The 72,089-nt window shown below is 39.6% G+C and overlaps 1 protein-coding gene across 3 annotated transcripts; it reads left to right on the top strand.

Annotated features, from left to right (window-relative positions):
• The first annotated feature begins 26,076 nt into the window (after positions 1–26,076).
• LOC147632622 (O-fucosyltransferase 1-like) lies at positions 26,077–39,775 on the top strand. Of its 3 annotated transcripts, none has more exons than XM_086807416.1 (9): positions 26,077–26,409; positions 26,803–26,983; positions 35,291–35,330; positions 35,500–35,570; positions 35,757–35,845; positions 35,956–36,082; positions 36,195–36,478; positions 36,643–36,772; positions 38,668–39,775. In XM_086807416.1, the coding sequence occupies exons 1-9, from the start codon at positions 26,105–26,107 to the stop codon at positions 39,301–39,303; spliced, it is 1,863 nt and encodes a 620-aa protein (XP_086663542.1). In that variant the 5' UTR covers positions 26,077–26,104; the 3' UTR covers positions 39,304–39,775. The 3 variants fall into 3 exon arrangements, with proteins under 3 accessions (XP_086663542.1, XP_086663541.1, XP_086663543.1); XM_086807415.1 differs by having other exon boundaries at positions 26,078–26,409; positions 35,291–35,369; XM_086807417.1 differs by having other exon boundaries at positions 26,408–26,682; positions 35,291–35,369.
• Positions 39,776–72,089: the final 32,314 nt, after the last annotated feature.

Below are 72,089 nucleotides of genomic sequence, written 5' to 3' on the forward strand. Positions count from 1 at the left end.
ATTCCCTGTTGTATAAGTGATTGTTTATGGACGAACTGATAAAGAAAAATCTGTTGCCGAACATATGTCATAGATCTCCAATAAGATCATTTATCTTGTTTAAGAAATTATTTTCCAAACCTCTTAAGTCTTAGGATCTCGTGGATGATATCAAAATAAAAATTTAATAATATATCATTTTTGACAAAATCATGAGACAAGGAACCCGTGGCCGTCAGCCAGACCCTCTCTCTGCTGAAGATGAAGAGCTTGACCCTGACGTTCGCAAGGCTCTTCACAGAAATCAGCCACGACCCTTCAAAGGAGAAGGGGAGAACCTGGGCGAGGCTGTGGAGAAATGGGTGGAAGCTATGGATGAGTATTTTGATGTCACAGGCTATAATGAGCGGAGCAAAATGGCTCTTGCCAGGCTGAAAATTATGGAAACAGCCAAGGTGGCATGGAGGAACCATTGTGACACCAACCACCTAGATAGGAATACCCAGTCCTAGAACGATCTTAAAACCTATTTGAGGAAGAGATTTTGTCCCCCCGGGTTCTTAGAAACCAAAATGAATGAATTTTTAGAGCTAAATCAGGGGAGCAAAACCATCAAAGAATATCACCAGGTATTTTCTCTTCTACTCAAGTATTCACCACCTCTAGAAGAAGAGCAACTCATGGCCAGGTTCATTTGGGGAATGAACAAACCTTTAGACACACTGGTCAAGAATGCCAAGCTAGTGTCCATGTTAGAAGCTGTCAGAATGGCAAAGGACTTTGCCAAAGCTTTCATCTCATGAAAGTCCTGCCAAAGCTAGCTCCCTCATCCTTCAAAAGATTTCAAACACCGGGAAGTTCTTCCAACCTTCCGCCTCCAAAGAGACACCAAGGTCCCAACCAGAATCTAGAGACGGGAAGCTTCAGGAATGAAGGAAGACCTTTCCCTCGAAGTTCTTTCTCAGGAACCCCGGCCCTTTCAAGAATGCAAAGGGAAGAGCTTCGAAGTGAGAATAGGTGCTTTGGATGTCAGGGATTTGGGCACCAACTCAAGGATTTCCCATCTCCTTCTGTGGGCCAAGGAAGCCAGGGACCCAGAATTTAGAGACAGACTCCTTCGTATCAGTCCAATCAGGGTCCCCCGCGCCAAAAACAAGGGAACCCCAGAAGAGTGCCAACTCAACCTGCAGCTTCCATGCAAAGCAGTCTCCAAACTCCCTCCCAAAATTGGAATAACCTCAGACTACTGCAACAACCAGAGTAGTCACTTTAGCTCATGAAGTGGAGGAAGAGAAAGGATAGATCGATGCAGCCATAGAGCATCAGAGGAATAACCGTCAATTCTCAGTCCTCCAGACTCCAGCAGAGTACCAAGGTAAGCAATTCAAGCTTTTGATTGATTCAGGCAGTACTCATTCATTTATTTCCCCAAGATGCCTGTGTAAATTAGTCCTAAATCAAAAATCAAGGAAACCTATGCAAGTGGAATTGGCCAGTGAAAAGATTCTTTTCACACACCTTGAGATAGACCTTATTTAGTTTAGCCTAGATGGGAGCGTAACAGAGTGCCAGTTCAGAGTCCTACCCTTGGGAGTCTATGATGGAATCCTTTGAATGAATTGGCTCCAAAAGAATCAGGCTGACATTCATTGTCACACAAAGGAACCATCTCTTTCATTGGCCTTCACGGAAATAAAGTTCAAGGAACTGGAATTTTCGGATCTCCAGTGCTGCAATTAGTCAAGTCCTCTAAATTATTAAAAGGGCTCAGAAAGAGGCAAGCTGTTTATGTCATTAAGATGAATCGAGTAGACATAAAATGCAAGACTAAAGAACCAGAGTGGTTAAGCGAGTATGCAGATGTGTTTCTTGAAGAGCTGACTGAGATGCCTCTGTCTCACGAAGTAGATCATGAGATCGAGTTAACCCCCAGCTCAGCCAGTGCCTCAGTGTGCATACAAAATGCCAGTCCCTGAAGCCATAGAACTTAAGGAGCAGTTAAGACAACTGTTAAAACAGGGATTCGTCAGACCCAATGTCTCACCTTGGGGTGCACCCGTTCTCTTTTTCAAAAGAAGAAAGATGGAATGTTAATACTCTATATTGACTACAGAGGACTGAATCAATTAACAATTAAAAATAAGTATCCTATTCCTAGGATTAATGAACTTCTGGATCGGTTAAGTGGGACCCAAATGTTCACAAAGATAGATCTCAAATCTAGAGGACATCCCAAAGACAACTTTCAATACTCGCTATGGGCATTATGAGTTCACAGTCATGCCGTTTGGATTGACTAATGCCCCAGCGAGGTTTAATCGTCTTATGCACAGGATATTCTTAGGCAGAGAATACTTGGATGATTTTGTTCTTGTCTTCTTTGATGATATCTTGGTATACTCAAAGAATGCTACAAATCATGAAGATCATGTGCGCAAGGTCCTGGAAATCCTAAGAAAACACCAACTCTTTGCAAAAAAGAGCAAGTGTTCTTTCTCTGTTGACCAGGTGGAATACTTGGGATTCATAGTATCAAAGGATGGGATTTCTCCTGACCCCGAAAAGATCCAAGCAGTTGTAGAATAGTTAGAACCTAAGACAATAAAGGAAGTCAGAGGATTCCTAGGACTAACCGGATGGTATAGGATCTTTATACCTAGGTATGCTCAGATAGAATCCCCTTTAACTAACCTTCTCAAGAAGAGTACACTTTTTCAGTGGACTGCAATGTGTCAGAGCACCTTTGATAAACTGAAGACAGCCTTAGTAACCAACCCTGTCCTTAAGCTGCTAGATTTTACCAAACCCTTTGAGGTGGTTACTAATGCCAGTGGGTTTGCCCTAGGTGGTGCTCTTATGCAAGAAGGTCATGTAGTGGCCTATGAATCCAAAAAACTCCGAACACATGAGAGAAATTATGCCATCCATGACTTGGAGTTACTCTCAGTAGTGTATGCTCTGAAGTTGTGGAGACATTATCTTTTGGGACAAAGGTTCACCTTGATGAGACAGATCATCAAAGTCTGAAGTGGATCTTCACCCAAAGGGATCTCAACATGCATCAAAGGAGATGGATGCAAACCTTGCAGGAATTTAATTTTGAAATCAAGTATCGACCGAGGAAAGAAAATGTGGTGGCAGATGCGCTCAGCAGAAAAGCCTCCTTGCTTGCAATTACAGTGGTGTCAAATCCATTGATCAGTGAAGCAAAGGAGAAAATCATGCAGGACAAATTCTTTGCCCCTATTGCTACCCTTCTAATGCAGGAAAGCAAGACACCTCACGAAATGAGTTGAGTTCTTGGGTACAAATTAGATGAAGGATGCATATATTATAATAATCAGCTATGTATCCCCAATGATGAGAAAATAAAGGGAAGAATTCTGAGAGAAACCCATGATAGCCTGATAGCTGGACATACAGCGTTTATAAACACCTATATGTCTATGAAGAAAAGCTTCTTCTGGGGCGAGGACTCAAAAAGGATGTACTTGATCATGTGGGAAAATGCTTAATGTGTCAGAGAGTCAAGGCAGAGAGAGTCAAGATGCCAGGGAAACTGTAGCCTCTAGAAATTCCTCAGATGAAGTGGGAATGTATCAGTATGACTGTCACTGGATTACCTTCAGTGCAATCAGGTTACAACTCCATTTTTGTGGTAGTTGATAGGCTAACCAAAGTTGCCCATCTGATTCCAGTGAAAGAAACATACACTACAGTGGATGTTGCCAGAGTTTTCCGTAAAGAAATCTTTAGATTGCATGGCTTACCTACTAGGAGGATAGTAAGTGATAGAGATCCCAAATTCACATCGAAACTCTGGACTGCATTCTTCGAAGCAGTAGGAACTTTCTTGGATCTCAGCACAGCCTATCACCCCGAAACAAATGGCCAAATTGAAAGAGTGAATCAAGTAATAGAAGATATCCTTCGGTCATGCTGCACCAGGAAACCCAAAAAGTGGTTAAGCCATTTGCATCTGGTCAAATTTGCTTACAATGCTTCTTATCATCGAAGCATTGGGATGAGTCCTTTCAAAGCTTTGTATGGACAAGATTGCCTTACACCGTTGACTTGGTCTGACCCATTGATCAAAGTCGAAATATCTAGATAAATGCTTGATGAATGGACCAGCAAATGCAATCAATCCGTAAAGATATAAAGGCAGCCCAAGACAGGCAAAAGCAGTATACAGATAAAAAGAGATCAGAGAGAGAGTTTGAAGAATCAGATATGGTCTTCATTTGAGTACAACCAAAAAGAAGTTCCTTATCCTTAGGAAAGTATAAGAAGCTCTGTGTCCCAGATACTCTGGGCCATATGCTATCATAAAGAAAGTGGGCGATCTAGGCTACAAACTTCTTCTGCCTCCCCATCTCAAGGTACATAATGTATTCCATGTCAGTTTGCTTAAGAAATATGTACCTAGCCCGAGTCACATGCTTGATGATAGACAATTGATCTCTCCGACTCAAGGCCAGATGGTAATACAACCTGAGGAAATCCTTGACGTTTGGGAGAAGATTCTCATGACTAGAGTCCTCAGAGAATTCTTAGTAAAGTGGAAGTTCTTCCCTCTAGAAGACGCCACCTTGGAGAAAGAAGAAGAGTTAGCGAAATAATACCCCCATTTTGCGAGATGAGGACATCTCACGTTTTTCAAGTGGGAGAGGATGTAAGATTCCTCCTCAGCCTCAATAATGAATAAGTCTCTACTTCAATCCCCTATAATCATTCCCTGTTTCTGAATACAAGAAAATATTATTTTTCCTTGTTTTTGCCTAGTGAGATAAAAATTTCTAGAGAGTGGTAATTCAATATTGAGATATTTTTAGATATATAAATTCTACAAATATCAAAAATATGTTTCCATGAAACAGAAAATCAAAATAAATTTTCCAAGGTGCAATTGGAATTAATTAAAAATGATTTAAAAAGACAGCCTAAGGGTCAAGATTTTCTGAAATTTTTGGATTATGGTCCAATTAAGGTTCCTATGGACCAATAAGATTAATCCAAGTGTTGGGATGAGATAAATCCAATAAATAAAAGACAATACCCAAAAATGAGTAAATGCCCACATAAGATGAAGAGTTGACTAAGTACAAGATTTATTAGTTAAAAATTATGAAATATTACTAAAAAATGAGATATTTTGGAGTAATCATACCATTTTGACACCTTGGTAAGGAAAGGGGGAGCCTTCAAGGAGGCGCCTATTTCACACATATGAAAGAGTTTTAAACTCAAAAATATTAAGATATTTTTATCTCTCCTCTCTCCTAGATCAAACCAAATCAAAAAGGGAGCCAAACTGGTCCAAATCTTGTCCAAATTCAGCCAAACTGAAGCTGAAAAACTCTAGAACTTAGTTAGACTCAGTTAGTGGCCTCTCTCACCTATAAATAGACCCTCATTCTTTCGTATTCTTATCTGTAAACTAGACCATGCTAGTATTACTCTAAAATAAGCATATTTTCTATTATCCTCTAAAAATCCTCTACAATTTGGAGAGATTGGAGCTTCTCTATCTCTTCAACCTTCTTGAAGTCTTCATCAACATACTAAACCAATTGATTGGTTGGAGGCCTCTCCTAAGACTAAAGAATCAAGCAAAACAGGAGGTAAAGTGTGACTATGATTTTTTCTTAATCTCTAAATGTTTTTCACTTCTCAACCCCTCTCAAGCTTGAGAAGTATTCAATTGAATGATTCTTCAATGCAAATGAAACTCTCTAATGAATTTTAATGATTAAACACATAAAGTTTGCATTTATGCTTAATTAAAATATTTTTTTAAGCATATCACTCTCTCCCCCAAAGAATGGTCATTCCTAATGATCTATTCTATATTCAAATGATGCTTCTCATGGAGCAATTCTTAATTCTAAAAGTAAACTCTGTGCTTGTCAAATTAGAGGCCAAAGAAGTGGCTTTTTAATGCTTTTATGCTACTTAAAATTATGAAAAACTTAGGAATCAAGTCCTTAATTGGAAATTGATCCAAATGATAGTTATTCTATCATATTGTATTACTAAACTTTATGCTTTTCAAAATTATTGAAAATTATCAGTAATAGCAAGGGAGCTATGGTAAAATTTTTTAAAAATTAACACATAAATCATTTTCATGCATAAAATGAAAAGAGGACTTCCTACCATATTCTAGGATTAGTCATCCTAGGTTAATTGAATAATTCTCATCATAACCATAAAAATTTTAATTTTTAATGTTTATACATAAATAGTTAATTAGAAAAAAGAGGAGTTTCTAGTAATTCATTTTTATGGTAAAAGAGAAATTCCCATGATAATGGAAATCCATGTATTCCAATGAAGAAAGAGAAAATTTGGAAAACTAAAATAATGGATATTTTATTTAAAAATTGAAGAAGAATTTTAGTTAAATTTATTGTTATGCATAAATAAATTTAAATGATGAAAGAGGAATTCCCACCATATTTGGAATTCAATCATTTAAATGAGAAAAGTGGAATTTCTAGTATAATGGAATTAATGGAGATTTTTATTTAATTTTTTAGAGAAAATTTAGTTTAATTTAATTATTATACATAGATAAATTTAAATGATGAAAGAGGAATTCCCACCATATTTGGAATTCAATCATTTAAATGAGAAAAGTGGAATTTCTAGTATAATGGAATTAATGGAGATTTTTATTTAATTTTTTAGAGAAAACTTAGTTAACTTTAATTTTTATGCCTAGATAAATTTAAATGATGAAAGAGGAATTCCCACCATATTTGGAATTCAATCATTTAAATTAGAAAAGTGGAATTTCTAGCGTAATGGAATGAATGGATATTTTTATGTAATTTTTAAGATAAATTTTAGCTAAAATTATTGTATCCATGAATAGATTTAAATGATGAAAGAGGAATTTCCATTATATTTGGAATTCAATCATTTAAATGGAAAAAGAAGAATTCTTGGTATACTTGGAATATTAAATATTTTTATTTAATTTAAAGAGAAATTTTAGATAGATTTAATTTATGATAAAAGAGGAATTCCCATGATAATTGGATTGATAATTGGATTGCACTCATTAAATGAGAAAAAGAGGGATTTCAAGTTTATTCAAAAAAATAGATATTGGTATTTAGTCAAAAGAAGAATTTTTATGATATTTAAGAAAAGAAGGATTTGAATTAAATTTTAGTGTCAAAAGATGAATTTCCACCATAATTCTACCTAAGGAATTAAGGTCGAGAAATTATGTGGCAGAAAGAATATCTTTGGATATTTTAATTGGTAAAATCACTAAATTGATATTTACCCAAAATTAGATGTTTATCTGAAGGGAATCCTTGTTAGAACTAAACCAAATGAATTTGGTTAGACTACGAGAGGGACAGACAGTAAACCTACTTGTCCATCTCTTGATCTGAATCAAGCAAAAACTTTGTGACCAATTCCAGTTCCTAAATACAAAGAATAGACTGCCACCATTGAACTAAACTAGTTTTCCTTTGACCGAACTCACCAAGAATCTAGTTGGACAATCAGACAAAATGATGGGTAGATTACCCTGATGAAAGATCGAGGATCCTCATTATTATGAAACTAAGAATTATGGAAAAAGGGGTTTTGTGGAACTAATCTCAAACTGGGAATTTTACTTGCATTGGAACCTCTGTTTTTCATTTAAATGACTATTTTATGCCAGAATGTTGGAGAAAGCATTTGGCATGTGTTATACTAAGAGCAGGTTCGTTGGAACAGCTGGCAGGAGTCGTCGAGGGACGTCGCTCGTGGCAAAGCCTGCCGAGGTCTTGACCAGCCTCAGTACAGTTAAAATGGTGCGCTTCCGGTACGATGGGCGAGGACCGACAAAGCGGTCCCTGAGTGAAGTGCTAGGACACCTAAGGAGGATCCTAGAGGGTTCTGACCAGGCGATGCACGGGCTCGCGGTTGCTAGGACACCCATGCGTACGTCGATGAAGATTCGGATGGACTAAAAAGAAAGATTTTTGTGAATCAAATTTTGATACTGGATCTCATTGGTTGGCCACCTAGTCTTCAACGGAGAGTCCAGAGGATACATTTTGTAATACAATGGACTCAGAACTTTGGAGGATGATGATCAATAATATTATGATTTCTATTGAAGGATTGTTTTAAAACCAGCCAGATTTGTTATAATTGGCAATTTCATATTGGGTGTGTACGTGCGTGGTATGCCTACCTTAATTTTTGCATGAGGCTAGGGGGCTTGGGAACTCTTTTCCTCGGTACCCGGGCAAAAACACAACCAAATCTTTATAAAGGAATCCCACCAATACAGTGGTCGGGTGGTTGGCTAACCCATGGGCCGCCGGTTGGGATCAGAGGATTCGTGCGAAACAACTAAGATGCCATTAGCTACGTTAGTTAGATTAAGTCCTGAGAAGACCTTGTTCTGTGGACCAAGTGCAAGTCTCTTCTTGATCTAATCATGTGACTTTAGGTTCGGTCAGATCAGTTTAAATTAGTGATGAATTTGACTCGTTAGGATAATTCCCCCGTTAGAATATTTTTTCCATGGTGGAATCGCCCGTGCCTTCCGGCGGGGCGATGTGAGTTTTTTCGGGCTCGGTTTCAGAGGTACCGCCCGGTCTAGCCTCTCGTCTGGACATCCACGGGCGAGGCCCCAAGTGTGGATCCCCACCCCACGCGGGAGGCCGACGCTGCTTCCGCCGCTGTTCTGAACCCTGGAGGGGGCAGGGGTCTTACAATCAGGAGTTCTGATGTTCCGTGTAATTATTCTCGTTTTTAATTTATTTCCATAAAGAATAAATTTTCGCACCCTTGATTGTTTGTTACTGATGTTCAAGAGTAGAAATTGTGGATGCATAATCCTTTGGAGATAGTGATTCTTGTCGTAAAGCAAAGATCAATAGAAGGGAGTATTGGGCTTTAAAAAAAAAGAGTCACGAATAAGAGCCAAGGCATTGCAATGCTTAGAGCATGGTCCTAAGGTGATTACTACTATGGATGCCAAAAGAAGAGGCCAAGTTTGTAGATTGTTAGCAAATTATTAACAATAAACAAAGGGGATGGACCTCGATACTTCAAAGGAGATCTTACAACTCCTCCTCCATCCTACATTTAAGGATTTACAACCTACACCATTAGTCTCAGTTATCAATGCTTTTAACTACTTTAAAGTAGCATATTACATCTAAGTGCTTGACAGTGCTTCATTGGTTGTTTGTCAGTGATTTTAACTACTTTGAAGCTCTATACAAATTGACCTTCCTATTGCTTTGGTAGGTTCTATAAAAGATTCTAAGAGCACTATCTAGAGCTGAAGATCTTTGTACGATGTTTTGAGGGCCTAAAGCCATATTTTGTATGCAAGTGAAAGATCAATATACTTATTGCTATCTATGTTACACATGTGTACATAATGTTTCTTCAGGATGCAGTCAATCAGATGTGCCATCTCAACACTTTGGGATCCATGGGCCAACATGCACATGTACTTGTTCAGTATGTGGGGAGTCAGGGTCACTTGGCTACATAGTAGCTTCTGCTGAACATACATACAAGAGTATCACAAAAATTTGGGAATCTATACTATGTCCCAAGCATGTTGCATCCATGTTCCATGTACATAAATGTTTGGAAACCGAGAGCATGGTATCACTTAGAAATCTTGATAGACATTCCTTGAATTGTTGAGCTTGCCACCTATAGATGAGGTTATGCTTGATAAATCTGCTAATGTATGCTTTGAATAAGGAAACTAGATCCATTTATGCCAACTTCTTCACAATAAGATCCTTCCTTTTCTTGTTGTTCCCCTCATCATCAACTTTGCTAGTCTCGATGTCCTCAAAAACCTTCACAGAGACTTGGAAATCCTTCTAATCATTCTTGCAGACATAACACCATCCTTTTAATGCCACATTGGCCACCATTTCCCATCAAACATTTATGTACATGGAACATGGACACAACATGCTTGTGACATAGTAGAGATCCCCAAATTTTTGTTAGCTAGCTATGTAGCCAAGTGACCCTGACTCCCCACATACAAAACAAGTACATGTGCATGTTCCATCATGCACATAAATGTTTGATGGAAAAGTGTGGCCAATGTGGTATTTAAAGGATGGTGTTATGTCTGCAAGAGAATGACCAGAAGGATTTGTAGGTATATGTGAAGGTTTTTGAGGACATCAAGACTAGAAAATTTGATGATGAGGGGAACAACAAGACAAGGAAGGATCTTATTATGAATAAGTTAGCATACCTCCTACGTAGGAACAAACAAAGTGGGATGGAAGAGATGCGCAAACACATGCATTGCTTGCTTTGTTAGTAAAGAGAAGTATCATTCCTCACATTCAATCATGTAGGATTGGTAAACATACTTGGGATGCACTTGCGTCATTGTACCAAGTACGTAATAAAGCACGTGTTGCTTATCTATGCAAGCAATTAGAGTCAGAGCATATGGATGAGGGAGACTCCATGGATGGTTTTCTTACAAAAAATCAAGATTTTAAGGAGCAGTTGGCCAGTGTTGATGAAGTATATCCTGACAGTTAATTGGTGCCTCTACTATCTTAAGTGCATTATCGGACTCGTATCAAGGTTTTTCTTCTACCATCAGACTCATGATGAAAGGAAATCCAAATGCCTTGAAGTTTGAGGAGTTAGTTTTTGTGCTCTTATTTACAAGAAGAGCAATCTAGGCAAGGCAATTTATGTGGTGAAGCTAAACTCTATTAGAAAGGAGCCAGATTTGTATGAACCTGAATGGCTAAGTGCATATATATTGATGTATTCCTTGAAGAGTTGATAAAAATTCCCCTAAACTGAGGAGTGGATCATTAGATAGAACTTATACTAAGTGCATAACCAACTGCAAGGGAGCCTACAAAATGGTTGTTCCAGAGGCGATTGAACTTAAGGAACAACTAAAGCAACTCCAAGAGTACTTTATTCAAGCAAGTATATCTCCATGGGGCATGCTAGTTCTCTTTCAAAAAAATAAAGATGGAATGTTGAGATTGTACATTGATTACAAAGGTTTGAATCAGCTTCGTCGTACGGTCAAGAATAAGTATCTGATACCTAGAATAAATGAGCTTTTAGATTAGTTACATGGAGAAAAAATGTTTACAAAGATTGATTTAAGGTCTACATATTATGAGATTAGAATCAAGGAGCAAGACATACCCCAAAGATAGCTTTTAACACAAGCTCTGGGCACTATGAATTTACTACAATGCCCTTTGGCCTCATAAATTCTCCCGTAACCTTCAATCAATTGATGCAAGAGATATTTAGGGAGTATTTGGATGACTTTGGTATTCTTTTATGGCATTTTAGCTTATTCCAAAAATGTCGCAGATCATGAGAATGTCCTCTACAAGGGATGATTCACATTTAGAATATATTGAATCTTGTCTTTGAATATATTGAATCTTATTCCAAAAATGTCGCAGATCATGAGAATGTCCTCTACAAGGGATGATTCACATTTAGAATATATTGAATCTTGTCTTTGAATATTTGGTAGCCCTAATCTCTACTAAGAGGAGAATCTCCTTTCAGGCACAAGTATTTTCATCCAAACCTAGAGGCCATTAGGATATGTTAGATTTTCTTTCCATTAGGATATGTAATTGCGTCAAAAGTTATGCCAAACTCTCGCAATTTTAGCATTGGGTTAGTTATTAAAACAATCTTCAACTTATCAAACACACTCATGCACATAGGGGTCCATTTAAATGGCACATCTTTCTGTAATCTAGTAAAAGATACTAAAAAGCATGGCAAAATCACTCAAAAGTCTAGGGAGAAAGGCTTGAGAATGCATAGAGAGACACCTATTGCCATAGAAAAGAGGCAAGAAGAGAGACACCATGAAAGAGAGAAGAAGAATATTTATTAAAAAAAACCTCCTCAACCACCCACAATCCACCCTCCAAATTGCCAATTTTATTTAATAAAAGTTTGATTACATGGTCTATTTATTTTCACCTTTGGAAAACTTCTAAAGCATTTCCAAGAAATAGGAACATAAGAACATGTGAATGCCATTTAGAGAATTTACGGACCCACTATTAATGCCGACACTTATAATTGTCAAAAGATACATCAAGCATAAGACATTGGCATAAATGCTAATAATTTAGCATAAAATATTAACTTCGTAAATGTAGAACCACTTTGCAATGCTATTTTGGTACCAAAATTGAATGTCATCATTCCTCCCACACTTAGCTTGCGAATTGTCCCCACGAGCAAAAGTATCAAAGTAGAACCTCCATTATGAAACTACTTCAAACCTTGATCTCCAGACTCACAAGGGACCACCTCATTCCCAACACACTCCATCACTCTCCACACTAAATTCTTTTTTAAATCCTAATAAAGATAAGGAAGAATAAACCCCAAAAACTTCACCCTCAGAAATCCCAACTCACATCCATGAGGAAGAATGAAAACTCCACCTTTGGCACCAATGAAAACCCAGCATGATGTTGCATTTAAACACTCAAAAACTTCACCCTCAGAAATCCCAACTCACATCCATGAGGAAGAATGAAAAGTCCACCTTTGGCACATGATAAAACTTGAATGTTCTCCCACCCACTTAACTCCCAATTCACAATTGGTGGGATCCTTATGCAAGAAGGAAGGCCAGTAGCTTATAAGTCAACGAAAGCTCACATCCCATGAGCGAAACTATGTAGTTTATGCTTTGTAGCCTTTGGCAATCACTCATGCTTTGAAAATGTGGAGGCATAATCTTTGTGGAGAGAGATTTACTCTTGTTGATTCGCCACCACAAAAGCTCAAAATGGATATTTACAAGAGTGACCTTAATATGCAAGGTGGATACAAACATTGCAAGAATTTGATTTTAAAATCAAATATATATCACAGAAAGACAATGCAGCTGTTGACGCTCTCAGTCAAAAAGCTTCCTTGCTCACCCATAACTATAATTTGTAACCGCTTCCTATAGAAATTAAGGAAAAGATTGGGATAGATAAATTCTTTGTCCCAATAATTTCCTTATTGATGCAAGAGACCAAGACTGCCTGGGAACTAAATAAAGTTCAAGGATTTAAGTTTGAGAATAGACACTTATATTATAATGATGCAAGAGATCAAGTCTACATAGGAACTAAATAAAGTTCAAGGATTTTAGTTTGAGGATGGAAACTTATATTATAATGACCACTTGTGTGCTCTAAGCGAAGGAGGATTCAAGAAGCGGACCAAGGAACACTCATCATTTATGGCATGCATGTTTTCTCCCCAAGCTTTTGCACCCCAACGTCAATAAAGAGGATTTTGGTTGAGGCTCATGACAGCCTAATTACTAGACATCCTGGATATGTGAAGAAATTCACGATAGTTAAGAAGAGTTTCTTTTGGCTAGGATTGAATTGAGATGTATTGAATCATGTTCGTTGTTCAATGCCTTAATTGTCAAAGGATCAAAGCAGAGAGAATAAAGTTACCTAGGAAATTATATAATAATCTAGATATTCCAACAATGAAATGAGAATGTATAAGTATGGATTTCATTATCGGTTTACCTTCAAGTGCTAGATATGATTCTATATTTGTGGTGGTTTATTGATAGATTAGCTAAAGTTACCCATTTAATTCCTGTAAGACTTTTTCTACAATGGATATTACTAAAGTATTTTTGTGAGAGATTTTCAGGCTTCATGGATTACCTCACAGGATCGAGACACAAAGTTTAGCTCGTGTTTTTGGACCTTATCTCATCACAAGAAAGGTTAAAGATCAAGCGTATGAACTTCTTCTCCCTTCACATATTAAAGTGCATAATGATTTTCATGTCAGCCTTTTAAATAAGTATCATCTTAACCCTAAACATATCTTGGAAGATGATCAAGTAATCATGCCTGCTCAAGGTCATATTGACTTAGAGCTAAAAGAAATCTTAGATATTAGAGAAAAGCCCTTAAGGAATCGAATTTTAAGAGAATGTTTGGTAAAATGGAAATTATTCTTTGTTGAAGATGTAACATGAGAGAAAGAGAAGGACTTAACTAGAGATTATCCCCAATTTGTATATTGAGGACATCTTGGTTCTTTTAGTGGGGGAGTGTACAATCCCTCCTATCCCTTATAAATTTTTAAGTGTAAAATTGCCAAACTATATAGTTTTGAGGAGAGAGAAAATGAGAATTTATTGGTTTTAAATAGAAATCCTCTTCTGATGAATCAAAATAGCCTTTTTTAAAAACAAATCTATAGGTCTCATATGTTAAAAATGTTGAGAGTAACCTGTGACCCCTAAGTGCACACATCACATTTTTCCCCCACTTGTTAAAGGTTAAAATATTAAAGTCAAGTGAAATAAATTAATTAAGGGAATGGAAGAAAAAATTAATTTATCTAGAGTGTGATTAACCACCACAGCAAAATATTAGGAGTTAATTAGGTAAGGTTTGCAAGGTAAATTTTTAATTTATTAAGGCCTAAATCCTCGGTGTACACATTTAATTAAATTAAATGTGAGTAATGGCCTTTAGACTAAGGTTGTAAAGCCATGGTTTATGCAAAATGGTAAGTGGTAAACCTCCCATGGTTTTTGGGTTGGTGGAAAGTGAAAATGACTAATGTTGTGCTCTCTTGTATTAGTTTATTTTGGGCTTGCATAAGATTAACTAGCCCCCAAGTAACTGGAGAAGAACTCAATCATGCCCCTAGCCCACCATTTAGTTGAGTTGCATTGAGATTTGACCATATACTTGTTTGGAAGTTTACATTGTGCATGGTATCTGAAGCTACACATGTACATTCCAAGTTGTGCACACACATTTAAGTTGTACACGCATGTTCCCAGCTGCGCACACACGTTCCCATGTTTATCCAAAGATGTGCACACACTTTCCAAGTTGTGCACACACATTTTGAGTTGTGCATGCATGTTCCTAGTTACGCATGCTCATTCCTATGTTTATCTAAAGTTGTGCACCCACATTCTGAGTGATGCATGCACGTTCCTACGTTTATCTAAAGCTGCGCATGCACGTTTTGAGTTACACATGCATGTTCCTAGGTTGTGCACGCACATTCTTATGTTTATCTGAAGCTACACATGATCATTCCAAGGTCTGCATGTACGTTCTCATGTTTATCTGAAGCTATGCATGCATGTTTAGAGTTATGCACATACATGTGTCACTCTGCATATGTACGTTCCCAAGAATGGCATGTGTATGTATGTTCCGGCTTGTGTACCTACATTCCCACTCAAAAATTATATAAGTTGGCCCCCTCCTCTCATTTTTTCACTATTCACTTTCTTGCTAGCCAAACTTTTGTGGCAATTTTAGCCAGAAATCACCCACACCTTCATAGCCCCCTTCAGTACTCTATCAATTCCTCTCACTAATTTTCTTCACGGGAACAGAAGCATGTGCCTCAGCAAACACATCGGCTAACACTATTTTGTTTACACCCACCAAGAAGAGGAAGACCACAAAGGTCCACAAGGTCCTAGAGTACCAGGTAGCTGGCCCACTGACTTCTCCCCACTTTCTTGTTGGAGAAGATCCCAAAGTTACAATTTAACTTCCGATGGGTACCTCCACCTCGGCCACCCACCCTTCAATAAGGCATGGATGATTTGCATCATGTAAAAATTCATGTGCACAACTCCAACATCGTAATCACCATTTGCTTCTTCCGCCTTGTCATCACTCTTCTAATGGAATTTCTAGACTGGGATAGTTCTAATGAAGGTTCCTAAGGGCCTCGCCTTTGATATCAATAAAGGCCCAACACTTCGACAGCCTACCAACGATGAGTAAAATGGATGCAAGGCTTGTGGTTGTGCTCATCTTTAAAGATATGTTCAAGACAACCTTTTGGACATCCTATCCACCCAATACCCAAAGTCCCACTTTGCCTTCTATTAGAATTACAATGGCTTTTGCCACTTTGCTTCAATAAAGATTCCAAGGATAGAACCATGATTAGGGAGGGGGTTATATTAACCATGTTGGCTAACATTACTCCAAACATGTGGCAATACTTTTTGAGCCATACTTTTTGTACCACACAAAGCGCTTCATGTAAATGATTATGGGAAATCTCCAAGCTTATGACTTGTGTAATGCCAAAAAATAGTCCAAACCAAGCTTACGACTCATCTAACACTGGAAATTAGCCTAGACTAGCTTTTGGGCCCTAGTACATTACTTGGGTGGTCATGCATTGCAAATATGAGTCTTGTATATATAAAACATTTTGACTAATGAGAAGGGACATAATCCCATTCTCACAATTGAATTTGAGTCTTTCTTGCTCTTGTGATTGATGCTTGCTTGTGTGCGCTCTCTTCTTTGTAATGCTTGCTTGTGTGCTCTCTTCTCTTTGATGCATGCTTGCTTAAGGATTGTGTGTGTTAGCATGATTATGCTAGTTCTCCTCTTCCTCTCTCCTTCTCTCCCCTTATCCCCCATGCTTTCACTCACCAAGGCATTGAGGTAGAGCTTAAACTTTCCATAGCTCTCTCCCTCTTTTCTCCGCACCCATCTGTAAGGCTTCCTTGTGTGGTGACAATGAGGAAGGCAAGGTTGAGGACCCTAGATCTCCATAACAAAGGGTTGCTTTACCAAGAGTGGCTAGAGGTGCAAGCCGATAAGACACTTGTATTCTTCTCTCCCTTGTGCAAGGCTCAAGTGATCCTGAATTGATGAACAAAACACCAATAGTGGCTTTTAATAGCAAAAAGAGACATTTGAAAAAGATGTCGTCTCTATGTAGCTTATACACTTTTATAAGTGCCATGGGTTTTTTTTGGATTATATGTAACTTATACAAGTACAGGAAAATGTATAAGATGGTTTTTGTAAGGGGCCTATGCAAATGGTCTATGTATGTATGTGCATATACATACATATATGTACGTGTACATATGCATATATATATATATATGTACATATACATACATATATGTACATGTATATATATATATATACATATATAGACATATATAGACATATATATACATATATAGACATATATATACATATATACATATATACGTATATAGACATATATAGACATATATATACATACATATATACATATACATGCATGTATGTATGTATGTATGTATGTATATATATATATCATACATACATACATATATACATGTATGTATATGTATGTATGTATGTATGTATGTATATATATATGTATATGTATATATATGTATATGTATATATATATATATGTATATATATATATATATATATGTATATGTATACATATATATGTATACATATATGTATATGTATATGTATACATATATGTATATGTATATATATATATGTATATGTATATATATATGTATGTGTATGTATATATGTATATATATATATATATATATGTATATATATATATATATATATATACATATATATATATATATGTATACATATATGTATATGTATATGTATACATATATGTATATGTATGTATACATATATGTATATGTATATATATATATGTATATGTATATATATATGTATGTGTATGTATATATGTATATATATATATATATATATATATATGTATGTATGTATGTATATATATATGTATATGTATATATATATATATATGTATATATATATGTATATACATACATACATATATATATATATATGTGTGTATATATGTATGTATGTATATGTATACACACACATACATATATGTGCAAGAACATGCATATATATGTATGTACTTACATATATATATGTAAGTACACACACATACATGTATCTGTAAGTACATACATATATATGTATGTGTATGTATTATTGAGATATCGAGCTCAACTAGTGCTACGACAGACATTGATAACCCACCTGGGTGATAGCTTTCGCACTTATGCCACTGGCATGGTTGATATGCCGCCAATGGATGACAGGCTTTGTGACAACCACTTTGTAGTGGCATAGTTATAACGCCAGCTCATATAGCCGCATTCACACTATGGACTGACCATTGTATGTTATTGTAAGAGAGTACTTTCACTTTATGTATGTACTCTTATCTTTTAGTTATATGGTTATAGACAAGAGAAGAAGATAGAAGAAAATTTGGCCATCCATCTCTCTCTCTCTCTCTCTCGTGTGTGTGTGTGTGTGTGTGTGTGTGTGTGTGTGTGTGTGTGTATGTGTGTGTGCTTGCAAGGAACTCAAGGTTTCCCTCTCCCTCATTCTCCTTATGGTATCAAAGCTCTGATTCGTGTGAGAGCTAAGGAGGCAAGCAAGAGGCACGAACAAGCAAGCAAGGAATTGGTACATGAGTAAGAGAATCATTATCTCTTCCCTTCTTGGTTAGGTACAACAACCCCTCAATAGCTTTGGGAGCTATACATCTCCAATTGAGGAGCTTTCTTCACAGGCTTGGAGGTGCATGTGTGGTACTCAATACTTTATACTATAGTTTTACAGCCAGATTCGCGTTTCGGGTGCGTTTGGAACCTCGTTCGGTCATTGCAAGGCATTTTCGGTAGTTTCGGGATGTTCTGTCAAAGAACTGTCTCTAGTTGAACTATGGTTATTAAAGTGCAACAGTGCATTTTGGGATTGCAGACAATGTTTGCACATATATTGTTGATATTGGGTGTATGTACATGTACTACTTTGGTTAGATTTGGTGACATACACGTTGTGTTGAAGTACCGCTCTACAGCAGTACAGAAGATACTGCTGTGTTACACGTTGCATACAAAAATTATAGGTTGGATAAGAACAACTTCCATGCCTGTAAGTTCACAATGACCAATTTCCTAATGGGTAAATGATTTTGGGACTATCTCGAAGGAGACAATAAGAAGCCTCTAGATTTGTCCAAAGAGAATGCCACTCTAACGGATATAAAGTTATTCAAGAACTGGAACCAGGATGTAAGGAAAGTCATGTATTGGCTTTTAATCAATGTTACAGACACGATGATAGGACACATATAGTATGCTAACACTCCAACAGTTACGTGGTAGCATATGGTGCAGATGTTCCAGACCAACACAAAGGTAAGGAAATTGCAACTAAAACAAGAGCTGCATACTATGATTAAGAAAAGCACGTCTATTAATGAATATGCCTTAAAGATCAAGGGCATTGTTGAATCCCTTGGGTCTATCAATGTATCAGTGGAAGATGATGATTTAATGAGCGTCTATCTAAATGGGCTTGGCAAAGAGTACAAGCCATTCAAGACCTCCATTGCAATCAAGGAGAATTTTCCCAACTTTCGGGACTTAGTGTCTATGTTGATTGAATAGAAGAAAAATCTCTTGGTGAGGACTCTTCTTCACAAAGAAAGAACACATCAAAATAGGACTTCTACTCCAATTCAGGTAGAGGCAGAGGTAGAGGTCATGGTCGAGGCCAAGGTGGTGGCCGGCATGGAAACCAAAATTATGAACAACAACAGGCAAATGAATCGCAGGCACAACAATCATACATAGGTGGAAGAGGCCAGTCTAGAGGTAGGGGGAGCTAGAGGAGTCGAGGTGGTTGGCAAAGAAATTAGACTGTAAATAGCATAGAGTGCTATTATTGTGGAAAACCAAAGGATTGCTTTAAAAAGCAGAATGACATTAAAAGTGGAAAGTTACAGAAAGGTAACTATGCATCATCAAGTAAACATGGTGGTGATTAAAGAAGTGAGCAGTTGTTTCTAATGCAGCACATGCTCAGTTACACAAAACAGGAGATGTGTCAGGATCTTAAGATATATGGTATGTGGATTCTAGCACCTCTAACCACATGACCACTCAAGGTGAGTGGTTTAGAGACATGCAGAAAATGGATAAACCTGGTTATGTAGAAACACATGATGACATTGTGCATCCTATTGCAAATGTTGGTAAATTGCCATTGTCTATGCAGGATGGCAAAATGACGTACTTAGTAAATGTACTTCATGTTCCAAAGATTGCAAAGAACCTGGTTTCTTTAGAAGACTTTAAAAATCAGTGTCACGTGGTTGCAAGGGATAACAAAAATGGTAAGATGTTTACTTTGGATGTGAACATGCTTGAGGTAAAGGCATCCATATTTGTACATGGAACAGGTGTTGTTGTAGATATTGACATATGGCACAAGTACATTGGTCATGTGAATATATAGCAGCTCAAGTCTACACAGGTCTTGCAGGGGGTCTTTTAAAAATCAAATCACCCATAGGGTAATTGATTATAATTTGGGCAACTACTAATCTTGATTCCTAGGAAACAACGCTTTTTTCCTCATCCATGCAAGGCACAGCCGCTGGCCTAGTCTTCTAGAATAGAGTTGCCCGAGAACAGCGTAAGGCTTTAACTTAATCTGTTAGAAAGCTACCCGACTAATCGGGTCCACCCATCCGCAGGATGGTGTCGTCGAGGCATTTCATCCTCCCACTTTCCATCTTACTCACGTGTCAATTTGTTTTCTAATTAATCCTACCACACCATTTGACATAAATAAACATGTTCCTTAATTAAGGCCCTTTCACAACGTTCGTTAAAACACCCTCTTTCCACAATATAATAATGCCAAAGACAAGATTTATAGAAAAACAATTTATACAAGAATCAATTCCATACAAGCCAAACCGGCTCTCTTATTCTTTTCCTTTATATTGTCGATGATCTAGAATTCGGCCTTCCAGTCTCTACATGCTAGGCAAAACCCTATGGGACCATATACCTCATCGTCATTCGCCTGGTGAAGACTCAAGCCGGCCTGTCGCCCCCTCAGACTCCATCGCTCAATCCTCCCGCCCCTCAGAGGGATGTCTACGTGCTAGGTTGGGCTTATTCACCGCACTAGCCTGGGCCCTCAGAACTAGACAGCATCACAATTACTCGCCTCAATCGACGAACCTCATTCTCCCAATGGTATGAGGGATACCATGGGCTAACTTTGGGCCTTACTAACGTCTCCGCCGTCCGGCTACACAAGCACAAGAACGGGGCAGCGTCAAGGCGCAGGGAGAAGTTGTCCTTAATTTAACCAAGATAACAATCCATTTACTCAACTAAACCATAGGACTAGAATCTACATTACCTTCTTAAGAAAACAACCCTTTCACAAAGATTTTAGCATTTCAACTTGAGATTGTGATAAGATATTCTTTATTAAGGCATATGCTATTGTTTAAAAGAATAAAAACTTTAACTAGTAAATCAATCAAATAGATCACTATTAACAATTAATAGAGAAGCCGGGGCCATACCTCAATCCCTAAGAATGATATATAATGAAAAAATATATATATATATACTTTATAGAAATTTGTCGTTTATCGTTGTCTTTGTTGGTTAATAAGAGTTTCATAACTTGATATATGAGAATAGAGGGTCTTCTAATGCCTTCTCTTACGATTGAAATCATCCGATCATCCCCAAGCTTTATCTCCTCTTACTCGTACTCTGACTTTTCTCTCTTTCGAAGGTCTATGGCAAAGTAGCCTTCTCTTGCAGGGCTACAACATACTATTCTTTCTTTAAAAGAAAAGCTATGAAGTAGTAGTCTCTTCCTCATAAAGGTCATAACAAGCTAGCTTTCTTTTTCAAGAGATTAGATAAGAATAAAGGGATATATGCATCTCAAGGTCTAGAAACACCTTGTGGCTACTAGTTGCATTCTTACAGTTTTTCTGTGTAGAGACCTTGGCAGAACCAGCAAATTGTTTCAGCTATAACTCTCTAATAAAAACCCAGAATATAGTCATGTAACCACTCAAAAGAACCGGAAGACATCTAGTCTACAAGCCATTGTAAGAGCAAAATAGGTGAAAATGTTTATATATAGCTGCAAACATGCCATCTTTAGAAACACGTTGCTTTTTCACATTTTTAGTGTGCATGGACTCTAAATATGTAAAAGTACTCTAGATATGACCTCCTATCACCTAAATTCAAAATTCTACTTTTGGAGATACTTATCTCTTAATATAACTATTCTTGTCTTCTTATTTCTTTTAGGATTTTTGGAGCTAATATTTTTACTCTATTACTTTCCTAATGTTTCTAGCCTTATTGCTCACTCTTCTCTAAGTGCACTCTCTTTCCTTCTTGAAATCTATGTTAAAAGAGACACATGGGACCTTACAGGTATGATAGGCTGTAAGTCTATTTCAATGCCACTGTAGCAAAACACAAGGCTTTCTGCAGATACATGTGAGCATTTGGAGGACCCCACTACGTACAACGCATAGTGGGTAGCTTGATCTACATGACCATTACTAGGCCATACTTGAGCTATGTTGTTGGACTTCTGAGTCAATTTATATAGGTCCCTAGGAAGGCACACTTTGATGTGGCTAAACGGATTCTCAGGTTCATAAAGCCCACATCTGATTATGGACTTTTCTATGAGGTTGGTATAAAGATACGGCTACATGGGTACACAGATGCTGATTGGGCTGAGCAGTAAGAAGCAGCCAACAATTGCTTTATCGAGTAGAGAGGCAGAGTACAACGATGCTACTATGGTAGCCTGTGAGGTACCTTAATTTCAGGAGCTACTTTGTGATATGGGTGAGCCCGTGTGGATAGGGCAATTGTCATTTATTATGACAACATGAGTAGTATAAAATTGGCTAGTAACCCAGTATACCATGCGAGAACGAAGCATATTGAGGTGTATTATCACTTTGTGAGGGAGAAGGTTATAGCAGGTGATGTAGATTTGGTATACAGAGGATCGGGTGGCTGACATCTTCATGAAGGCATCGAGCACACAAAAACTCCATAGGTTTAGGAGCTTACTTGGAGTGCAATGTGTGGAGTTGAGTTTGAGGGGGAGTGTTGAGATATTAAGATAGCTTTCGCACTTATGCCGCTGATATGGTTGATATGCCGCTAGAGGGGATGACAACCTGTGCGACAACCACTTTGGAGTACTAGAGTTATGGCATAGCTATAGTGCCAACTCATATAGTCAAATTCACATTATGGACCGACCATTGTATGTTATTGTAAGAGAGTACTTTCCCTTTATGTATGTACTCTTATCTTTTAGCTATATGGTTGTAGAGAAGAGATGAAAATATAAGAAAATTCAGCCATCCATCTCTCTCTTGTATCTTGCTCTCTCTTGTGTGTGTGTGTGTGTGTGTGTGTGTGTGTGTGTGTGTCTTTGCAAGGAACTCAAGCTCTCCCTCTCCCTTGCATTCTCTTTATGTACATATGCATATATAAATGCATGTACATACATACATATATTTACACACATATGCATGTGGACACACATACGTGCGTGTGTTTGTGTGTGTGTGTGTGTATGTGTATATATATATATATATATATATATATATATATTTACACACATATGTATGTGGACACACATACGTGCGTGTGTTTGTGTGTGTGTGTGTGTGTGTGTGTATGTATGTATGTATATATATATATATATACATACACATACTTTAGTATGTGTATATATAAATGTGTCTATATACATGCACAAACATATATTTGTATGTGCATGTACCTATGTGTATATATATGCATGTATATACATACATATATTTGCACACACACACACACACACACACACACACACACACACATGTATGTGTTTGTGTATAGACATATATATATACACTTTAATATATGCATATATAAGTGTCTTTATATACATATATTCACACATATATATGTGAATATGTGTACATATGTGTGTGTGTACATATATTCAGTACACACACACACACATATTCACATATATATGTGTGAATATATGTATATAAACACACTTATATATACACATATTAACGTATATATATATATATATATATGTATATATATATATATATTTATTTATTTATGTGTGTGTGTATACATAGACACTATGCGTATGTATGTCTATGCATGCGTGCTAGTATGTTTGTATGTATATACGTACGTGTATGCTTGCATGCATACACACGCATGCACGTGTACATGCACGTGTGCACACACACGTGTTACGAAATTACACAGAGTAATACAAAATCCACCTAACTCATGTTTTATTATAATAACCTAAAAGATAACATATAACTTAAGGTACCCCCTTCACATCTCACATTACCCATAACAATGCTTACACTTCGAATGCATGCCCTACAAATGCCACATTTTTAGAACATGTCGACAAATAGGATGGAGACATTAAAGCTCATCCTAATTACATACATACACATATACATGCATACATATAAACATGCACACACATGCATACATACATGTGTGTGTGCATGTATGCAAATGTGTGTATATATACACATGCACAAATATGTATGTATATGTACACATGTATACATCCATACATAACTATGTGTTTGTATACATGCATACACATGTGTATGTACGTACACACATATGGTATGTATGCATGTATACATATGTCTACATATATATACACATGTATACATATATATTCACATGTATACATACATGCAAACACACACACATGTGTGTGCGTGCATGTTTGCATACACATGTGTATGTATATACACATATGTGTGTGTATGCTTGTATACACATGTGTACGTTTAAATACACATACATACATGCATACACGCATATGTGTGTGTATATATACATACACATGTGTATGTATATATACACATGCATAAATACATGCAAACATGGATAAATACACATGTGTGTGGGTGCATGTGTGTGTGTATATATATATGTATATACATATGTGTGTATGTGCGTGAGCATTTGCATGCGTGTGTATGTATATATACACTTGCATACATACAAGCATCTATATATGTGTTATATATATGTATGTTTGGCATACATACACACACATACATTTTATACATATATATGTGTACATACAGATATATATACACATACATATACATAAATATATATGTGTGTGTATGTGTGTGTACGTATACATACATACATACATACATATATATGCATATATACATAAATATGTAAGCGTGTATGTATATATGTATGTATGTATGTATGCATGCATACATACACACATACATACATACATATTTATGTATGTATGTACATACATACACAATGGTGGCTAGCCTACACAAACTTCATACTATTGTTTATGTGACTACAATTAGCAAGTTGCAACACAACAAACACGCACACACGCGGACACGTATGTACACACACACACACACTCAAATGCATGCACAATGGTGGTTAGTTCCTTATAGTGGCTAGCCTACATAGACTTCCATACTATTGTTTATAACAACTACAAATTGTAACACAACAAGCAAATCTATTTTTTACTAGTCAATAGTGCAAGTACACATCAATAAAGTTGGAAATGGTTGAAATCTATAACCAACAATCTTTATGGGCTTTGATTAAAATCACTGTTGTATATAACTAGGGGTTCACATGACGAACATCCTTTTAATAAAACTCTCGGAATCGCCACATAGCCATGTTTCTTTCTTTCTAATTAGCAAGAAAAAAATCTCTGATGATCAATAAGAAAAAGCAAAGAAATTATGTAATTTTAGCTTATTCAACAAGAAACTAACCTTAAAGCCTTCTTATAAATGATTGCCTTTATATACTTCCAAGAAGTAGTTTTTGTTTTGTTTTTTTGTTGCGAGAGAGGGTACTTAATTTTGATGCCATTACTTTCTACTATGGGAGTGGGTAGATTCCAACCATGTACGTCCCTTTTGGAAGGCAAGGGTGCTACGAATGGGATAAACATGAGGAGGCAAGAAGTAGTCATTTGAACTACCTACACTTTAATTGGTCTACATAGGGCATGTTCACATGCTAGTTGGAATTTCCCATTGGTTAGGAACTGGTTACTTTTTTTACTTATTTAATAAATTATGGAGATATCATCTCTATATTATTTTATCTCTATCTATCTATCTATCTATCTATCTATATATTATCTTAAGGAAGAGTTTCACAAAGCTTCCACGTGGTAAGAATTTGGAGGTTCGGGAAGTAGAGGAGGAGGTTTGGGTAGAATTTGATTTTGGAAGCCTCAAAAGACGTGCGAAGCACGGGTTCCCAACTAGTGCAAGGTAAAAACAAGGGTTTTCCAAGCAATAAACCAATTGCACATGGAGAAAGTTAGACGGTTCCAATTGGGAAATGGCCTGCCGTGTGAACAGGCCCCTAGCAAGACTTGTAGGTAGGACAATCCGAGCTGGTCGAGAGTTTCTGTCAAGGCCCGGGTCGGTAGCTCTGCATCATAGCAAGCCACTGAACTTTAGGGATGGTACTTGTTTAGGCCATGTGCAGCGAAACGAGTCGAACAACCAGTTGCTACCTGAAGCAGCCTTCTCCTGTACTGTAGCCGCTTTCCTCCCATCAGTGTACATGTACACTTCCCCCTATCTCACGAGCTCAAACACCAAGCTGTTCAATAGACAAGCCATCCAATCCGGAATGCGAAGGTAATGCCTGGGGTAAAGCTTGCCTTGTTGGCAGATGCTTTACCTATGATCCTTTTTGGTACCCATGGCGCATCCCCGTGTCTCTTGCCGCACGCAATTTTGATGTTCACATGCTCCATCCGCTTGGGTCTTCCAGTGCACGTGATAATGGGTGCTCCATTTCTTGAATTTAATTGCTGCAGAGTCATTATGGGTCATTGTTTATATGCTCCAATTTTTTTCTCCGTTACTGCATAACGGTGTCAGGTCCATGCTGCTATGCTCCATTTCTGGGTCAGTTACTACGTAGTGATGATGGGTCCATGCCTATATGCTCCAGTTTTTGCGTCTGTTATGCCATAGTGATGAAGGATCCATGTTAATATGCTCCATTTTCTGGGTTTGCTACTGCAGAGTGATGATGGGTCCCAATTTGGGAGCAGGAAGACGTGGGCGCCCGTTGAAGCACATCACCTTCTGCATGGCAGTTCTGGCAGGGCGCCTCTCCGTCTGTGTGGCAGTGCTGTTGCTCTGCAGCCTCTCAGTCACTCTCATGTCTCGCATACTTGAGGACAGGCGGTTGGCCCTAGCCCAGGTAACCTTCCACCCACCATACTGTTGCACAATGATTGTTTTCCCACAATTTTATAGTCTAGATGACAACACAGTGTTTTATAGCTGTGATGCCCTTATCAATCTGTGAAGACTTCTGGCACCTGCATTGCTTCAAATGCACCTCTTGGCTTCCATAGACTTTTTGTGGACTCTGAATTTGGGTACTTTTACCTTGATTGTTACATTTTCTTGGCAACATGTCTATAGTGCTGTCCTCTTCATAGGGACACCGTGAGCAGGTGCAAGAGTGGATGGTATACTCCTTAGCAAGACTTAGCAAGAATATGCACTAGGTAGCAACCCTTCCATGGAGAACTGATGATTGTGGATGCTTCTTCACAGAATCTCTAACTGAAACCTGCATCTACATGCACTCCCTCGGCTATGCATGCTGAGACCATGCCATTTACCAACTGTATGGTAGGCTCAAAAGATTAATCCTCTGTATGAACACATTCATAATCCAAGGAAAAACTCTATTGTCATAATTTACAATCAACGGCTCAAAGCCTGTGCAATCAAATCTGTTCTTGGCAGTGGTGAAGACAGATGAGTCCTTATGTTAAATTTTCTCCTCCAGTCACCTCAAAGGCACTGAAGACTTATAATTGAAGGCTCTATTGAATAAGAGATAAAGAATAGTAAAAGACTTGCAGAATTCTCGAGCACACACTGATACCTAAACTAGTGCTGTACTATATCATATATTGCTGAAGCCTGAGTTAAAGCTCTATATACAAAACGTGCCAAGATGGCTTAAGGCTGAACTGAAGAGATCCATTCTCTTTGCCGCCATGTGGTACATTGCTTTGTGCTGGGCATTCGAGATTGGAATAAGGAGTAAGAGTTCTTTTCTGAATTCGGACATGGATCTGGTTGATTGACCTTGCTGGTCTTCAACGGATGAGTCCATGGTTCTTTTATATGGATCTGTTAGTTGATCTTGCTGATCTTCAACGGAGATTCCATCTAGATATTTTATATGATTATATTCTCGGGTACTATGAGCTAGGAACTATAGAAAAGAACGCTGAGTGAACAGGTGGTGAGTGTTCTGGTTGCCAATGATGCCATAGGTACACCGATGAAGGAAGGAATTGGAAATTAGGATTCAACTGGATAATTAGAGGATTATGATCAGTTTCTTCCATAAGCAGTGACTGGGCATCATCAATCTGGCGGTTGAGAGTAGAGCATTGCTTGGCAAGCTTTTTGCTTGCAGCATCCAGCCAGGGGGAGAGAGCTGTGAAAGGATTTTCTTCTTGCTCATATCTAGGTTTGCACCCTCTCCAGCTGTGGTCTTTGGCCCACCGGCACCATATGGATCTTCTCCACCACTCCTATCTGCAAGCTCAGTATCTCTTTTGAGGACCAGTTTATGGTCTTCTCCTCGCTCTTGGGAGGCTCTTCGCTCCACCCTCGTCCAGCTGCCACTCACTTGTGTTGAGGAGTGTCTTTGCCAGTCCTTTCCTGCCTTCCCTAGGGCGCAACAGGAGAGGCTTGCAGACCTCCGAGTTGTTGCTCATTTTAGCCTCAACACCATTCCTTTGTATTGGTGCACTCCCATAGCCTTGCCTCATGAGGCGGTATGGGCGCCTCTTTCTCTCGGCATGCCATTCCCCTAGTGATCTTTGGCATCGAGTTTCTCTGTCTTGTCGAAGGACTATCCTTCCTGTCCCCAGTGGGTGAGGATAGTTAGTTTCCACGATCTTGTAGGTTGCACATCGACCCCTCCCCTCTTGAGGTCGTAGACAACCCATCATGGTACCTTTGGCTCTTTGGAGAGTTGCCTCCTTGTCCAACTTCGACGTTGGGACCTAGGGGACTGGTACTGCCTATCGGTTGGAGTGGCCTAGCATCCCCTTCTTTTAGTACTTGGTCTGGTTGTGCCTGTGCATTTTGTTACAAGAACATCAAGAAAAATTTGGACTTAAAAAGGGCTCTCTAAGAAGAGCCATGTCATCACTTTGCTAGAAAAAAGAGAGCCATGGTGAACCTTATGTATCTTATGTTAAATGTGACATACCGATGGAAAGCCCTTGAAAAGTAAATTCTAAATCTACCACCTTCCACAAATTTGGAGTTGACATGCTCAAGTTATGCCTTCCCCATTAAAAGGTAGATTCCAACGATTGTGACATCCATAGTTGTCTCTGTACGTATCATACGAAACACCGTACGGTACGATGCCGTACGGACTTGTATGGACTTTTTTCAAGTTTTTTTTTTATTTTTTATTTTTTTTTATTTTTTTTTTGGAGTAACGGTCTTGTTTTTGCTTGTCTATGGTTGTTTGAGCTTTCCTCTGTATTATGATGCTTCTCTCCTTTTTAAAATACTCTATATCTCGAAATTGGAAATACCTAAGTTTATAAGTAATTTTTTAAAACACACGATGAGATTCTAGTAGTTCTTCCTCTGCTCTTGCAAATGAGGACGCTGAGATTGCCTTGTTATAGGAGCTTAGAGAGCCCGAGTTTAATGATGAGAGCAACATCCTTAGTGAGAGTGACTTCTGCAAGCGCTCCGATAGGCACTCTTTTGATGGAGATGAACTCTTTTGATGGAGATGATCCTAGCGAGAGCTCTAATTTTGATAGTGATCACTTCTCCATCTAGATTCTAGCCCCAACCCCCTAGGCTCTCTTTTTTGTGCACCACTTTTTATCCTTACTATGGCTACATGCGCCTAGAGCGCCTCGCATTGTATGACTTAGGCTTTAGCCTAACATCTATGTACGTTTTCAACTTGACTTTAATGGAATTTTGGTTTGAGTCATGTGACAACTTGTCTTCTCTTTGAAATTGAAAACACTAAAGTTTGTAAGTATTTTTTTAAAAGACCGTACGATAAGGATTTTTCAAAGGCTTTTCCAGGGGAATTGCCGCTTGCTAGGCTTGAGGAACATGGGATTGATTTGATTCCTGGAAGTTCACCACCGAGCGAATAAGCCACTCTATAGGGTGAGTGCATCCCAACAAGAAGAGATTATGAGCCAAGTGCATGATCTGTTGGACAAAGGGTTGATTCAGCCGAGCTCTTCGTTCTATTGTTCACCAGTGCTTTGGTACAAAAGAAAGATGGTTCTTGGCGGATGTGCATTGATTACAGGGCACTGAATAAGATTACCATCAAGAACAGATTTCCTATACCTCGAATCGATGATATTTTGGATCGGTTACAAGGAGCAGCTTACTTGAGTCGTATTGATTTGAAGAGTGGATATCATCAAATTCGCATCAGGCCAGAGGATGTGCACAAGACAGCTTTCAGGACAACTTTTGGACTTTATGAGTTTTTGGTCATGCCTTTTGGTCTTACGAATGCTCCAGCGACTTTAACAGGATGATGGATCGGATTTTTCGATCCCCACCGTGCTTTTGTAGACACTTTCTTTGATGATATAATTGTGTTTTCTCACTCAGAGAAGGAGCATTGAGAGCATTTAACCAAAGTCTTTGAGGAACTGAGAAAGTATAGGTTGGTTGTTAATGGAAAGAAGAGTGAATTTTTCATGCAGGAGATTCACTTTCTTGGGCACATAGTGTCTAAGGATGGATCCAGGAAAAGTTGAAGCGATAAAGAATTGGCCGGATTTGCAGTCTATTCATGATGTGAGAAGTTTCTTAGGACTTTGTTCATATTACAGGAGGTTTATCCGATTCTTTGCAAAAATTGCTTCACCTCTACATCACCTGACCAAGAAGGATGTAAAATTCCGATCGACAGTAAAGGAAGTGGAAGTTTTCAACACGCTTAAGGAAAAGCTAACCACTGGTCCAGTTCTAGTTTTACCGGATCTTCATAAACCTTTTGTGGTACAGTGTGATGCATGCGGGAGTAGCATTGGAGCTGTTATTATGCAAGAAGGACATGTTATTGCTTATGAGAGTAGATCTCTGTCACCAACAGAAAGGAATCTACAAGTGTATGAGAAGGAGCTTCTTGCAATTATTCATGCTCTTTCTACTTGGAAGCATTACCTTCTTGGGGCTGATTTCATTGTTCAGAGTGATCATCAAACTCTTCGCTATTTCCTTACCCAAACGAAGCTTTCAGAGAAGCATATGAGATGGGCAAACTTTTTGTCCATGTTTCACTTTCAGATTGTTCATGTGGATGGCAAAAAGAATGTGGTTGCGGATGCCTTGTCTAGGAAACCACATGTGGCCATCGTCTCCATTATCTTTCATCATGAACTTGATGATATGCGAGAACAGTATGCTCGTGACTCAAATTTTGAGTGGATTTTTGATCGTTTGACCGAAGGAGAGCGAGTTGATCATTATTCTCTCAAGGAAGGATTTTTTATGATGCATGACAAATTGTGTCACATCTCAGTTGAGGCAGAAGGTTTTGACAGAATGCCATGCCGCGAATTATGCAGGACATCGTGGTATTGAGGCTACAGTGCTCAGACGGTTTGGAATCAGAAGATTGATTCTTTCTTTCTTAGAAAGGGTTTCTAGAGATTAGTTGCAGATCCAAACTTGTATCTCTTTTGGGAACGTGGTATGGTCACCTTGATTATCCTTTATGCGGATGATCTTATTCTCACTGGCGGTCATGTGGAGCACATAGTTGTGATGAAGGCTACCTTGTCAAAGGAGTTTGAGATGACGGATTTAGATTGACTTCATTTCTTTTTGGGATTGGAGATTTGGCAAACCCAAAGGGGGTTCTTTGTTTCTCAGCAGCGGTATGTTCATGAGTTATTGGAGGCCTTTGGGATGTAGAACTGCAAGCCTATTTCATCTCCGATGGACCCGAATACCAAACTTCCAGTTAATGATCCTTGTGAGCAGGTTGATGCCTCCTTGTATTGGAAGCTTGTTGGTTCATTGATTTGGTTGCTGAACACCAGATTGGACTTGAGTTTTCTAGTGGGGCTGTTGAGCTTATTTATGCAAACACCTTTGAAGACTCATTGGGATGCAGGATTGCGAATCTTGTGGTATCTGCGAGTACGAAGGATCTTGGACTCTTCTATGACATTGGGGGGGGGGGAATGAAGGACCGAGTCGTCAAACTCCGAGGTTGGAGTGACTCTGATTAGGGAGGAGATCCAAACACGAGGAGATCTACATCAGGCTATGGATTTACCCTTGGCTCAGGAGCTATTTCTTGGAGCAGCAAGAGGCAGCGAACTATTGCCTTGTCTTCTACTAAGGCAGAGTACCAGGCTGCTTGTGGTGCTACTTGCGAGGTTGTGTGGCTGAGGAGGTTACTGGCGAGATTGGGTTCCACAAAAGGAACCCACGGTCATCTAGTGCAATAACCAGAGATGTATAGCTATTGCTTAGAACCCAATCTTCCATGCCGAGACCAAGCACATAGAGATACAATATCACTTTGGCTAGTGACATCTTGCTTATCTATTGTTCGATGGGTGGACAATGGGGAAGCCTCTACCTTAGCAGATGCTCCGTCAACACTCCAGCTCACTGGGGTTGGTTCCACATCCAAGAGCTGAGAGGGGGTGTTAGCAGTCATCTCCTGTCTGTACCATATTACTCAATAGGGAGTGAGGGCCTCTGTTGTGGGTGTGCCCACCCGGGTAGGAGTATTCTGCATTTTCCCCTTTTTTTTTGTCCTTTACGAGTTTTGCACCACGTGGGGGGTGTTTTGTTCCACTGGTGACTGTCAGCTGTATATCTGCTGGCCGACAAGGTGTGGCCCATATTTTTGCTGGCCGATTGATGATTATTCAGTCATGAAGTTCCTCTGCTGCTGTCGACCTGTTTTGCTGTATATATACCACCCTTGCCCCCCCCACACTTCTTTGTACCAGATCTTGTGTATATAGTCGAGTTTATACAGCTTCTCACTTCTGCGTTTTCTCTCTCACAGTAGTCTGTCTCATTTCTATTGTGCATTCCGACAGCCATGTGGACATATTTGTACAGCATGTGCAGGACCTAGGGTGGAAACTGGTCCCATGTGAGCCCCATTCCGAGACAAGTCAGCCAAGGCTCCACTCTAAGCGTCCAAGGTAAGGTGTACAAGTCCTGTACACGGTCTTCAAGTGTGCATTGTCCTGCACATGAAGTAGTGCCAATCCATACTGTGAGTCTCCTGATGTGAAGTGTCTTGAGTGTTGGTTTGCACCAGATGCTAGGCATGTGTGTAGAAGCATGTAGTTGCATGTAGAAGGGGGGCAGCCCTTTGGGCTACCTGAGAAAGGGAGTGGAATCCCTTGACTTTGCATGGGGTAGGTCTTTTAGGCCACCCTAAGGGGGCCAAGAGGCCAAAGAAAAGGCTAGCATGCTGTTGGCCAGCCCTAGGGTGGCGTGGACAGCAAGGTGGCTAGGCCTTGGAGCTTGGGCAGCCTGTCGGGCAGCTGTGTTGGGCTTGGGCAGCCAACTGACCAGTCCAGCCACGTGATCAGGTCATCTTGGCTGCCCAGGAGCCATGCACAGCCTGGACAGTAGGCGGCCAGATCATGGCCAGCAGCATTGTGTGAAAGCGTCGCCCAAAAAGGGGCCATTTTGCAAGTCGTGGGAATATTTGCTGCAGGCTGACCGCTTCTTGAGCAAACTGACCAGCCTAGAAGGACCTATAAATAGCATGAGCATAGATCTCAGTCATTCATCTGAACATTCACAAGCGGTTGCTGAATTCCAAGGGCCAGGACAGCCAAGGTGAAGGTGAAAGGTCAAGAACCAGATTTTATTTGCAGATTTGCGTCTTTCTTATAAAGAAAATACACCATTCATGGTGGGAGCCCTACAGAGGGTATTCAGGACCCAATACTGTGTTCGACTCCCCCTCTCTCCCTCTCTCTATTTCTGCACCTCTCTCTCTATGTTGTGCGATATCTTAGTTGCGAAAGATTGCTCAATTCTATCCATTGAAGTTACCGATTCTGCCCATCGAGCTTCTGAATGTTACAGCCGCCTCTTGGGAGGCCCAAGGCCTCTCTTTCGGATTTTTGGTATCGGCTCTAGGAGACTTTTTGGACTTGGAAGATTACCCTCTTCCTTTGGCTACTCGCTCAGTGCAACTATGTGGTGGGCATTGCAAGTGATCCAGCTTCATGCAGTCATTGTGGCACCCTTTAGGAGTAGCTATGCCAGTGCCTTTCAGGTTGCCTAAAAGTGCAGCAAGTTTGGTGGAGGATTCTCCGCTTGTTCACTTCCAAAACCAGTACTCTCTGCTTCGTTACTTGTGCACGATTGCTTGGGCCATGGAGGTGGAAGCAGCTTTACTTCACAGGGATGATGGCATAGGTCTTGCCTTTCAGCTCGCACTTTCAAATCTTGGCCATCCCTGCCTCCTAGATCCTGGTGCCCCAGTGGATGTCAAAGTCCCATGTGAGCCTGAGGTGGGAGCTCATCAACAGTATAATGTATTGCCACCTGGCACATTTAGCGTGCCCGATGGAGCAAGGCCAATGATGGATCAGTCACCCAGCTGGCGGAGACTATCCAATTCATTTGGATGGACATCATCGTGGGTGCTGAGAGGGCCTCATAGGCGACTTGGATCAGATGCATCAACCTTCTCGTGCACTTGGAGCCCGGGCCCCTTCTTCCCTTGTCAAAAGGGGCCGTTGCACGGGCCGGGCGCAGGGGGGGGAGTGGAGGGGGGCGGGCGGTGGGGTTCTCCCTTCGCTCCTTTTGTTCTTGGAGTTTTTTCAGATCTTGCATGAGGGACCATTTGTACCTGGTTGCCTTCTTTGAGGGTTGTAGTGTGCTTAATGTAAATGCTTTCTTTTGACTGATAGAAGATCCTTGGGAAAAACAATAAAATCTTACCATCCTGGTAGAACAAGCTTTTCTTGCACTCCTTTGAGAGATGAGTCTTCCCCACAATTACGACACTTGTCTTGCTCTCTTTTGTGTGACAACTAGCCTCTTGCCTTTTTGTGAGCAACATGTGAGAGTTATAGTCACTTACATAATTAAATGCAAGCTTGAATCCATATGTTTAGAGTTTGGTTAGTTTTCAAACTATACGGGACCATAACCCACCACCTTTAAGTTGCAACCATCATACAATAAATGTGCAAGATGGCAAGTGGTCTCAACATAAGGGGTTATAAAAATACATTTTTGAAGCGGATTTTACATAAATATTTACATCAAGGGCATTTTATGTGATTTGCAAAATAGTTGTAAGTTTGCAAAGAAAAAATGGGTCATACAATGGGAAGTTTCACAGGTATGGGGCTCCATAAGTACTCTCTGAACTTCTGTGATTTAGGATTTTTGATTACTTTTTAAGGAGTATGCTTTGATGCTTTGGCACATTACTCTTTTAAATTCAGATGTTTTATCTTTGTAGATTGACGCTGACAAACTTTGGACAAGTCGCCCTTCAAATGGTTGGCGCCCATCCTCTGTACCCGGACAGCATTGGAAATGTATACATCTGCAAAAACATAAGCAGTCGGCTTAATCGGATCAATCATTTCTTATAGCTGCTACTCATCCAACTGTAACTCAAATTATAGTTGAGATCAAGTATGAAGTTTATGTTGATTATTTTGGCAGCACCTCCGACTGAAAAGAATGGTTTTCTTCTTGTTCGTTGTAATGGAGGGCTGAACCAACAGCGCAGTGCTGTATGTCTAATACTCTGTAATAATGCTCGTACTTCATTATGTATACCGGCTGTTTCACACACAAGGCCACTTAGCTTCCTCTGTGCATTCATGCATGGGTGTATGCATGTATCTTTGTATGTTTGTATGCATGTGTGTGTGTGTGCAAACATGCGTGTGTGCCCTAATATCAAACCTGTTGTGTAGATATGCAATGCAGTTCTTGCAGCTAGGATAATGAATGCTACACTTGTTCTTCCGGAGCTTGATACAAACTCATTTTGGCATGACAAAAGGTTACCTATGTTCTTGGACATTTCCATGGTTGTTGAGAAAATGAAGAACCCAATTCCAGCGATTTGGACTATTAAATCCATCATCAATTGATTGGGGAGTTTCATTCCAGTGGATTTTCAGGTATCTATGATGTTGATCATTTCATCAAATCTCTCAAAAATGATGTGGATATTGTGAGAGAAGTACCACGCTTGCACACAGTTGGGAAGAAAACAAAAAGGCTGAAACCTTTCCAGGTTCTTCTAATCAACATGCGAGCCATTTCGGACACATTTTCTGTGCTATGCATATGTAGTGTTGGTGGTGGTGGACAAAATTGCTAACATGTGTATATTACTCTCCTTGCAGTTACGGCCTCCTCGAGATGCATCCTTGGACTGGTATGAAACTGTGGCACTTGAGAAAATGAAGGAGCATGGTGCTGTGTATCTCACCCCATTTTCCCATCGGTTGGCAGAAGAAATCAGTGAAAGGGAGTACCAGAAGCTAAGGTGTCGTGTGAATTTCCATGCACTAAGGTTCAAGGAAGATGTGATGGAATTCAGTCATCGCATCATTAGGCGCCTCCGTTCAGAAGGTCGTTTTATTGCCGTACATCTCCGATTTGAGATTGACATGCTTGCTTCTGCAGGGTATGTGCATAACATGCAAGCTACAGGGTTATGGTGTAATTTATGTATACAAAGTGTGCATGTAGGTATATTACATATATTTATAAAGCATGCATGCCATGGTTTTGATGCTTTTCTCTTGATTGGGAAAGGTTGAAACCTGACAAAACAGTTCTTGTCAACAGATGTCTAGCTATCTTTACACCAGAGGAGCAAGAGATTCTCGAGAAATATCGAAGGGAGAACTTCGCTGAAAAACCACTGGAGCACAATAAACGAAGACTGATCGGCAAGTGCCCTCTCACTCCAGAGGAGGTTGTAATCTTCTTTACACTTAAACTCGTGTCTTGTGTTTCTCCAGCATTCCAGGCCTGTTCATTTTCATAGGTCATTGTCTCTGGGCACTGTCACTTCACAAGCGTGTATCCTACACTATCCCTGTGCAATTCTACTTCTCACTCAATGACCCAGTCCCTTTATCAATAGGGCTCACAATGGTTGATAAAGGGGCTCACAATTTTTCTCTCCAGATGTTATCCATTAGGAGCTCCTAGTACCTTACTTTTCCTCATAGTTATTGTTTCAATTTCAGTTAGTTGTTTAGTTGTTTTAGCTTTTCTTACACAGACATTGTATCAGATCCACCAATTGTTGTAACCTTTTTGGTCTCATAGGTCATTTTGGCCTTTTGAGGACGTTAATATATCATTTCATTTCATTTCTCCTAATCTACCTTGTACATAGGTCTCTGTAGTCATGACACATCGGGGGCCTCATGTATGTGAAAATAAGGAATTGATCTCAGTACAGGCTCACCTTGCAGAGTAGGGTCTTTTGCTGTATCTAAGTCCTACAGATATAGATCTTCTGGATGCCATTGATCTTGGTACAGGCTCACCTTGTGGCATAGGGTCTATTGCTGTATCTAAGTCTTATTGGATATAGATCTGCTGGATGCCATCTCTGATTGCTGTATGCAGTTCTTGGCTGCACAGTGCATGTGGCTGTCCTCGGTACTGAAATAATTGTAAAACAGGAAGTTGAAAGGCAGCGATGGCAATAGCCTTTCCCTTCTGCAAGAGAAAAGCATGCACACAGACACATCCCTAAGGATTTGAGGGAAGCATATGCGAATAGTAGCAAAAGCTGGACATTCCAAAAGGTATGTAGCTCAGTCTTCTGTACCTTTGTGGAACATTCCCTCTGTACCTTATCCAACTCAGGTGTACACTTCCATTGCCCAGTCTCACACAGAGTGTAGCCAGATGTCAGTGACCGACTGACTTGCATATGGCTGCAGGTGCTGTGTCAAATAGTGGGGGGTCGTGCAACCTTTCACTCTTCGTGCAACCTCTTCACTCTTAGTGCAAAGAATGAGAGTTTGTGTGTGGGGCTAAATGTAGTTGTGGTACTTTTCCACATAGTCAAAGACTGCTACTGGAGCAATGCTTCATTGACAAGCAGGTCCTTGGGGGGGTTAGTAAGGAAGTGTGAGATGTCCCGTTGAGCAAACCACTGTTTTTGGCCACATCCACCCCAAGTTCAAGAGCTTGCTCTTGTGCATCTTCTGCACCTTGCAGCTGACTTCCCATGCAGTCTGGCAACCTTGCTGAGGGTGCATGTCAGAGTTTGACCATGTATTCAACCAGCTTTTGCATCTCAAGGCCCTTTTGCACTACCCCTAGCTTAGGTGTCACATGTTGCTGCCATAAGCCTGTGGTTCTGTTTCATGACAAGCGTTAATTGTTGTGCATCCCCCACATAGTGAAGTCATGAGAACCACATCATCAGCATGAGTAAGGGCTGCTCACCCTATGCATGGCCCAGGTATGCCTAGGGTAGTCTAACACCATTGCTTTGAGTTTATCAATGTAAATCACAAACCAAGTAGGTGATAGGAGCATCCCTGTTTCATGCCCATTTGATCAACGTTTAACAAAGGACCACAAGGGTCTATGAGACCAAAAAAATATAGCATCAAGGTCATCCATTATGCATGATGGCATGTACCAAAATGATGAAGAGCAGGAGCAAGGGCGAGGAAGGTACTGGATATGGCTGTGCAGAACAGACACCGACTTTGCATGGCTGGGCGGTTGGGGGTTTTTTGTCATCGGGGGAGGGGGGGGTGGGTGATTTCAAATAGTTTGAGGATGCATTTTCAAGTATTGAAAGTAAGATTAACCCTCGTATTGCTTGCCCTTTTACAGGTTGGGCTTATCCTGCGATCGATGGGCTTCGACAACTCAACCAGGATCTATATTGCAGCAGGTAACATTTTTGGAGGGGACCGGTTCATGCAACCTTTGCATGCACTATATCCTCGCCTTGAAAGCCGCTCATCTGTGGTCACGGCAGAAGAGTTAGCAGCTGTTGACGCTGAAGGGAAGGGTTTACTAGGCCCTGCTGTGGATTACATGGTATGCCTGTTGGCAGATATTTTCATGCCTACTTATGATGGACCGAGCAACTTTGCCAATAACTTGATGGGTCATCGTCTATACTATGGTTTTAGAACCAGCATTCAGCCTGATCGGAAGGCTCTTGCACCTGTTTTTATGGGGCGTGAAAAGGGAAATGCTAGAAACTTTGAAGCCCAAGTGAGGCTGGTAATGCAAGGTAGCCCATTTGGCAGTCCACATGCTCGTGTACATCCAGAATCTTTCTATACGAATCCTTGGCCGGACTGTTTTTGTAAAAGCTCTTCGGAATCTGAAGGATACAGATGCTTTGGGGGCACAATGTCAGATCATTTAAGTGGGCAGGAATTAGATGATGACCAAGATGACTCCAGTGAAGAAACTACCGAGGGGGGAGATGGACCATGGAGGGAGAGTGCAGTTTGATTTATGAAGGGTGCTAATCTATCATTCCAGAGAAACTTGTGATTATCACTCAAAGCTGTGCGGAGATGGAAGTTGGGCTAGGACCAGTCGAGGCAGGTGCTCTCATATGCAGCGTATACCTTGCTGTGGACCGTCTAGAAAACCCGATGCTCTTCAACTGGTCAGTGAGCTCAAATGTGGTGTAAGTGGACCTGACAATTCATGCATCTAGAAGCTGACTTGCAGAGGGCCAGTCATGAGCACAGACAGCCCTATAGCCATGTGGTTTTATTCACCTGGGCATGCAGCTAAGTGGCTCTCTTTCTGATGTAACAATGTTTCAGAATCACCTTCAAAGGCTCCCATGGCTTCCCAGCATTTTTTCTTGCCTGTATATAAGGCCTTAGTAATATTTCTTATTTGTGGCATATTTGAAAACAGTAAAATTCTGTTGTTGACAATTTTATGAAAAAATCCCATCTACAGTTAGATAGTTTTTTTTGTCTCAAAAATGGCAGGCAATTTTAAGCTGCAAATTTAATGTTTTACCATGGCCTCCTTAAAACATTGGCTTGGCACATTTAAACAAGCATAAGTTTTTCCTATTCAATTGAATTTGTGGATTCCAAGTGATCCACCAACTTCCTACTCATTTGAGAATCCAGAATATAATGTAGATCTTGATCTTGTTTTAATTGTTATCTTAATCCAAGTGTCAATCATCTATAACTCATCAGATCAAGCAGCCAAACACATCAAAGATGGTTCAATATGTTAATCGTATGGAATCAAATTTTCTCAATAACAAAATATAAAACACTTACACATTTATTAAATATGGTATCTAAAAGAATGAGAGAAATGACTTATCTTCATGGTTGCATATGTAGCTATGAGATATTCTTTCCTTTTCCTTGCGATGTCTATTCAATAAGACAATTTTGTTTTGGGCAAATTTGTTATGTCAACCTACCTTGCCTAGAAAACCACCTTGTTTATAACATTTTTCTCATAAACCAATGTGAGGTAGTTATGCAGACAGCCAAAGTCTAATGTACTGGATTCAACTACTTATTCATGTTGTCAATGTCAATCTTAAACTCTCAAAAAGCATGCTATTTTTATCAAGCTTTATCTTGCATGCTTTTCATGACCTTACTTTGGGTCTCCTATTTTCACCAATCAATTTTAGCATGTGAAAGGCTAAAATAAGCCAATTTTCTTCTTATTGATCCCCCCCCCTCTCTAAAATTATGTGAATTTTAGATCAATAAATCTACCTCTAAAGATCCCTTTACATGCGTAAATAATTGAATCTCTTACCATGATTGAAATAGTTTGAATATAAAGGAAAATTTTGTTGTTCATTTGTTTACACTGACTTTGTCCTTATAGCAAAACTATATAAATCTTGAGATAAATGATCGTCTTTCCTACATAGATTATCCTCTATGGGATAATCTCCTTTTATAGAGTTGTCTACTATTGCATTCTTCATTAGCATTAACATCACTTTTATCTTCATCATCAATCTTTTGTCATAACTATCACTTTTGTCTTCATTAACATAAACATCACTTTTATGTTCATCTTCAACCTTTTGTCATAACCATCACTTTTGTCTTCAACCTTTACAAGAATTACCTTATCCACATATGCAAATGTATCTAATACCCTTGTGTCTTCTTTGATAATGGAGTTCAGCCACTTCGCTATCTATCTCTCTAGATTTTCATCTTTTGTTAAACATGAATTGGGATGCAAGGCATGCCGTTGTACAATTTAGTGGTGTCTTCTTGAATTTATCAAATAAATACGAAGAGCTTGTTGATTTAAGTTCTCTTAAACTTTTCACCACTATTGCTTGGTTGTTTCCTTGTTAAAATCTGCTTTCTGTATCACCATGTTCAAGTCAAAAGCTACTTCTTGGTTGATTCCTTTTTTAAATCTTCTTTCTCTATCACCATGCTCAAGCCAAGAGCTTACCTTAGCCTTGCAGAATCATGTGTCATTGGGCCTTGCCTTTGAGCTGCAATGCAACTCCTCGATATGGATGGGCTAGCTTGTCTATCGTGTCCTCACTTCATTGTCACACCCGAACTAAGGGGGTGAAGGACTCTTTGTCTAGATGGAGGCAAACCTTCATGGTGGTTCTGTCTCACAAAAGGCGAGGAAAGAAGAAGCTATTGAGAAGGGGCAACCTACAAGAAAACCTATTCAAGCAGTAGGCAAACCATCTAGCATGCAAGAATCCAATAGAGCACATGCAAGCAAGAGTAAGAAGAGAAGAGCCCACAAGTATTGTATTTTACAAGGCAATGAATGTGTATTACTTTTATTATCAAAATTGACTTATGTATAAGTGATTAGTGTTCATGCTAAGCTGGCCAAACTTAAAAATGGTATGGCCACTATTACTAGTCTCAAGCAAGTACGTAACCAAGTCCTTAGACTTTCCCTATTTGACATTAAGCTCATTGGAAGGCCGCTTTATATGTTCCAAAGTTGTCTTACAAAACATAGGTGTCCGTTCGACTAGGTAAGATGGAAAAGCACCTTATTTTATTAATCTACAGAGTGGTTAACATATCCCCCTTTCTAATGGTGACCACGTACCCACGTCACCTAAGTCGGTGGTTAAGCTGCTGTTGGGTTGGAGAGTTGTGGATGGTCGAGAATACATCGTAAAGTTGCAAGGTTAAGTGGTAGATTCGAGAACAATCTATAGCCAAATGAAGGGCATGTGTGGTAGACAACTTGTTAAGGCAACATGAACAGTATATGTGATGTAGAAGTGCTTTATGTGAGGCCTCCCTATGTTCTAGAAGTGTCTTGTGGCCCCTTTAAAATCAAGTGGTTGATAGAAGAATGGTTCGTATCTTTTGATTGGTAGAATTAGTGCCAGGACCCTATGTGATGTAGAAGTGCTTTATGCGAGGCCCCTCTATGTTGTAGAAGTAGTTTTTGGCCCCTTTAGAATCAGGTGGCTGATAGAAAAATGGTTCGTATCTTTCGATTAGCAAAATTAGTTCTAGGACCATCATGAATGATTTGCATGGGTGCATGGCAATCGAAACTTCTTGGCATGATAGGATATTAATCCAAGATATCCTAGCTGGTGGGTGCTTAGAGATTGGAATTCTTCGTGAGGAATGCATCAGTCCGGCGAGCTTGTGTTGGTATTCAATTAGAGTTGAAGTAGAGGTTATATTCTTTGAAGCTCCTTGGAGGTACCTACAAGATCGATGATTATCTAGCTAATGGGTTGTATGGGCTCCACATCCAAAGATCTACCTAGAGGGTTAGCGTTGATGAGGTTAGTTACAAGTAGATGTGTCTGCACATGCTGTGAGGTGCAAGATGTGAAAAACTTTGGATGCCAGTAGTGAAATATGAAGGTGATGTGCATGGGAAATGGGCTGACGGTGTGCCCCATGGGTGCACTCCTCCAATCGCATCCCTTTTCTTGGGTTGTCAAGGTCGTGAGATGTTGATGCATGGTAATGGACTTTTCCCATAGTTGCGGTGGAGCTAGGATGACCTCTCTTGCTTATTTGCTTTGACAGTATTAAGCACATGGGATAGAGGCCACCCGATATAGCATGTATGTTGGTAAAAACTGTGACTTGTGGGTGGCTTGTTACCGAACATGGTTGAATGCATCCGATCGATTCTTCAGCCTTGTGTTGAAGGGTTGGTGCCTAATCAGCCCTTTTGCTTCAAGCATGGCGATGTTGGTGGAAAGAAGCAAAGGAATGAAGAGCTTGCGTGGCTTGGGGTGAAATTTTGGATTGTCGAACAATGCAAACCTTGGTAGGCGGCTTTCCTTTAACCTCATTAGGAGATATTTGGACTCAACTTTGGGCCCTCTAAGAAGTGTCAACTCAGCTTAGAGAGGGATAATCCAAAAAGTCTAAAAATAAGATGAAATTAATTTTGGTGTTTTTTTTCTCCACTTTCTAAGATATAAAAGATATATTCCTATTCTTAAATGTAGATAAAGAATGATAGAATACCTTCAGTTTTCAAAGTTTTCAATCACATTTTCTTGTTCATGTAGTAAAACTACGTGAAAAGTGAAGTACATTTACGGTATGGCCAGTTTTCGAAGTCTAATGGCTCATATCTCAAAATTTGAACCAAGCTCATCAAAAGGTAGTTTGACTTAAGTTCCTGTTTTGGTGCCTATTTATTTTCATTTTGATTTTGGTATCCTTTATAGATACATAGAAAAAATCTCTAACATGTAAGACCATGGCATTGCTTTAGACCCTAGGAAATCGAGGAATGGATCAAGAGGATGGTAGCAGAGGGATCAAGAGCAAGGAGGAATACAGAGAGAAGCGACATTTACAACCTGCACATCAAGCTTGAACCGTGAATATGAGACTCTGAGTAAGAGAAATAAACCCAATACTTTGTCTATTGCTTCTAAAGAAATATTAAGGTTAGAGGGGAAGAAAAACATAGATTTATGGATTGATGGGAGGCTATATCCAAAAGAGACCCTTTCACAAACTCCACACCCCCATTTTGGAATTTGACATCTGTGCCTAACTAAGTTAGAGATGGCTATAGTGGGCTCCTAGGATGGGCTCCTAGGATATACACATCATCTGGAAGTAACAAGCAATGTTCTTAAATTAGAAAGAGATCTATTTGAGAAGGAGAACTTCCATTTGAAGCAAACCATGGAGCATGTGTACATAAGCTATTAAACAACAAGGAAACCATTCTAGGGCTTGAAAAACAAAGGAATTAATTAAGACTTAAGCAGACCTTATTAGGTCTACGTAGACGACAAAAAAACTTTTTAGCAACTGAAGCTAGGGGGTGGTGGCATCAAGAAGAGAAAACTTTCATTCAAGTAAATTCCTCTATTAATTGGTTATTGTTGTTATTGAAATATTTTTATAAACTTCAATCATTACTAATTTGTTCTTTCAATTTAACATTAAATCAGTGTTGCACCTTGATAACTAATCAATAACAGAACCTTCTAGCGCACAATTTAGTTTTCTTTTAGATCGCCAATATGGAGAAGCAATGATGAAGGAAAAGAAATATAAGAAGGTCGTTGTAAAGAAGATCGAAAGATTTATTAAAAAGAACCAACTCAATCCACAACATATCTAGGCAATACCTGATGAGGCGAGTATATCACATAGAGGGTACTCAACCATTTATAAGACTTTATAGGAAAAGATGAAGGGTTTTAGTATGAAAGGGTCATTATTGCCAAATCCTCCTTCAATAAAAAAAGAATTACGTCGACTTGCAAGGCTAAAATATCTTCACTAAAGGATTGAAGATCATTGATTTGTGAAGATGGTGGCGTCGTTTGGTTTATAATTTGAAGGAAAATTCCAGGCGATGGGTTGTACCATTGACCAAGCTTTCGCCCACCATGGCCCCCCATCCAGAGATGTACCTGGAAGTTTGCGATGGTGAGGCTTTGGTGCAAATCTTCTCCTATGCATGAGTATGGATATGTACTCATGGAGCATCCTGCATTAATTTAGCCAAAAGAATAGTAAGCAATACGCTTAACAAATGTATAATGGCTATTGAAGATCATTGGGAAAGTGTTAATGCGTGAGATGGCTTAATCCATGATGAGGCTTAAATCGTGAAAGTGCAAGTTTGTAAGTCGTGAGACTGTAATTCGTGATGAGAAACCTAAACTCGTGAGATTGCAAGTTTTTTTTGGCCGTGAAGGGGTATTTCGTGAAACGGTCTAATCCTGTGAGATTGCAAGTTTTTGGCCGTGAAGGGATATTCCATGAAATGGCCTAAACTCATGAAAGTTAATCCCGTGAAATGGTGTTTCTGTGAAAGTGCAGGCCGTGAACTGGAATTCCATGAAAATGCAAGCCGTGAGATGGAATTCTGTGAGATGGAATCCCGTGAAGTTGCAAGTTTTGACCTCAATGGTTTTTTGATTTAATTGATTTTATGGGTCAGCTAGGTAATGTTTGCGAGCAATAGGTTCTTGTGCACTTATTTCTTACATCCAAAGGGGTGACAAGAGCATTGTTATTTTGTCCTTGATGCGCTCATAAGTCTCCATTTCAGACGTGGGTATTTCTTACATCCAAAGGGGTGACAAGAGCATTGTTATTTTGTCCTTGATGCGCTCATAAGTCTCCGTTTGCAGACGTGGGTATTGATTCTTGAATTTGTTACTCAAATGTTGTTGAGGTAGTAGGTAAGACTTTTGATTGTTTCCTTGAACACACAAGCTCTTGTGTTGGTGCTGTGAATGCACGAGAGTGGTTGAGTGATTTGCTTGTTGTTGCTTGGGCCTCCATTCTTGTCGAACTTTAGGCGAAGCTATTGGGGTTGAAGTCGGTGGGTGAGGCTTTCTTCACATTATTCGAATTTGGCAACCATATGATGGGATTACCATCATAGTATCCTTGTTGTTGAAGCACATATACAAGCACCCATCTTTGATAAACATTATAAACTCGTGCCTGATGTGCTTGGTGTTGAGGCTTCCTTCTTTGTGCAAGCTTAGGGGACTTTGTGATGTGCTTAGAAATCCAAGCTTTGGTATTACTCTATTAGTACCCTTGTGCTTGCAGTAATGTTTTTGGTACCCACAACTGTTGACTTGGTGGAGTTCTTTGAGAAACTCGAATAGGTTTTTTTGGATGGTGTTGTGGAGTACTTTTCTTTTTCCTTGGCCTTTGAGTGCTGCGTGTTGAGAAAGAGGTTTTGACTATCGAGACACCCAAATTTGATTGGCACCTTCATAGTAGCCTGAGATACAAGTAGCTGCTTTGCCACCCACATCTTTTGATACTATTAAGTATTTTGATTGTGGTCGTCTTGGTGGAGTTTTCTTTTGGGTTGATATGGAAGGTTTGGGGCTCTCCTGGACTTTGGTTGGCAGAGAGGCTATAGGTTTGAGACTCATGGGCATTTTTGACAATGATGAGGCTAGAGTCTCTGGTAGAGTGGTTGTCGATGAGATGAGGCCATCGAGCATGTGGTTATCGCCTAGAGTCTCTAGTGGAGTGGTTGTCGATGATGAGGCCATCGAGCATGTGTGGTTATCACCTTTGGTGAGGTTTGTCAAACAATGAAGATGCATAGGCTCCGTCCGTGGCTTTTCCTATGAGTTCCTTCTTAGAGATAGATGGTTGAGCTTTGGAAACTTCTTTAGGAATAGCTGTTGATTGCGAGGTTTTGACATTGAACTTCGTTGGTGAGGATTTGGTTGGAGTAGATGCTTTATCGGAGTCGGTTGTTGACGTAGAAGGTAGGTCATTGTGTAGAGAGGCTTCTGTGAAAGAGGCTTGTAACCTTTTGCGTTCAGCATCATAGAAATCCATTAAAGTTGGATCCTCTTCCTTGCAGTATGGTATTGTCAACTTTTTGTCGTTGACCATCATGATGACTCTATCGCTCTAGCAAAGCACAGTGGTGCTTGGGCAGCAATAGTCCATTGATGCCCCTAGATCAAATCCGCTTCTACCAACACATACTCAACCACAAAAAACTTGCAAGTAAGGGGTTAGTTTCAATATACATTGTATGTTCAAAGTACCCCAAACATGGTATGTTCAAGTCTTGTGTAAAGTTTATTCTTTCAGGATGTGCTATGAGTGTTGATTGACCTAACAAATCCCATAGCTCAAGGGTCATGAGATTGTATTCTCGTGTGGGATAAAGCTGTGCTTGAGTTGTGGTGATTTTATGGGAAATTTCCAATCCAACCAGAACCCCTAGGGATCTTTCCAGTAAGATATGCTGGAAGTTCCAACTCCTCCAAGGTCTCTTCCTCTAGTAATAGCAATTGTACATTGCCTGCAGGAGTGTTCAAGGTGACTGTTTTCATGGATTCATCTATTGAATACAACGATTCACCGATCCAAGCTCCACCAAGGATGACATCATACTCAAGGGAATCTAGGGTAACATGGAATGTGAATTCCATATCGCCATCGATTGTTTGAGTAGTGTAGTTAAGGTAACTGGAACACTTAACGTTTTGTCCATTGGCTCCTCTTGCTGCTGCAAGACTATTGTCTGTTGGGATGAGTTTAGGTTGTCCCAATGACACCCAAGTGTCTATTGTCATGATGTTATGACTAGCGCAAGGGCATTTAACATCATTGCCTATAGAGAAATCCAACCATAACATGATAGAATCTTCCAAAGGAACCATGGATGTTTCAGTTTTTGTTTCAGCTTCAGATCCTGTTTTTGCTTCATATTCCCATTCACTTTCATCCTCTATTTGGCTCTCAGCTTTTTCAAGAGTACCCAATGCGTACATTGGCACACTTGGCCCGCTGACAATCCTTAATGAGATCTTTTTGGAGACTTGTGAATCTTTACAGCCCTGTTTTATGGAGTTCTTTATGTCTTGGTACAACTCATGTTGAGCCCTTAAAGGTGCAAGTGCTGATGTGATGCTGGCTTCATCATCATGAGAGAAGAGCATTCTTCCAAATAAGGTTTTGAGAGACTATTTTAATCTTGTAAGGGAATTATCGAATTCCTCACGTGCTTTCTCAAGCATATAATTCGTGCAATCTGTCTCAAATGACTCTTCTATAGAGAGTATGTATTTCTCTTAAAAGGAGAATCGGTACTCCTCTGGGCTTTGTTTTTTGGTTGGTTTTTTAGGATTGGCATTATGAGGCTTAATCACAACCGGTGATCCTGTAGGACATTCAACCAAGCTAAGTATACTCTCCTAAGCTTGCTTTTTTCAATCGGCATATGTCATAGGATTATGATTCTCGGTGGGTTCTAGTTTCTTGATTGGTCTATGAGGTGCATTGTGAGTGAAGAGACAGAACTTGTTTCATCCTCACTTGGTGATGTACTAGAACTTGTTTCATTTCTTGGCTTACTTTGGATTGTCAGTTTTTCATTATGTTTGCCCATGGTGGCGATGAGATCGAATTTTCTTTTGGGCTTTTGTACCCTATGTCACACATATGGGTTTTGTGGTTTGTGTGGTGGCCTTTGAGGTAGATGCTCTTGCATCATATGTAGCTTTTGGTTCTTTTGGGTTTATGTCCCTTTTTGGGTTTATGTCCTCCACAAGCTCCTTTTCCTTGTCTTTTAATTCACCTTTGGTTTCAATAGTTTGTTGTCCCCCCTTGTCTTTCTTGGTTTTAGAAGGTTTTTCTTTTTCTTTTGGGTTCTACTTTAAAGCATGTTCTTCTACCCATGTTGAGGTATTGTCCTTTGCGTTCTTTTTTATTGTCTCTTGTGCCTTGGCTTGTAAACATGTAAGCACATTCAAGGGTACCCTGGAAAATTGCCTGTTTTGTACACTTAAGGTGTTAAGAGTTGTATTTTGTAAAGCAAATTGCATTGAAGCAACTCGTCTTAGGAAATCTTGGAACATGTAATCAATGCCACATTGTTCACACATGGGTCGCAAAGTGTCAGTGACTATGGGCATGGAAGTATTCCAAACTATACAGTCTGCCACCTTGTGAGGTCCACGATAATAGAAACACTAAAGTGTTCCATTAATTGCTTCCTGAGAGCAGTTTCTACCCTTTTGACTATTTCTGTTTGGGAGATGGAAGTTTTGAGTCATGGTCAAAGGTTTTATAATATATACAGTATAGAAAAATAGGTGCCTTGTATGCACAATGGGGATTGGGATGGTCGTAGTGATTGCACTTAACACAAGGCATTTCGTTCCTCACTTGTAGAGGCATTAAGGACGTCTAGTTTTGAAGGAGTTCATCCTCTCTTAGAGATGTCGATTGGAAGGTTTTAAGCAAAGCTACATAGAATTCAAGAAATGTCAATTCCGCGATCGATATTTCTTTTGCCATTACTTCACTTGGTTTAGATGAGGAACACCTCACATGATCATCTTCCCGCATGTTGTCATCTAAATGTACTGCTTCTTTACAACCATTGATCGAATGTTTTCGGATTGGATACAATGATCATGTTGTGTAAGCTGTTATTCTTTAAGCCCATCATGAAACATCTCTTCAATTGAATATCATTTAATTTTTCCCATAACTCACATCGTGAGTCCAAGAGTTTTATCCGAAGGAAAAAATCTCTAATGGATTCATTTGGTTGATGCTCAATTGAATAGAGTTCTTTTGCTGCACTCCACCGATCACCTTGTCTTGAAAAACTGTGGAGAAAGGCTATTTTCAAGATTCTGAAGTTGGTCTTGATCGTCGGCATCAATGTGATGAACCATCGACTAGCCTTTCCCTCTAAGCATAGGTTCAAAGCATGTACCTTGGTGGGACAGTTGGGATTTCCAAAGGCTTCACATCTCTGTTCAAATATTTGAATGAATTAAATAGGGTCTCTTGTTCCGTCGTATTTGCCCATGATTTTGGAAATCTGTACGGTCTTATTTCTGTATGAGTCATTGAGGCCATATGTGAGTGCTCTTGTTGGGAGAGACTCACTGAGTCTTTGGATTACCCCTTTTTCTAGACTAGTCACCATGTCTAGGGTGTGGGCATCCAGGAAAGGGTTGGTACCTATAGGATTTATGGGAATGTTAGGAAAGGGACCAAAGCCCAATGGGATCGAAGTGATAGGGGGTGTAAACCCGATGACATGCTTGTTATAGGCATAGCTAATGGTATTAGGAGGTGTATTTGTGGCATAGATTTCAATGGCTAAAAGATGTCAGCCATTGGGTTTAGTCCTTGTGTGATCCATGGCAATCCCTCTATCGTTGCCATGTCGTAGTGCCTAAATGCTCCTTAATGAGCAAACAAATTTTTTTAAATCTTTTTATCTTCTCTCACAGCCCGTTTACAGCCTCAAGCAGCTTGGCATTCTCTTCGTTGGGTTAAACTGGTGTCCGTTAGACCTAATTAGGTTAGGTGGTATACGCACGCGAACGACCTCTTAGAGATAATTTTGTAGAAAAAACGTATGCTAGTAACTTTCTAGATGGAATAGGAGGTCCTAAAACCTATTTTCCATCAGTCTCAAGACAGAAAAAAATTCTGAATTTTTTTCTCTATTTTGCAGCACGTTTTTAAGGGTATTCCAAAAGGAATTTTGAAAAACTCTGTATGAGAGAGTTTTAGTATTTTTGGAGTACTACAACTTTGTTTCCCTAAGTCATCCGTGATTTTGTAGTTTAGACCCTCAAAAAGGAGTCTGAATATGGCTCGTCATCATTTTCGCGTTGTTTTTTGTGATTTTTTGTGGTTTTTGGGTTGTTTTTTGCCTTGATTTTCGGGTCGACTTTTGAGGCTGCTGGTCGAAGGCCAAAATGATCAATTTTGACTTAGGACAGTTCGTCCAAAGTTGAACAGCTCAATGTCAGCTTTCTCATGAGCCCTAGAGCGCCTTTATCAGATATATGGTTTAGGAGATATGGGCCTCCAAACAGGGGTGTTTTCCAGACGGGTGTTTTTTTACGCCGTGAATCGGACTTCACGAAAAGGTTAAATTCATTTTTTTTTGGGTCGCTTAAACGAAGAGTCTCATGCTATGAACCCTCATCGGTTCACGCCGTGAACCGGACTTCACGGAAAGATTAAATTTGTTTTTTTTTCGACGTGGATTTCAAGGGCGTAAACCCTTAGGCCGTGAAGTTGTAGAAATGGTTCACGCCGTGAATCAGACTTCACAGAAAGATTAAATTCTGGTTTTTTTTGTGCGGGTTTCAAGGGCGTGAACCTTTAAGCCGTGAAGTTGCAGAAATGGTTCACGCCATCATGAACCAAATATTTTTTGAATTTAAAATTAAAGAGATATGGGCATTTTTCCAAAAAAAGTAAGTGGGAATCAAAAAAGTCAACCTTTTTATGACACCCCTTACACCCTTCATAAATGCCGCCTAAAATGGACAATTTAATAACTGGAGGGAGATACAATGGAGCCTGATTAATTGAATCATCACTTTATATGAATATCTCTATTTGGGTGCATGGATCTGAAGGCTCTATAGACCGTGATTTGGATTTCCATTTGATTGGACAAGATGGAGGATTCTTTGGTGGTTGACCTCTTCATGAAGTATGTGCGCCATGCACAAATGGAAAGCTAGTAGCCCTTATGAGTGTGTAGATGGTAAAATTTTGATTCATGGCTAGAAAGAGGGCTAGACTTAGCAAGCACAAGACAATTGGATCGAAGGAACAAGAATTTTGATTCATGACTGGAAAGAGAACAAAACTTAGCAAGAACAAGACTTGATGAAAAAGACAAAACAAGACAACTCGATCGAAGGAATGCATGCAGAGTGTTGGCATGGGGAATTGATGTTGTGGCTTGCATGAATGTGTTTGGATGTTAGAGTGTCTAGATCAAGGTGAAAATGAGAACATTGGGCATGAGTGAGTAAGAGACATGAGTGTATGGATCTAGATAGACCACATCATAGGGTGGGAAGAGGACTGGCCGCATCTATGGAGTTAAGTGCCAGTCGTGAAATGATATGTGTGAAGAGGGTTAAATGCATACGTGAAACTCGCAAGGGTCTGTTGGTAAGTGGAAGCTGATTTGGGTTTAGACTTAGTAGGATTCACTTTTGGACTTTTCAAGTTTTTTAGCTTTTAGACTTTTTGGGCAATGCACCTGCAAACAAACCCAGTTGTATAGGCTCTATCCTCCATGAGGAGCACTCTACCCACTCAATGAGGAGCCAAAATAAGTAGTAACGGAGGGTGTTTCATTGCCTGCCAACAAGAAGACATCATAGCCGGAGAGGAGATAGAGCTCTTGTTCACCACCCAACCATTGTTTGTTGTGGATAAGCTCCACATTGCCGGACTTATGTAGTTTCCTTCTTGCCCACACCTGCATGGCCACCCGTGGTCCTCCAACCCGAGCACCTTAGCCCTAAACCCCAAAAACTCTTGCCAATGGCTCTCTGGTGATTGGGCTCCATATACAGTCGAGCCTTACGTAACCTGTTTACAAGCTACGTGACATTAACTCCCCCTTAAGAACAATTTTTGTCCACAAAAACAAATTCAAGATAGTTTTTAGTAAGCATACTCAAGTGTTTCCAAGAGGACGTTTCCTTGTCTCTATCCTTCCACTTGATAAGTGCTTCTTAATACACAGTATGCCTCATGTAGAGAAAGCCTCTTACTTTAAGATGCTCATGCTTATTGACCTAGCAATTCTTGCAATTCAGCACAAAATCTTGGACATCCTTGAACAAACTAGGCCAATAGAATTGTCTTTTAACTAGTGCATAGGTCTCTTGTAACCTAGGGTGACTAGCACTTGGACTATCATGGCTTTCAATAAGAATTTGGTGCTAAAAGTCACCAATAGATGGTACACAAGCTCTACCTTTGTAAAGAAGGTACCCATCATCGATAAAGAAGTTCCTAAACCTTTCCCCCCAATGAACTTTATCACCCCCATTTGAAACAATGTCGAATGGTGGTGAAGGGTCCACCCCCGAGCTCTCCGTCTCTCGATACATAACCTAAGAGACCCATCTAGTCTCTCCGAACTAGAACTCCCTCTTCTTCTTACAGAAACCTCGGCTAATTCCTCTGGATTAGCACTCCTTTCTGACAAGGAAGGCAATGGATATTGGCAAGTGCATGCACGTACAACAAGCCAAACCTCTAAATAAGATGGATCATGCTCACACAAACTATGTAGTGAATCCAAGAACTTGTTCTTGAATATGGTATAGCTTAACTTGTTCATCATTGGCATGTGACTCATGGTCCATACGGACCTCAAAAGAAGCACCATATAAATAATGTCACCACTTTTTAAGAGCAGCATGAACTATTGCAAGTGATTCTTGCTCATAGTCTGAGTAATTACACTAGGCTCACGATCAAGCTTTTTTCTTTCAAATGCAACTGGCAACTCTCTTCCATCATCAAAACCACCCCAAAGGCTTCTCCACTAGCATGTGTTTCTACAAAAACGGCTCATTAGGGTCCACTATACTCAAGATATGTGCAGCTGCGATGATTGCAACCTTGTGTTTCTCAAAACGGCTCATTAGGGTCCACTATACTCAAGATATGTGCAGCTGCGATGATTGCAACCTTGAGTTTCTCAAAACTACTTCATTGTGGATTCTCCCAACCGATAGTTTTGACTTTAGTTCTCAGTTGATCAACGGGACTACGATCTTCGTGAAGTCCTTTACATACTGTCGACAAAACCCCAACAAAACTAGAAAAATTTATAGTTCTTCTGGCTCGGGCCATTTGAGAATAACATCCACTTTCTCAAGATCCATCCACGTTCCCTAAGGAGATATAATATGGCCTAGATAATTAATTTCTTTAGTAAAGGATTCACATTTTCTTTCCTTCATAAATAACTTATTCTTTCTAAGTAATTCGAACACTAAGCGTAAATGCTCTACTTGTTCCTTTCTTAACTTACTCTAAACAAGTATGTCGTCTAGGAAAACCATTATGAATTTTCCTAAAGATAGATGTAAAATGTTATCCATCAACGTCATAAATGTCAGTGGCATGTTAGTCAAACCAAATGGCATGACCAAAAACTCATAATGCCCAAATTGTGTTCAAAATGCCATCTTGGGAACCCTAATGGTAGCCTGGGCTAAGGTTAATTTTAGAAAAATAGCATGCACTATTGAGTTAGTTAAACAACTCGTTGATGTGGGACATTGGATACCTATTCTTAATCATAATTTGATTAAGTGCACAATAATCTATGTATATACTCATAGAAGCATCTTTCTTTTTTACCAAAAGAATAGGCAAAGTCCATGACAAAGAACTAGGTTTTATTATGAAACCTTTTCTCGTATAATTGGTCAATTGTTGCTCCACCTCGTGTGCTTCAAAGTGGCTAAGTCTATAAGCAGGCTTGCTTATAGGCTTGGAACCTGGTAGTACATAAATGGAATGATCTACCTTCTTAGATGGTGGGACACCATCTAAAAAAACTTTGAGAAAAACATTTCGATACTCTTGCAATAAAGAATTTAAAGTATCTCCGTACTTGCCATTATTTATTGTCTCATTTTTAACCTTGGATTTTTTTAAGTTTTGCTGACATGACAAAACACGGTTCACAAATAGGGGTCTTGTCCAAGGCCATTTATGTTTATTGTTTCATCTACGAAAACATTATTTCCTTATGTTTCATCTACAGAAACAAAATTATGCAAAAGATTACAAATGTATACCTGTTGAATCTTGTTGAGCTCATCGAGGCACGGCACAACTCCATGAACGATATCAAAGGCGTAGTTGGCACATCATGATCACCACGCAAAGTAATGCATCTACCCTCATGCATAAACTCGAGGCTATTATCCTAGTAAGATGTAGGGTAGGGCCCAATTTATGTAACCACTCCCTACCTAAACAGACATCTGCCTTAGCTAAATGCATGACCTAGAAATCAAGTGTAGCCTCGTAGCTCTGTATAGCAAGTGACACCCCCAAAACCATCGTGTCCCAAACGGTTTTGTCATAACCATTAGCAAAGCAAAACTTTGTACTTATGGTCACTCTTGGTCTCGGGCAGCTTCAACTTTTTAACTAACGAGTAGTTAAGAAAGTTGTGCATGTCTCCATAATCAATCATAATGGTGACTCTATGGCCACTAATCCTACCATATAAACAAACCAATTCATGTGGTCTGAAAGATGGTTGCCACCACATAGCCTGTGAAACACAAGAGGCATGGGTGGTCACCGTATGGCAGACTATCATATCTCTAAACTCTGTGGATTGGAGAGGTAACACTTGCACTGTATGAACTTGCCGAGAGGATTTACCATCCTTCTTAGCACCGCTAGAACTACCTCCAGCTTTAGCACCTAGCTTTGGACAAGTTGCCTTGCTATGCCCCACCTCAAAGTACTGAAGGCACAAATTTTCTTCCTTTACTTTCTCATACTGCTGTTATTTTTGGAGTTCCATAGGATTTTTCTCTCTATTTTTTTGTGGTTTTTGAAACGAACATCCCCCTTACTAACGTTGACCGTGTCCCTTGTTGCCCTAAAAGAGTTTTCTTTTGGAGTTCCATAGGATTTTTCTCTCTATTTTTTCGTGGTTTTTGAAACCAACATCCCCCTTACTAACATTGATCGTGTCCCTTGTTGCCCTAAAAGAGCTTTCTTTTAAACTTTATACCCCCACTCTCATATGTCATCTGCCTAGAACCAAATTTTGTCCTATGATGCTCAGATACATCATTGAGTATCTGAGCATATTTTATTGCCTCGTCAAAATCCTTAGGCTCCTTAGTTTGTATGTAACTCTTGTAATCTAGGTCAAGACCTCGCACCCACAAAGAGTTTTTGGAACACATCGATTCCCTATAACTTCTTGATAGTTTGAAATATATTGGGTGAATGAAATGCCACACATAGAGCATTTGTCCCATGCATGTCAAGACCTTTAAAGCTCATTAATTGGTAAAAACTCTTTACAGAATGCTATCTTGAACTCTACCCAAGTGTGAGGGTGTCTGGCACTATCGGCCAAACTCATCCACCATTATATTCTTTGCCCGTCAAGGACAAACTTTCCTCTATGGGCCTCACATCCTCTTGCGTAGCCAAGGATATGTAAGCCTAACCACTTCTATAAGAAAATGTTGACTGCGTCTTTGTTGCGTTCCTTTTTCGCTCCCCCAAAGCTCGACAATTTGAGATCCCTGAAGATCCCAATAGACGCTACAGACTGTTGCCCTATGGAAGTCCCAACTTATTTCTGAGAAGAAGTAAACTATACTCTTCTTTGCAGGCATAGAAGATGCAACACTAACAATTGCAGTGACCGGTCGTGAGTCCAAATGGTGGTGCAAACTCCTAAGGATCGTCAAAATTTCACTTTGATATTGTTGTAAGGTTTGGGTCCTAGTAAAAAACTACAAAATGGACTCGTGTGAGACCTTCTAGTCCAAGATATCAGCCTCAAATCGTGCATCGGGATCTGCATCACCAAACTTGTCCTCATTGAGGAGGTCATCATCTATGCCCAGGTCCGATAGTGTATTATCAACAAACTGGTCGACTATCAGCAGTGGGTTGTGTTCAGTCTCTGCGGACGGAATCATGGGGTCATCTACGGACAAGGATAGGGTCACAGACGTGCCTCCTACACCACTTGTTCGTGCACGAGGTGGATGGAATGGCCTCTGTCTGGCATGCAAGGACCGATTGCTACATGCGAGCAAGCCTGGCTTGTGTAAGGTTGGAAATAGGTGATAACACTCGAGAAATACCCCCTGAACTCCCTACAAGTATGCTACCCTCACTCCAATGCTCGCTGATGTGTCGCTGGCTCCTATGCACATCGTGCGCCTGCTGCCTAGCACGCTACCGTCATTTCTCTATGGCAGATTGCCACTACGTATGCACCCTTTCATGGTTGGGGCCTTGTTGTGGTTGGCTATGGCAGTTGTCCCTATGTGTTGGCCACTTGAGAAAGCTCTTGAGCTTGTGGGTCTGCCACCTAACTAACGCTTGTGTGCCTTGCCCTGGTTACGCACGCTTACTGGCTGCTCCGGTGGTGGTACCTGTATTCCCCAGCTGTTGTCAGTTGCAACGATAGTCAAGGGGAAGGCGTCTCCTACTTCCTATTCCCCCATAGCTTCCTTGTAAAACTTATCCCCACAACCCTACTAGATTGCTTGGTAGCCTTATCCACCTCTACAAGTGCTCAAAAAAACATGAAGTTGAATTCATACTAACATTTTGAATGTCCTTATTGAGTGTCTTGTACTTCTTTATAATTGGATTGTTTCCTATATTGTATGCAAGTGTGATTACAACTTGTCCCCGGACGCTAGGTATTTTGATATGTAAGCCCCATTAAAAACACTCAACCAATAGATTAGGGGGTTATCTAGTATAGATCTTCTCTCCATAATGCCTCTTGCAATGGCATTCATTGTGGAAGTGATGCTCATTGATACATCTATGATGCTAAGAAGTTGGGTATGTAGTTGGTTGCCTGTTAGTAGCTTGACGAACATCTGAATGTGAGTTGCAAGTTGTTGTTTAAGTCATACGAGTTTTGTGCATACATAAAGTATGGCAGGGAGTTGGCACATAAAGGAATGTGCCCTTCCCCCATTTTCCAAATAACACTCTCAGTAGTATCGACAGTGGACGAGAGATACACCTTCAGTGTTGAAAGTGGCCATTAGTTTGTTTGAATATAAAAGAGAGAAAAATAGGAATACCATTGTCAATCTATGATATTGAAGTCGATGATGCGATGAGTCTCGTGTGATATTATTTCACGAATGCTGATTAATGTAGATCTATAACCATTGTCGGTGCACACGACCTCATAACCAAAGCTACAAACTGCAAAAAAAAAAAAAAAAAAACCATCCAAATCAAGAACAAAATTAAGATGCAGGCAAAGCTTCTCTTGCAAGTGGCTCTCGAGGTAGCTTGATCAAACTTTTCACTACCATGTCAGGTGTTGGTGATTTTAAAAATGGGCACCTCTGTTCTTTGTGACATTTATTGTGAATTGTTCTCTTTTAAGGTCGTGGGCTTTGATGCTTAATGGAAGAACTTTAGATAAGTCTATCTTCTACTATATTTTGTAGAGAGCTCAAGTCCTTTATGAACTTAACTGCCAGCCCTACAATATCTTGCACTTGGTGTCTAGAGAACTCAGAAGCCCACTCCTACACGTGATCGCACAAATGTACATTCCCATACCACAATCAAAATAGAATTGTAGTGCAATAAGTGTAGCAAATACAAGCGAGAAGACTATTCTTTTTATCTAGTGGAGGATATGCCCAAAAAAGTTAGTTCACGATAACATCTAAGCCTTATAATAGGCTATGTAGTATTCATTGCTCCATGGTAACGAGATAGCATGACAATGCCTAAAACAACTACAACTTTGTATGTGCTTTTTGTTGATGCATGAACTCATGGTGGACAATAGCATCCAGATTCAGTACCTACAAGAAAACACAATATAGATGTTTGCAAGGCAAGTAAGCCGCATGCTTAGCCTCTCTTTTTTGGATCTCAAGGCATGAACAACTAGGAAACTTAGATATTGTGACCGAGTACTACTGTTCACACCACTACCCTTAAGCCCTCATTGCTCACATAAAAAATGTGTGTGTCATGACAAGGATGATATCCTCTCTTAAAATCTCTGCCTCAATTGAACAACCTTTCTTAATGTTCTCTTGGAACTCTTTAGTTAGCTTGCTCCTCCAACGGACTATCTTCCCACCCCTATACTTTGGCCTGACAGAACTTGGAGTTCGGAGGTGTGACTGTCGTCCTCATCTCTAGAACCCCCACAACATGGTTAGCCCCACCTCTATCTCCAGCATAAACCATGCTACATCAAGACTTACTATCTCCTCTGAAGTAAAATTTGTGCCCTTATCCAAAGCTATACCCCAGGGGAAGACCCCAGGTCCAATGACATAGGTAGTGTCCCTAGTAGTGGGTGTTATAGGAACCACAAAACCATATAAAGCCCTCTATAAACCCATCGAAGTTGCAATCATGACCAGGATAAGAGTGTCGACCTCAAAAGAAAGGGGAAGGTACACCTACTTCTTGCGGCCCGCCGGCCTTTGGATTAATGAAAGTACCACAACGAGTATCCTTTTCGTGAAGCATACCAAAACACGCCACTTTAGACCCTGGCGTAGTTTGACGAATGGCCCAAAAGCTTTGGTTCAATCCTCTTTCCTAAACTATAGCTTTGGAGACCCCCTTGGCAAGGTAGTTCACGCTTTTCTTTGGTTTAAATTCACTATGACATATTCTAGTCTATGGTTGTCGGTCTCAAGCATAACCCTAGGGGTAGCCAAAATAGGTCTCTTGCATCAAACACTTCTCTGCTATTGAAAGGTCCCTTGCATTTCCGGACTGTTAATACCAGCCTCCTCCATGACATTGTGTGTCAAGTCAACCAACCTCTTGCTCGAAGATGCCTCCCCTTTCTTAGATATGGGAGGTGTCACGGAGGGATCTTGGTGGAGAGCTTTTCTTGGCTGCCCTCTCTCTACTTTGAACACTTTCTCTCTAACTCTTCCCACCACCTCCCAGCCCCCAGCCCAGCTCCCTCCACACCACCAACCTTGCTCCTCCCTTTCTCTCTCTCTATCTGTTGTCATCTCTCTCTCTCTCTCTCTCTCTCTCTCTCTCTCTCTCTCTCTCTCTCTCTCTCTCTCTCTCTCTCTCCCCCTACCCTCTCTTCCCTCTCTCTCTTGCAGCACACTCTCTTCTCTCCCCCTGTCCTCTCTCTCTCTCTCCACCAATCGTCTCACATCTCTCTTGTAGCACACTCTCTTCTCTCCCCCTGTCCTCTCTCTCTCTCTCCAATCGTCTCACATCTCTCCGTCTCTTCCCTCTCTCTCTTTTAGCACACTCTAATTATGAGTTATGGCAAAAGAAAAAACATACTACACTTGGACCATTCGGCAACATAGTCATTTGTGTAGAATTTCCTTGCCATCTTCTTGTACCTAAATTGCACTCTACTTATAGAGGGGTTAGGCACAAGTATGCACAAGATAATAGGTGGTAAAGGAGTGGAGCTCTTTGCTTGTGCTTGCCACCCATAATAAGACCTTATGTAAGATTACTTAAAAGTGGATAACACTTACCTTTACTCTGTTTAGACTATCTTGTAGGAATTCAAGCCACAGATAAGTTGCATGTGTAACCATATAGTTGTCTTCATTCTCACCTCTTTTTAAGTTCCCTCTTCCACCTCTTCTACTTCCTTTGTTTCTTTCATGGATTTCGAAGATGCACCTTTTTTATAGACTTAGAAGATCAACTTGGATTTCTTCGTGGATGTACCCAATTATTATCTTCTTCTTGTATTGTTTTCCTCCTCTTTTTCGTGCTTGTTACTTCATGGCTTGCTTGTCTGGTAGTAGTGTTCTTTAAGCGATGTCCACACTTTGGAGATTTAATCGCATATTGTGTTTTCATTGTGTGTGGGTCAATCTAAACACAACAACATATACAAGATAAATTAATTTATTTAAAATAATAAAAATAAACATAATTAACAAGAAAACAACATATATAAAAATACTTACATAATCTCTTGTTGGCCATAAAATGATGTATTCTTTTGTTTGATTTAATGTGGAGACATCACCACCTTCAAGAGGAAAAGAAAGCGGTAATTCTTCTACTTCGACATCTTCAATCGACATACCAACATACCCAGACAATAAAGGAACTCCATGCACAATATCGACACTAGAGTTTACATGCAATACGATGCCAGGAGCTCCTTTTGTATCGTTGAACCTTAAAAACACCCGTGTCCCTTTCTCGAGTTGAGGAGGTGCCATATTGAGGAGAACAGAAAGGGGAAAAAGAAAGAGATGGGAAATAAAAGGGAGAGGAGTAAGCTGAAGATAAATAAAATAGAAGGGAAGGATATTAGAAGAGAAAGGAAAGAGGATACGTAGAGAAAGTGAACAATAATAGGGAGAATCTGATTAAGAAGAGAGAGGCAAGGGAAAGATATATATATATATATATATATATATATATATATATATATATATATAGAGAGAGAGAGAGAGAGAGAGAGAGAGAGAGAGAGAGAGAGAAAGGTAAATAATAAAGAGAGAATAAAGAAAGAAAGAAAGATAAACTTTTAGATTTTAGAAAAAAAAAGGAGAGAAAAGTGAGAGAAGAAGAAGTTGCTTATATAGACAAAAGAAAGAGGAAGAGAAGAGAGAGGAGAGAAAAAAAAAGAAGGAAAGAAAGAAATAGACAAAGAGAGAACGGGAGCATTGGCCACCAAGAGAGAGAAAGAGAGAGAGCAAGGAAGGGCTTTTGAGGGGCACACAAGAGGGGAGGGGAAGGCAAGAAGGAGGAGGAAGAGAGGAAGGGCAAGAGAGAGGGGGGGGGCCTTAGTAAGGGCCACCCTCACTAAGGGTGACACCCTTACTAAGTAAGGGCGGTCGCCCTTAGTGAGGGCTACCCTTACTTATTAGTAAGGGTGTCGCCCTTAGTGAGGGCGGCCCTTACTTGGTCGCCCTTAGTAAGGGCAACCTCACTAAGGGCAACCTTAATCCTATTAAGGTTGCCCTCAAAGTGACCGATTAAGGTCACTCTTATTAAGGGTAACCTTAATCTTATCAAGGTTGCCCCCCAAAGTGACTGATTAAGGTCACCCTTATTAAGGGTAACCTTAATCTTATCAAGGTCTTCCTTAGTGAGGGCATTCTTAATGATATTTTTTAAATTTAATTTTTTAAGTTTCATTTTAAGTAATTAAATTTTTTTAAACAAAATATGAATGAATAAAATAATAATATTTATAATTGAATAATATATATATGAGAGTTAGTTATGTAAACATTTAATATCAAATATTCTCATTAAAAATAAATTTTAGATTTTGTATATTGATAACACTATTTATAATGATTAAAGAATGTTTTATGATTGTCAAAAATAATATACAAGAAAACCTATCCAAACAAACAAACCTATTCAAATAAGTAAACCATCTAGCATGCAAGGATCCAATAGAGCACATGCAAGTAAAGTAGAAGAGCTTCTAAGTATTCTATTGTAAGGGAATGAATATGGGAATGAATGTGTATTGCTTAGTGTCAAAATGGAGTTATCTACAAGTGAAAAGTTTTCACACTAGGTCACCCAAAGTTAAAAATGATATGGTCACTATTACTCATCTTAACCAAGTTATCTTAGTGTCAAAATTGGCTTATATACAAGTGACTAGTTTTTACACTAGGTCGGCCAAACTTAAAAATAATATAGCCAACTATTACTCGTCTTAAGCAAGTATATACACAAAGTCAAACTTTCCCTATTTGAAATTAATCTCAAGAGGTGAGGCTGCTTTATATGATCAATCATTGTCTTATAAAAAAGCACCCGTTCAATCGAGTAAGATGGAAAAGCGTATATAACAACAGGTTGAGTAGGTGAAACCATGTTAACCTATGAAGTGGTTAACACTACTCATGTTAGCTGCTCTACCACCAAACCCTCTGCATAGGATCACAGCCTTAAACTAGGGGTATGATGATAAATGTAGGAACACATGACTTTAGCTCCTCTAAGAAAGAGAACACGATTGATCTTGATATGTGAAATGTAAAGAATATATTACTGTTTGACCCAGAGAAAGAAATATGCATTCCTAGCCAAACGTGAACAGGAGAGAGAACATGGATTGATCTTGATACGTGAAATGTAAAGAATATATTATTGTTTAACTCGAAGAAATAAATATGCATTCCTAGCCAAATATGAATAGGAGTTATACTAGCTCTTTTTTAAGCGAGGAGGATAACTCAGACACAAGGCACATTCTAGAGGAAAAGAAAACTAAAAATTAAATTTTGCGTGAAAAATAATAAGGGATTATGTGTAAAATAAAAACACATATGTGCATATGTGCACAAAGAAATTAAATTAGAAAACCTTATATTTAAGGGTTACACATTGAGAATTGTAAGGTTGAATGGTTAAAATGATTTAGAGTAAGGGTTGAAAGGTTAAAAATGGTCCTTCCATTAAAAAAAAGAGTATAAAGAAAGGCTAAAGTATGTGGTCATGCACATCCAAGCTAAATTTATGTAAAAGGGATAAAAGCATAGTGAAAAAGAGTGGTATGTATGTTTAATTGTCAAAAATTAAGGAGGGAAATCATGGATGAGGATTAATATGGCCAAGGGCTTTTGTGACCCTCCCAACAATCACCTCTAAAAAGAATTTTAGGAGGGGGCAATGATTTTCCATGCCTATTTTAAGAGCTTTATGAAGATTAAAATAACCTAGATTATAGTGTCGTGCTTGTATCTGAGTTCAACTATCTACACCACCCCGTACTAAAACAAGTCTCTTTTTTTTCATCTACAAAGTACTGGTGGTACTTCTATGCATTGGGGAGAGCATCTTCTAGGCATTTTTTAAAGAAGGGGAAATCTTGTAGTACCTTACATCAAGCTCCCCAAATTCGAATTTCCTAAGGTAGTTTGCTTACTTCTGAAAATTGCTCTTTGTGCTTATTTTCTTGTTTTAAAATTTGAATTTGATTATGATAATTCAACCCTGAATTTGAATTTAGTTTTCTTGCATAGTTTTTAAGAACAAAGAAATAGCTTTAGACCTTAGTTTACCCCTTTGTCAAATTTTCAACTATATACCATAGTATACTCTTTAAATTTGATTTCTAATTCCTAATTGAAGGTAAAGTAGATTTATACCTAGGTTGGGAGATTAAATAAAAGATAAGGATGATTACACATTTCTTTGAATGTAAAGAATATATCAACTAAATAAATTCTAGAGAGAGAATATATAAATATGCATGAAATAAATAAATAATCGGTCTTGACCACAGAGAATCTAGAATATTGAATTTATGATAATTATGTGTATGGCTAGATTATGAGATAGGGTGGATGAAATCTTTAGAGAGAGAGAAATTAAGCTTAGGCTTATTTTCTAGAGAGAGAATCAAGTTAAATGACTCGATTATAGGTAGAAATAGTGAATTGGATCCCAAATAGGCTTAAACATTCAAGATTCAACTCTATTTAATTTTTGAACAATGGATGCCAATATTTCTACAAAGAGAATGAGTAAATTATGCTAAGTTAGAGAGAGTGTGTAATGTAAATGACCTAGCTACATGTAGAGTAGGTGGATAGTACTATGAAGTGTTGAAAATTAAGAAAAGTGGGACTAATCAATTGAGGAGAGCCTACCTAGTACAAACTTCTAGTGAGAGAATGTATAAATATTGAGAGAGAGGATGGCCATATGTGTAGAGACTAGTATAGCCGTTTATATAAGATTGATTTTTAGAAAGAGTTCGATTAAGTTAAGATAATTATATGAACATAGAAAAAAAGTACAACAAGTATTTAGAAAAAAAATTAGTGAAGAATCTAGAGTAAGAAAGTGGAAGAATGAATAAATTTTACATCTAAAGCTATAATAACATGAAAGATTGGAGGGGTGTGTTTGATTTATTAAAGAGGTGGTTGATTGAATTTGGTTTAGTTTTCAAGACCAATACATATGCGCATGACCATTATTAAATTTTAATCTTAGATTGAATAAGACTCTTAGAGAGAAAAGATGGCTCAATAATTTTTATAGATCACCTAATTATTCTAAGATTAAGAAAAGGAACATGAAGGATAATTCAAGGATGTAGAGTTAGATTAAAAGTCAAATGATGTTTGAATTGGTAAAGTCTTATGGACGAGACTTATTTGGACATGCAAACCCTTTAGATGGGTAAAGTATGGGATTAAATCTTAAGGTTGAATTTAGATTCCCTTGACTAAGGTCACGGGTTAATCCAAACCATTATGTAGCTCGTAGTGGGCTATGAGGAGCTTCACCAACCTCCGAGACTATCCACCATCAGAGCGTGGGTGGTGAGCAACAATGAGGATCCCTATCCTCATTCCCTCTATGAGTTGGGTGGTGATCCAGAGCTTTCCTCTTCCGTCATAGCGTGACATTGGTATCAGAGCCTTGGTTCTCGTCTTCACCGTGTGAATGGGGGCCAGGCTTATGAACCTTTTCAAGTGGTGGAGAAAAATCACCTTATCTCTTGCGCATGACTATGTGGATGGGAAGGAGGCCGCCATAGCTGCAAATAGAGAAAACGCTCTTCATGGTTTTGGGCTTCTGTGTGTGCACATCCGCAAGGAGGCACATCTATCTCTCCAAGCACTTACACAGCTCACCCACGTTTGTTGCTCAACAAGAAGCCTAACCGTGAAGCTCTAGTAGCTCAGCAAGAAAAGTGCCTTTTAGAGGGCTCACTTGCAAGTTGGATTGAATCGGCAGAGCTCCGTTGAGATCTCCATCTCTCTTTGAAGGAAAGAGGGGTTTGCAAAGATGTGCAACCTAATAGTCACACAGAGGTGAAAAGTCACCAAAGCGAGGACGTTATGCTTCAAGGGAGCATGACGTGAAGGAGAGCTTGAGGACCACTGGCAGTTTTGCTAGCTCTACGCCTAAGCTCTCTAGTCTTGTTCTTTCTTGAACCACGTGTTGGTAGTAGCAAAGGCTCCCTCTCTCTCTCATTTTTAGCATAACAAAGTTTTCCCTCCCTCTCTCTCTCTCTCTCATTTTCAGAGCAAGGAGGAGAGAGAAAGAGAACTCTCTCTCTCTCTCTCTCTCTCTCTCTCTCTCTCTCTCTCTCTCTCTCTCTCTCTCTCTCTCTCTCTCTCTCTCTCTCTCTCTCTCTCTCTCTCTCTCTCTCTCTCTCTCTCTCTCTCTCTCTCTCTCTCACAGCAACCACGTCGTAGCGCGCCAATCATTCCTTCGAGTAGATTGTCGTCGATGTCACAGTGCATCGACCACCGGCACATTGACACCGACATCAACGAGACCACGTCACCAACGGCCCGGCACACTCCGGGACTCGGGTAGCTAGTTCCAATTTCTTCCCTATGATTTATTTATTTATCACATTTTGTTAGTTATCTACAAACTAAAAATAAAAAATAAGAAGACTTGAAAATTTTGATTCTAGTATGACTAGCGGAGGTAGTTCGTCTCGCCGTTATGTGGATTAGGAGGGTTTTCTCATATGTTACTCTCCATGTTCGGCTTGCCCTAGGACAAAGCTTAACCATATTTTTTAGGTAGTGACCACTCACCAGACTGAGATGACACGATCTCCTTCAGGCTGTGAGACCGAGGATGTTTCCATTGATGTAGCTTCTGATGTTTCCCTCTCCGTAGATGATCCCGCAGGTCCGTCCCACAACGAGACATGTAGCATGGAGTCAGTGGACGAGAAGCCCTTGTAGACTGACGACACTAACAAAAATTACTCCAAGGATAATCTTCTCGATGAGGACAACTCTGGAGATGATACTCGACCCACGGATGTGGAGTTAGAGGCCGCAATGGATATCTCGAAGGGGTGATCTCCATAGCCCAGTTATTTGCAAGGACCAGTGCGTTGGGGAGAAATCTAACTAAAATTTTTTCCATGCTTAGGAGTATTCATGCCCGTTTGGATACTAGTCCAACTACTCATGCAGGAGTGGCATTTTTCTCCTACCGAGGATGTAGTGCCTCGAGTAGGATTGTGAGTTGGAGTGCCTACAAAGCAGTCCACAGCAATGACCGCTAATCTCCTCAAGGACCTCAAGTCATCGAGCTTTGGGGAAGAGGAGAAAGAATACAACAAGAAATCGATAAACATCTTTTTACAGAAGTGGTCGAATATCTACAACCTCAGGCAGCGCAGGAGGATGTGAGGCCTATAGGGACCAGCTTGTCGTTGTGACAGGCAAGGCATACAAATGGTGGATGAGTTTGGCTGAGAGTACCAGACTTTCAAGTACATAGGCAGAGTTTGAAACGATGTTTTGGAAAGAGTTTTTGCCTATGAATGAGTTACAGAGATCCTGGCGTGATTGGGAGAAATTCTTGATGATGCAAGGCGTCTCCCTCGCACTATACATCTCGAACTACTATGAGATTATGTTGAAATTAAACGAAATTGATGAGTTTTAGACTTTAGCAAATTCATGAGAAGCTTACACCCAAACTATAAGGCTTTTGTAAAGCCTAAGTAGCCAATAGATTTCGATGAGAACATAAAGTATGCGCAGATTTATGATGACATTTCACGTCACTCTAGATCCAATCTTAGAAAAATACTAAGGGTAAAGAGGGCTCCAGCTTTAAGAGGAAATTCTTTCAGGGCGACAGGAGGAAAAGAGGCCAGAGGGAGCAGTAGAGAGGGCAAAGTGGGCATTGGGCAAAGAAACCGCACTATTTTCAAGAGAAAAACCAATCTAAATCCACTAAGAAGGAATAGTACGAGAAAGATAGAAAGGAAAATCTATGCTTTAACTATTTTGAGGCTAGACATAGCAAGGCACCATGTCTAAAGTTGGGAGATGGAGGTAGAAGGATGGTAAATCCTCTCAGCAGCTACATACTATCTACTAGCGGCTATCTTTTAGTTTTGTAGAGTTCAGAGAGGTGACTGTATGGCATGCAGATAGTACCCACACTTGCTGTGTTACCTAGGCGATATGGTAACCATCAGTGGGACCACATGATTTGGTCTACTTGTATGGCAGGTTAGGTCCCCATAGAGTCATCATCATGATTGATAATGGAGCCACTCACAACTTTCTTAACTGCATGTTAGTTAAGAAGTTACGATTCCCAGAGACTAAGAGCGACCATAAGTACATTGTATTATTAGCTAATAGTCATGATAAGACTGTTTGGGACACAGTGGTCTTGGGGTCTTGGGGGTACCTTTGGCTATGTAAGACTATGAGGCTAGTTTGGATTTTCAGGTCATGCACTTAGCCAGAGCTCATATTTTTCTAGGCAGGGAGTGGTTGTATAAACTCGGTCCTACCCTGACCTCGGCCCTACACTGAGTCATAACTACCAAGACAATAGCCTAGAGTTTGTGCATGAGAGGAGAGTGGTGAGACTACAGGGTGAGTGGAAGGTTCCAACGACGCCCATAATTTTGTCCCTAGAGTTGTGTCATGCCATCAACATCCACGTTATATAGCTGGTATATATTTGTACTCTCTTGCATCAATTTATTTCCATAGATGAAATAAATGGGATTGATAAAGTTTTCGCAGTTGAAACTAATTTAAGTTGTGAGGATAACTTAAATGGCCTTTGGTCGAGACCACTGTTTTCTAAAACCTGTTTGTTTTATCTTCTTGTAAAAAGAACATAAATACCAAGGCTAAAACTGAGATAATAAAACAAAATTACGCAGTGTCTTTGAGTGACTTATTGCAAGAGTTTACGGATGTGTTTCTCGATGATCTCCCAGATAGTGTTCCACCATCTTGGAAGCTTAACCATGGCATGGATATGCTACGAGGGTCAAAATCTATAGGTTAAGCCACTCTAAGGTAAAGGAAGTGGAATGGCAGTAAGCTGAGTATATGAAGAAAGGGTATATACACACCCGAGTTCTTCACTGTGGGCATCACCCATTCTTTTGGGTAAAAAAGAAAGGGTTTATATGCCCAAGTTCTTCACCATAGGCATCACCCATTCTTTTGGTAAAGAAGAAAGATAGGTCTATTTGGATGTACATAGACTACTATGTTCTTAATCAAATTACAATTAAGAACAAAAACATAATGCCATGCATTGATGAGTTGTTTGACCAACTTAATGGTGGTGCGAAATACTTTCCCTTGAGAGATCTTGAGTGGTTTGGGACTGAATTACTTTTTTGTACTCATCACTGCTGCTGTCTGTGCAGAGTGTAGGAAAATCACAAAAATTTGGCCATAATCTCCCCGCAATACGAACCAAATCTCAATCATAACCACAAGCATTTGCCAAATGTCCAATCATGACATAATGCCCAAAGTAATCACCATCAAAATCATACACTTGCCCAAGCAACTCTTATGCTTTAATCACTATCAAGTGTCCCTGGCATGCTCAATCAAGTAACATTTGGCTTCCATAGCCTCGGCAGGCTTGCAATGTAGTCGAGTTGTGTGTCAAAGGAGCGCTTTATGCTTGCCGATTTCCTGGCCAAGCCTTCCCATCCTCATACCTAGTCCGAATCTTGGCACAAGTTGGGGTCAAGTCTTCACATCCAATGTACCTAATCTCCCTCCTTGCCGCTTTTCTAAAAGCAGTTACGACAAGGAGAGTTCATGCCATGCTCCCTCCTGGGCCTCTGCTCTAATGCTACCCAAGGTACCCTCATAAGCATACTAGATGCTAGGAATTGAAGTGAGAGTACAAGTGAGGTGTATGCGGATGTAGCTTCAAAAAGAGAAGGTAGGAGCACTTACAATGTGTTTAGCATGACTCATGCTATTTTCATTTTATCCATTACAAAGAGCATGTAGTCATGCTTTCCCTCAATCATCCAAAGTAGCTCAGATACACCAAATCACAACAAAACAACATCCAAATAGCATCCAACACCATGTGAATCACAAGGCATATGACTTGCAAAGGATTAGCTTCAAGTAAGGACTCCCAAGATCAATGCAATCATTGGCTCATGTAAACACATGCATGTGCTTTCTTTAGGCTAAGATTTGACCATAATATGAAGCCACATCTCACTGTTTTCATATATATCACTTCAGCCCTTTGCCTTTACTTTATAGCCATCCTCAATGAGCGAAACTATCATCCACATGGCAATTAGAAGCTCCAATGGCTCAATAACCATATAAGGTGTGATGCTTGCATAATGCTAAGCAAAAGCTCATGTAATGCATCCCCAAATCACTTTAGTGATGGAAATTAACCATGCAAAAGCCTCCAACTCAAGGTAATGCAAACCTTCATTGTATGTAGCATTTAAGAAGCTAGAGTAATGACATTCAAGAGGCTAGGATGCATTGATTAAGCCTTCTCTTGTTAAATCCCAAAATGCAGCCTAATCATCAATCCTTTTCAATTTCCCCCTTTCAATTCACCACGTGAGAAACTTGATCATAAGGCATACCATGAAATTGATTATTCAAATCAGAAAATGGTGATTAACACTACCATAATGGCTACTTGAAGTTGTCGTTGCGCACATCAAAGATTTGTGGATGTGAAGACATCATAGGCCGAAATCCATCAAAAATCTACAACATTCGAAGCATAACCTCAAGCTTAAGCTTGCCCTAGCTTAGGCTAAGCTTAAGCAAGCCTATGCTTGCTCCCATGACCCCCATTGAAGCGAAACGACAGTCACAGAGCTCACGAAATATGGCGCAAGTCAAACACGACCTCAAAAGCTTCAAATCGCCAAGAATCGTGCACCTTAAACACCACGAATCATTGAAATGGCTACCATAATCGTGCACAAGTCAATGTAGCTTCCAATTGTTGGAATCACAGCACCTTCACAGCATCAATCATCAAAATCTTGCGCCTTCCTTCACGGTCAACAACGCCCCTTGTTTCTAAGCATTAACCATGCTTAAGGTTCTCAAAAACCCCACGAATCTGCAAGCAAAATTCGGAAATCCTAGATGCAACCTCACGATGGTGCATTCTTCATGAATGCTTGTAAAATTAAGCTTAATATGTAGCCTTAATCATGCTCAATCAAACCCCTAAGATTTGGTTGGCACCCCACTGAAGATTGAAGCTCATAAGCTCCCAAAAATCCAAGCAAAGAGAAAGGATAGAGTAAAAACGTTTTGATTAAGGAGGCTAATCATGATTAGCATAATTTTTCTCCAATTTTGGTCATGCACTTCAAATTTTGGAGTGGCTACCCCAAATTTTGGTCCACAGTGACCCATAGCCCCCTAGAACTTAGATCAATTCAAAAATCAAGGGAATTTCCAATATCCCACAATCCTCATGCTCCATTTCTTGATCAAAAAAATCAAGAAAATTTCCAAGAAAATCAAGAAAATGTAAAAATTTTAAAAAAAGTTCAGAAAATGGGATCAAAGACAAAGCTCTGATACCACTGTTATGATGGGGAGAGAAAGAAAGAAAATGCACTCATAATGGAGTACCACATGCACTCAAGGGAGTACCACCATAACCATAGAAGCTTGGAGCTCCAAGAAGTATGATTTGATTAGAGAATGGGATCAAAGACAAAGCTCTGATACCACTGTAATTATGGGGGAGAGAGAAATAAAGAAAATGCACTCATAATGTACCACATGCACTGACGGAGTACCACATGCACTCAAGGGAGTACCACCATAACCATAGAAGCTTGGAGCTCCAAGAAGTATGATTTGATTAGTCAAAATGATAAGATGCACATTACTTTGGATATGCTAAAGGTTACTATCACCGAAGCTATGAAGGATGCACAAAGGGATATTTGCTTCCAAAACAATGAGCTTTTGAGGTAAAACAGTGACCATATGTGGCAAAGCAATGTTTTCATGGAGCAAATGTTCAATGCTATGAATGAGGGCTTCAAGAAACTTGGTGATGGGATAAATGAAGCGCAAAGGTGCGTGAAAAAGATTGACACTTCTCTTGATAAGACAAGAGGCTGGTCATAATAACCACAAAGATCATTTCCAAATCCATCATCTTATGGGTTTAGTCGACATGGAAATGTTGTATTTGAGGTGGGAACTTCCAATGGGAACACTCAAAATATGAAGAAGGCAGTGCTCGTCATACCCACAAAAAAAAAGAAATGCAAACCCTAAGAGGAGTCATGGATCAAATATAAGACAAGGGCCAATGTTCAATGGTCCCAGAGGTGGGGGGATTTATCAAACCCACGTGTTCTCTTTCTATTTAAAGAACATAATATTTTACATCAAGATTATATAAGTGTAAGAAACCAAGCCACATAGCTTTTGAATGTCCAAATCAAGTGAATACCAAGATGCCTACCTAGAATAATCATAGACCTTGCTACCAAGAACGTACTTCTTTTGTTAAGGGTAACCAAGGACCCCCTCTTGCTGAGGACATTCAATACTCAACCAGCTACGTCTAAGGTCGTGACAATTTACAAGTAGGAAGAAGAAGAGGAAAAAGACTGAATTCATGTAGACATAGAGCACCAAGAGTGGAATAAACAATTTTCAATGATTTAGGCATTGGTAAATTATCAAGGTAAGGAATTTAAGCTTCTGATAGATTTTAGAAGAAGCACTCATACTTTCATTTTGCTTAGATGCTTACGTAGACTAGTCTTAGAACAATGGCATGGGAAATCAATGTAAGTGGAGTTAGCTAGTGGAAAAATTATCACTACTCATCCCATGAGATAAACATAATTCAATTTTCATTAGGTGGGGAGATCTGATCGAGTGCACATTCAAGGTTCTACCCTTAGGATTATACTATATATACAATGGAACTTTAGGAATGAATTGGTTCATATATGGAATCAAGCTGATATCTTTTGCCTCAAAGGGATCA

This window comes from Cibotium barometz, chromosome 13 (assembly GCF_041138505.1).
Source record: "Cibotium barometz isolate CiBa-2024 chromosome 13, ASM4113850v1, whole genome shotgun sequence".
Lineage (NCBI taxonomy): Eukaryota > Viridiplantae > Streptophyta > Polypodiopsida > Cyatheales > Cibotiaceae > Cibotium > Cibotium barometz.

Excerpts from the sequence above, each read along its gene's own strand:
- LOC147632622 (XM_086807415.1), top strand. The coding sequence starts at position 26,105 with ATGGCCTGCCGTGTGAACAGGCCCCTAGCAAGACTTGTAGGTAGGACA. Across the intron at positions 26,410-26,802 it reads ATCCAATCCGGAATGCGAAG|AGTGATGATGGGTCCCAATT; the intron begins GTAATGCCTGGG and ends TTGCTACTGCAG. Across the intron at positions 26,984-35,290 it reads GGCGGTTGGCCCTAGCCCAG|ATTGACGCTGACAAACTTTG; the intron begins GTAACCTTCCAC and ends TTATCTTTGTAG.